The sequence below is a fragment of the Labrus bergylta genome, chromosome 7 (genome assembly GCF_963930695.1).
Source record: "Labrus bergylta chromosome 7, fLabBer1.1, whole genome shotgun sequence".
Classification (NCBI taxonomy): domain Eukaryota; kingdom Metazoa; phylum Chordata; class Actinopteri; order Labriformes; family Labridae; genus Labrus; species Labrus bergylta.
The window spans coordinates 7872121-7930507 of NC_089201.1; the positions used below are offsets into that span (position 1 = coordinate 7872121).

Consider the following 58387-nt stretch of genomic DNA (forward strand, 5'->3'; position numbering starts at 1 on the left):
AGATATGCACAAAGAAAGGTATGGTAGACTTGTAAACTTACAGAAGCTGACAGTAGGACACACTTTGAGGCCCTGAGAGCCATACCTTGTGCCTGTCAGAATCAGACACTTGGACAGAACCTGGGGTACAGAGCTGAACTTTGACTTTACAGAGCATATGCAACAGACTGAATTCTCCCCTTAACTTCATGCGCAGAAAGCCAAATCCACCATTGCTCCAGGCTACTTTCATTCTCTGCTGTGCGCTCAGACGTGCGCAAACCTGCCTCTCTTATCCCAAAGCAAATTACAAAAAGAGTTCCCCTTAACCGCCAACTGACTCCTAAGGTGTGTTTGTGTGTATGTGAACGAAAAATACACGATAAAGTGAAGGCAAATACTGTGACATTAATTCAAGTAATTTGCTTTTTGTCTCAATAAATTCCAACATTTTACTGCTTTTACGCCTGTCTTTGTAATACATTATATAACATGAAGTGAACCTTTTGCTGAGGCTCAAGTTCATAAATCATGCCTCACTACTATCATAATACATTCCTTTAGGTTCAATCATTTACCATCACTGACATATAAAACTCATAACTCATACAGATGACTGTGAATACATTTTATTAAATGCCAACTTAGAGTTTTGAGCTGTACTGATCCTTGATAAGGGATCATTGGTTAAATATGAGAGTCTCTTGTTCTCCAGGGTGAGGTTGTTATGGACAAATTAAACTTGAAATGGAAAGACGTTGCTAAAATCTTGTTGAGTCACCCGGCTGGAATCATCATCTTTTGGCGTATCACAACACCACCACACAACAGTACCTGACTTCATGCTTGATGTCACTATAAACACTGGCAGGAGCTGTAATTGCAAGTCCAGTGTTGTGTGTGTGTGTGTGTGTTTGGAAGATTCACACATGCTGGGATGGAGCCGTTGGCCTACACTTTGATACTCTGCTGCCAACGACTTGTCTATTTGTTTACTGTACAATGAGATAAGAAAAACCCCAAACAAAGTAAATGCTCAGCAAGTTCCAACGCTCATCCTTATTCCCTGGAATGCCATCTCAGTTTCTCTGAAGTTAATCAATAGGAGAGTCGTTCATTTTAACATCTATCAATAGTGATTCATCACTGTTAAGTTGTTTGGCAGATATTTTATTATCCCACATTGCTGCCTCTAGGGTATTTTGACTTGATGGATATAATTTGGAAAAACCTACTGAATAATCTGCATTACTTTATACATACATATACTTATCTGACATTTGATTTGAACTGTAACATTGCTATGACCCCGTATAGAATATTTTCTAAAAGTTTGAACAATACGCATAGCCTAAAATACATCCAAGAGTATGTGTTGGGGTTAACAAGCTAACAGCTGTCATAAAATGTCTGAGCAAAATAAGTTTATTACAATTATGTACAATACAGTTCATTTGAAGTTTGGGCGAAGTAAAATCAGTGAGAATAAAGCGCTGAGTTTGATAAAGTTGTGAATTTGCAATGTTAGCCAGTTGTCACACCATATTGACTGACCTAGCCAAGGTCTGAGGGAAGCTAAAGAGGCCATAATGAGACATATTCTGATCTTAAAATGTACTGTAGGAGGATTTTTTGATAGTCTATATTAGAGCCAGAATATGTTTACTCCACTTCACAGTCTTGTGTTGCAGTTATCCCATTACACCCAGTTTGTGGAAATTGGCTGTAGCCAGGTAAGCCACATAATAACAACAACTCATTAAATTCAGTCCTAGCTCAAGTTCAAGTCAGGAATACTTTGAATTCACATTCTTTCTTTATGTCATTCATCCCTCTTGCATGCTCACTCGCATTTGCGCTGTCTTTGTCTGGGGCTGTCATTGGGTAAACTGCTGTCTCCACAGCTGGCCTTATCCAACCAATAGCATGGCATCTCTCCCTCATTGTTGGCCTATCATCGTTCTGCTCCCTTTCCAATAAGATTCTTTCTCTGCCTTTAGTTCCTTCATGTTGACGTTTCGTGTGACCCTCCACCTCCACACCGCCCATCTTAGTAGAATCATCAGCCAATCACTTCTTCACTCATCCAGTTTCAGCAAGTCATCAGCTTCTCCACTACCACCACCAGAACTCGATTGGGGGATTTATTATGTTGCCACTCAGAACTGACATTTCCCGATCACAAAAATCACCTCATAAATACCAAGCAATAAAGACCTTCTGTCCAGCCATATTTCCATGATATCTATTGTGAGAAATCATGTTTTCTTTGTTGACTTGATCTCCTGATTGAAGTATTATTATGCGCCTATACAAATGCCTCATAGTTCTAGATAGATTTGACATGACTGTCTGGAGAACTGATTTAATTTGAAACACAAATAAACAGTATATACAGTTTTCATCACTGGTATGTGCTGTGTCGATATTTTGAATTTAAAGTTAAGGGTGGAGAAGATTCCTCTTCTTAGACATTTTACTTTGTTAGGCATTCTAGTAGACATTGTGACTGGACTCCCTTGTGAAAGTGAAAGTGAAATTAAGCATTTGTGTTCAGCTAAGCTATCAACCCCACTGAAGGCTTCTGTATTTTTTTCACTACTGGTGAAATATCTGTAGCTATACCAACCCACTTATTTAGTTATGGGTTATGGGACTAGTGTCAATAGGTAATCTTGGAGTTAATTTAAGGCTAGCTAGCTGGACACTAACAACATGGTTCAACACTCTTTTTTTATGCCATTCAACTGCTCCAAAGGCGTTACATTTTCAAGCAAGAGGGAAAGGATGAGAGTGATTCATTTCAACATTTATTGTTAGCCATTTATCAATGAAAAGTCATTTGATATATTTTTGTCAAGGCAGTGTTATTGCAGCCCCTTGGGTTTTTTGACTGGATGAGTGATAGACATAATTTGTAAAAATCTACTGCAGGATCTGTGTTACTTTTTACATACATACTTATCGGACATTTGATATTATTTGAAAATCTATAGTTGCTGTGTTACCTTGGTAAAAAAAGAATTAAGAAGAAATAAATGGAAACTAGCTGTGTATAGTTGATGGCAGGCAGGAGTTGCAAGATCTGAAACAACAGGAGAGTTAATGTAATGGCATGAACACAAAACCAGATGAAAACTAAAACAAACAGTAAATTTCTTCAGCTTTCAATACTGTTGATGCATTGTCATGATTCCCAACTTCGAAGCTAAAACATTCACAGTTTTAGTGAGTTCAATATCTGCATAGATTTAGATGTATAGATGCTGAAACCAGGCCTATTTCAATGTAAACACAGCCTTGTACCCACATTCAGTACATTAACATGATGTTAAAAAGGGCATTTATTGTTAGTGCAATTCAAATTGGACTTTTAAAATGCAGAACATGTTAGTCAGACTGAAATCAGGGGTCCGTTTACTCTTGCGCTTACCCCTCAATCTGACCCAAACTGGCCAAGCCATTCTTCTTTTTTTTTTTTAAGATTTATTTTTGGACATTTTGTGCTTTAATTGAAGATAGGACAGTGGATAGAGTCAGAAATTGGGTAGAGAGATAGTGGGGAATGACATGCGAGAAAGAAGCCACAGGTTGGATTCGATCCTGGGCTGTCCACTTGGAGGACAACAGCCTCCATACATACTAACCACTGGCATTCTGCACATGCTCTACAGATCATTCGACTCGCTTTGACCCGGGAGTTGAACAGCAAAGATGCACAGAAAAACGGGGAAAAAACGAGACAAACTTATCAACATGGCAAGAGTGAGAACCAAAAAATTTTGGAAGGACAAGGAGACACAATTTATGTGTCAGCTGAAGAAGTTAAACATATTGAAGTACATGGACGGAGGGAAAACATGTAAGTCATAGCATTTAGTTGCAGCCATGTACATACAGGTGAGTGCTTAAGCAGGAAGGTGAACTTCACACAGCTGAGACTGCACTGAACTGACTCTGTCTGTATATACTGTGGACCAATCACAATCAGTCTTACTCAGCACCCAACTTGCCAACGGCTTGCTAACTTTTTTTGTTGATTGTTTGGTATGTTATGTAAAAGGGCAATTGGAAAAAAAAGAAAGTCTAATAGTAAGTAGCTCAAGGGGGGCATGTCGCCACCTACCATAGCGGAGTCGGACACATACTGGGATTCTCCCCTGATGCTTGTACACAGGGTTGAGGATAATTGTTCAGTTAAATGGACTATCTGATCGCTCGACCAATCTGTGCATGTAAAGGTACTGACTGATCCACACCAATACTAACGCTCACATACACACACGCACGCACCCACACACAGACATGCACGGACACATACTCCCACATAAATGCACAGCATAATCCTCTATCTTTTCTTTCTTTTTTTTGATCGGCCTCTTTAATTGTGCGCTTCTGCATGGTGTATTTACAGAAAGCGTAACAAGGCCATTGGAGCCAATTATACAAAGAGCGGCCTCCAAACCCATCGTCCGGGCGGAGGAATCACAGAAATATTTATCCTGTTTAAAAGTTTAGGAAGGAGAGAAAGGGCCTTGGCACTAAACCCTTTAGTGAGGCAAGGGGAATGAAAACCTCTAGTGTAAAAGGACCTATTAGTCTCAGGACATGGGCATTAGCATGATAGTAGACTTATCCTCGGGGCTGAAGGAGAGGGACGCTGTCTCTACGCTTTCAGCTAGCGGGACAAGGGGGGGTCCTATACATACACACGCTCTCACACACACACACACACACACACACACACACACACACACACACACACACACACACACACACACAAGCTCTCTGATAGGTAGGGAAATGCAAAGTGGGGCCCTATACAGAGAATGAGGCACACCAGACCCAGTAAATAAGGAGGAGGAGGAGGCGAGGAGGAGAGAGGGCGGGTCGGGGAGTGAAGGAGGGCGATGAAGAGAGAGGAGAATTAAACCAGCTCACAACAGACCAAGAAGAGGAGAACCATTAAAAGATGTGAGGAGCAATTTGTAATACTACAAGTGACTACAATGGTTTTCAAGCATGAAAAAGGAGTTTATCTTTATGTATGAAACTCTGTTAAAGCTGCAAATGTTCAACTCTGCTTTGCTCCAGTCTGCATTGATGGGTGCAGGGGTATTGTATTCCAGTACAGAAACTAGTGTTATGCATTATTAGAAAAAGTCCATTATTTTGTACATGGTAGAAGAAAGGACTGGAAATACAGAAATATGGATTGATGTTTGAGCGCGGGTCTCCCACAGGAGTTTCAAAAGGGCAGGAGGAGTTAACCTGTGCACAACAAGTTGACCAACAAGTTGACCAACACTTCACGCCATGTTTCGAGAGAAAAACTGCACACAGGGAACAACACAACTCTAAACGCACTTGCAAACAAACACCCAGTGTATCTACAAGCACAAACACAAGGGAATCAAGTGTGGTGTGTGTGTGTTGCGTGGGTGTGTGCGTGGGTTGCAGATGAAGGGAGCAGCCTCAGTCTGGGGTCAGAGGGGGCAGTAATGTACAAAGCGTGTGTTGATATAGTGTAAAGATGGAGGACACACAAGCAACCCATGCAGGGAGAGGGCAACAAGTGGAGAGAATGAAGCTCATTGTATGTCCGTTAAAGGGATGGCGAGCATTGAAGGGTGGTGTTGGTGGTGGTTTTGGTGTGTGTGTTGGGGGGGGGGGGGGGGGTGGGGTGGGTAGTAGGGAGTCTTAAACCAAACAACGAAACTGAAAGTGCGTTCTGGCATTGAACTGTGCTCTTACAAAAGAAGAAAGGGCAGGTTACACAGAGGAGACACCTCCAGTGAGTCCCCAAAAATATGATAAATGGGCTGTTTAATGTTGGCATTCATCGTTTTGAGACGACGCAAGACATTGAGGGATTAGGCGGAAAAAGTCAATATTAGTGTTGGTAGCATTAGGAAAGCCCTGTCTGGTTAAACAGAGCAGAGAATAAAGCGTTTCCAGCTGATGTCAATGTTTGAACAATGATTCTAATCATTTGCACAGAGATGAGGTCGGCTTTGGTTTATCAAATAGACCAGGAGCTGGTGTTGGGTTGATAGGGGGACCTGCATAGAAAGAGGAGGAAGAAGTGTTTTCTAAATGGATTGGTTTGGGGTAGTTGCTATACCATATGCTAAAGTTGTCATATTTATCAGCTGTGCTTGTATCAAGAAACAAACACAATAACAAAAATGGCTTCTTAAATGTACTGATCTTTAAAGAGGCAGGGTTAGCCCCACTTTGTGAATTAAAGCTCCAAACTCCCAACAGTCTTTGACCTATCCTCAGTGCATTGCACTTCAGGTACAAGTAATTCTCAAAACCTGGTTAAACATAAGTCTGGACTTACTGCACAGTGTATTGAACACAGGTTTCTCTGTAGATGCAGCCTTTCCTAGAGTTCTGTGTCTCTCAGTGTCTTTGTATGTATGTGTTCTAAGTGAATCCTCAAATGGAGATAATGGTGCACATGTTTAGTCGGTCTCTCCTTGAAAGCATTCATGATTATCACGGTTGAGTTTTTACAGAAATCTCAAACTGCTGTCACCCAAAAGGACAACAGTTCTATAAGGTAAGACAAGCAACCAAATCAATCTAGGGAGACCTGTTCACAAGTCTAAAAGGATATCAATTTAAAAATGGGGTAAAAGAAACATCGAATGAGATTACAGTGAATTATTTCGTGAATCAGTTCGAGAATCAGTATATTAATGTTTTTGTACACCAATGATCCAGTCTGAAAATGCAAGGCTTATCTGTTTGAATCCTGAACTTGAATGCAGAGCTTAATCCCAGATCAGATATATAAGGGCCTTGACTAGTTTTTTCTGTGACTGTGATGGTTTGACAAATGAATGTACATGTTGTTGTAAATGAAGCTGCTGTATTTGTGAACAGGCTCAATTTCAGCTTTCTCAGAAAATGTAAACATACACTCATTTAACTAAATGCATGACATAATAAAAATACATTCAGTAAAAATAATTTGTTTAATAGACAACAATTAAAAACATGAATTTACTAATGCATTGAGAAAATGTATGAAATAACCATGAAATGTATGCCTTTTCATCCATATCATACTACTTTAACGATACAATATGTCGATTTTGCCGTCGGGGGGCTCTTAATCAATACTACAATAATAAAAGATAATGTCCAGGCTAGCGGGAAATCATTGGAGTTCTCTCTGCTGCAGCCGGTCCCTTCAGAAGAGAGCGTATCAGACCTTCAAAAGATTTTTGAAGGGTGTGACTAGTGGCTTATCAGCTGATTGCAACTGCCAAGGCAAGTACAGAACTGCTGCAACTATGTTATTCTATGGAACGACATCTAAGCCCCCAGACACACTGCTCTTTTTTTGCAAATTTAGAATGATTGCATTGAATGCAGGTCAATTTAGAATAATGCGGGTTCACTAACATGTTTATTAAACAACAAGGTGGTGAGAACAAACGCACGTTTCAAGAATCTTATGGTGGTTTTGGGTGTGCACTAATTTTGTGCGCTGAGTAAGAACATTTCTACGCATATATTAGTGAATGAGGCCCATTGTGAGGTGTGATCTAGACAGGAGTCCCTCATGCCATCTCCAAATGTGATCAGTATCATTTTATTTGGATAAAGTACAACAACTCACGAAGCTTCACCTTTATTCAATGTATGCTAACATTTGAGCTTTTTTTCTACCATGACATTTCAACAAGTATGGGAATAGGTCCATCATTCATTTTGTTGACTTTTAACCAAATTATGGATCCATGCATGCTTTTTAAAAATAATTTCTACTAAATACATATTCAGATCATCGTGGAATTACAGGTTAAATCACAATTGATAACATTTTATTTGTGAGACCCTTAGGCTCTCTAATCTTATTATTCCTATCACCTTGCAGAGGAGATTGTGGCCTGCAACTTTTAGCTTGTAATGTTCATGCCATTGAAGGTCCATGTATCTCAAATATACAAGATTAAATTATCAATTGCTCTATATATTGTCTTTTACAGTATATGACTATCAGCTGTGACATGAAGAGTTATTACAAGCCTCTGGTATAAGTGAATTCAAACAAACTAAAGATAACTTGAACCCTCCCTTTTGAAAAAAAAAAAAAAAAGGATAAAACGGGCCGCCTTGTTTTCAGAGGGGATTTTACATCTCATGTTTCAACAGTTTGTTTTGATCCAGTTGATTTACGTGTCTCTCAAGGAGTGGAGCCCAAGGTTGTAACTGCAGATTTGACATGATTGCACACTAACAGGCAGCATAGTTGCTGTTACAGTCAGTTAAATAAATATATTATACAGATAAGAAAAAGAACATGCAAATGAATGGTGAAGATTTTACTGTTAAGTCATTAGAATTTGAGTTTACATAAATGCCACATAAAATAACTGCTCTACAAGTGTTTACACTCATCATAAGGGCAAACTAGCACCATTCGGTTAGGTGTGGGGTTGCAGTTTGTGTGTGTGTGTGTGTGTGTGTGTGTGTAGAGGTATCCCTATAAGACAGGGGGAATATGCTTGGCCCGCCTACAGCTGTGATGAATGGGTCTGAGGCTTTGTTCCACAATGCCCCTCACTTCATTACTGTCACATGGAACAGATGGTGCCTTTCACCGTAGCATCACATGTACACACACATACACACACTCTCACTTTCCGGGGATGCCGTCGTTCTGTGATGTGTGCTCTCACACACACACACACACATGCGCAGGGGAAAAGGAGGCTTAATGAATTCTACACCACATGTGGCTTCAGCGCTCAGCTGAGGCGTTAATTTACAGATCTGAAGAGCAACCAAACAAAAAATTAGATCATGAGTACGAAATGTTAAACAAACCAAAGAGGGGGTAATTGAATGAAGCAGGGAATAAACAAAGACTTGTGTGCTGTCTTCCAAATGCAAAATTGTTTTGGTACTTGGGAATGCTGATTTGCCAGCGCAGCAGCACAAAATCCCAAGATGTTTGATGAAAAACAATAGTGTTTGTGCATGTGTGCCACTGTGTGTGTGTGTACTGATGCCTTGGGGGCAGCAGGCTCTCTTCTTGTCTATGACAAATACATACACAACGTGCAAAGATTGTGCAAGCACTTTTCTTTGTTATGCATGCACACAAGTGTACCAAATCAAACATAAGACATGTCAACAGTCACATTAAATACTGCATGTTTTCGGATGCACAAAGATCAACTAAGAAGCAAAGTCTCATCAACCTCCAACTCACTCGTCCCTCTCTCTTCTTTCCCTTGGTTCAGGCCCCAAAGTCATCAGTCTGTGGGTGTGTGTCACATTTGTGAGGGCCAACTGCTTCAGCAACTTCCGATCCTCAAACTAAACTAAAATCTGGCCATTATCCCAATTCTCTTTCGCAAGGGTCACAAATGAACAAGTCCAAGCTCGCTCAGCCACACAGGATCATCCTGGGAGTGCACAAATGTGTGGGGCTAAATGAAGCAAGAGGAAAGTGGGCGGAGATGAGGAGATGTGGAAGGACAGTAGGTTGTGCATACATATGGACAACACATCTTCACCTCTTCCTGTACAAAAAAGCAGCCAAGATACCTCCTGCAATAGGCTCAGATGTATGCCGTTGATGACATCATTTGAAACCAGCGAGATGAGAGCTGACTGGTGGAGCTGCCATATTGACGTCCCGTCCCCATTTTAAGCACATCACGTCGGTGCAGGTAAATTGAAAACCAGCAACAAGAAAAAGAAGATACTTACTTGAAACTATATCTTATCAAATCACAACAATTTGGCCAGAGGTCTTCATCAGGTGGTAGTGTTTTTAGGGGCCACAGAGGTAGGTATGGACAAAAAGTGAAGTCTAAGATGGAACACATCTAGAAAAATTATCAATCAAATCAACCCCAGAAAATGTGCATTCCACAAACCAAAGGACGTATTTAACTTGTAGCAAAAAACTGAGATCCCTCAGTTTGGTACACTCAACATGAGAAGACATGCTTGTGTCGGACTGAAGCAAACACTCATGGTTATGTAGAGTCTAATGACTCTATTGTTTGTCCTTGTTACGTCTCCTCATGTTCAGAGGAGCTGCTTGACAACAGGCAAGTTAGGCAACTACTTGGGAGCAGGAGGGGTCCCTTGAGGGGTGACAAACTTTAAACCACAGCAGTGGCCCTAAATGTGTAAATTTTTGCAATGACATTTTCCCCATTTGACAGCCCTCACTGTTAATGTTTAATGTTCATTAATGTTGTAAAAACCAAAGTTTGTAAATGAAAGTCAACAGAGGTCAATGAAGAGGAATTATCCATCTACAGGAGAGAAAAAGAGGAGTATGCATCTGGCTACTGGAGCAGACGTGCTGGTTTGAGGGCCCTTCAATTGGTTTTTGCCCGGGGCCCCAACAGACTCTAGAATCACCACTGCTCATGCCATTCCTCCCATACTCTGCTTATGGGATGTACATACTGTATATATATATAGCCCTGCAGGGGCCGCATTTGTTGACAAAGTCATCAATCTTGGCGTTATAATAATTTTTTAGAAACACATAAAAAAGTAGTAGTAGTAAAAGTAATTCTCTCAGGAAAATAAACCTTTTGACATGAATCAACATCATAATAACCAATTATAATGCCAGAAATTCTGAACAAGAAAAATGTATTTGATGTGTATTTTCGTTTACTAGTTTGACCCAAGACCCTTCTGCTATTATGGAGAGAAGGTATAGCTCACGAGCTTACTGCAGCCAGTCACCACTCTTTCCGGAGCCGTCATGTCATCCATCTTTTTTATAAAGTATGTGAGACTCGAGAGGGATCTCTTGAACTGGTTTCTCCGCTTTCTCTTTTTGTCTTCCCCGACTTTGCAAATCACCGGAACGTCTTCATTATTTTTTTTTCCTTACAAGATGTTATCAAACTCAGGATCTCATTCATTATTATAGTCGCATCATCTTCCACCTGTGCAACTCCAAATCCACCTTATCCCTTTTCTCTTACTATTTTCTTCAAAGAGAAACAAGCACACAGAGAGTTTGAGAGCAAAGAAGTTCAACCTCTCCTTTTTAGTTTCACCTGCCGATAACCTGGAGCTGTAAACTTTATCTTTAACATGCGTTTGAGCCCTACTATCTAACTGAAAATCAGAACTGCTGATACAGGGACTGAGGCCATAGGCCACACAGTGCCTAGTTCAGGCTCGATCTCTGTGTGGAGCGAGTCCAGACTGCATGCTCCATGTTTTATCTTATTGGTTTAACATTAAGCAAACTGTGGCAGCACACCGGACCAGCAGCTATTGGTTCCTCTTTTCTTTATCATGTTTTATTTACCCTGCCTTCCTTCTGCTATCTTGAAGGGAGGAATTAAAGATGCATCTTTCTTGTTTACGACCAAGCCAAGATAGAGGGATTGTGTGTGTTTGTGTGTTGAGGTACTTTTACTTAGATAAGGTCACAAGTTATAAAGGACAGATAATAGTTATACAACGATGTTTTTACTTATTTTGTTGTGCCCATAGACATAGAGTCAATGCTCCTTTGAAAAGTTTTTTTTTTTTTACTAATTATATAATTATAATAAGAAGACTGATTATTTCTAAGCAGTTATTTTACATGGATCTCATCCCTGCCACGGAAAAATTCTAAGATGAAGCGGTTTACATTTTTGTTTATGCCAGAAATTCATTTTCAATTGCAGGTAAGACATTCAAAACAAAACAAAGAAACAATGAAAGAAGGACTAATTATTTAGATAAATAAATCTTCCCACTTTGTACAGGGGGCCCCAAATCTGCACGACCTAAAAATGTCTTTCAGGAGCTTTAAATAAAGATGGTCTTACAAACTAGAAGATTATAAATATACTTGCATAAAATAAGACTTATGCTTCAAATTTCTGGATTAAGAGGAATAAAACAGCTCTGTTTATTCATAACAACAATGTTTTTATATGTTCATGTATCAGACTACTAAAAGGACTAACTGGTCCCAGTGGGCAGCAGATGCAGGACAACCTCCCCACCAAGTAACAATAGCTCCCAGTGCATGCTGTCCATCCATCTGTATTTGTCCAATACAGTAAAGGATCCCTGCAGGAAAACCAACTGGCATTCTTCTGCTGTCTATTGTGATGAAACTATAACAGGAATGGATCACTCAGAAGACAATCCACCCTAATTCACTGTTCCCAAACCAAAAAGAAAGCCAGGAATGGATTTTGATTGATCAGGCAACAAATGGAGCAGCTTCTCCCTGCCTGCCTTTCTCAGCACGGACTAGCACGTGAATGGATAACTTAGTTAATTTCCTCGGCCTGTGGCTTCATCCCTGTCAAAGTCTGATGGAGTGGCTGGTTCCAGTAGGTGGCTCTGGGGGTTCACTAACACTACTGTTGCAGGCATGTGCTGTTGTCTCTGAGGTGAGTGAATGTGGACCTCCCAGTAGAAGTGAAAGCACACCATGAATTCCTACGTTTACAAGGAGATTACTTATCACTGCAGCGACACTGTAAACACATGTTTGCATCGATCCCTGGGGTGGCACACCTCTCCATTTGAGCCGATGCACTGATTTCCATGCGTTGGTCCAACAATTAGAAAAGGGCAATGCATAATTTAAAGGTTTGTAGTTAAAATAATTGTATGTGCCATGTGATCATACTTGGGGGAATCTATATTTTCTATGTCTGAACCTGTCAAAGCATGAGAAACAGTCTATATGCTTCTGGGCAACTCAAACGCTTCAAACTCTCTCAACACTCAATGCCTTTACAGGTTTTATGAGCTAACCAGCCCTTTGACTCAAATATTTAAACTAAATGGTTCTATAATATTTTATAGGCAAAGAGATTTAGTAGTTTTCAGGACGAACTGGTGTTTCTGAGGGGTGTAGAAATAAAGAACTGAAGGTGTTCTTGTATTTCCCCCAAATAATTATAGAGGAGAGATGAATGAAGTCTTCACAATATGTCATGAAAGATGTATGAAGTACTTGTGGCACTTACACTTACTTTTAAAAAGACATGGAATTTTTAATATACGTTATTGTGCCCTACGATATACTGAGTTTCAGTTTTAGAGATCTTCTCTGTTCTTAATAATTTCAGTGCATCCTAAAATACTGTAAAATGAGAAAAGTGTGTTACTGTAAGTGATTTCTGGTGGGTTCATGGTACTCACTAATACTCACTATAGTGTGAGCCAATACTGAATGGGAAGTGCATCTCTGCCGTTCAGGGCAATTTGGAGAGAGCACATCTACAATCCTCAGGTCAATGGGTTTCTCAAATTTCTCTTCTCAGCATCCTTTTTAATATGACACATTTAGGGAACCTTAATAAAATACTTTTTTCATATGTCAAAGGTTCAATTCATGTTTTCCCGGCTTAATATGATGCATCACACACTAAAGCTCCTTGGTGTGATACACAGACCTTAACCCATTTCTTACTGTAAACTGTTGGTTAACATAGATACCCGGGAACATGGGGATGTACTACAAGTTTAGTCCTTATGCGTTGCGTTGCGTTGCGTTGCGTTGCGTTGCGTTGCGTTGCGTTGCGTTGCGTTGCGTGTGTGTGTGTGTGTGTGTGTGTGTGTGTGTGTGTGTGTGTGTGTAGGTTTTACTCAAATAAAAGCCAAGATTGGACTACCCATTAAAATCTGATTCTGTAATCCTGTATTTCTTTGCAACAACCCATTTTCAAGGATTGACCCATGTATATAGTTTAAATCATATCCCATTTCTATTTATTAACTGGGTCCCAGAAGCTTTCAACTTTGGTTTTGGGGCAGATAGTTTTAAACAAAAAATACATTTACATTTACAACATAGTATCCCTAGCATTGATAGGCTAAGACACGCTTACCACACTGTAGAAAGTAGGTATTTTGGCATGCATACTCAAAATATAAAAGGGGGTTTAATGGGTAAAATCACTCTGCTTATATATATTTAAGTAGCCAAATAGGTTGTCCTGCAAAAACAGGCAAATTGTAATTTTGTTTTGGTGGCAGATTTGAATGCCCTCTACCTGTCTGCAGGTTGCTAAAGTCTCAGCCTGGAAGCTGTTCAGACATAAAGGAAAAGGGGTTTGATGGAGGGAAGAAGAGTTTCATCCTTTATTGCCCATAAAGACCCAGGAGTGGAGTCACCGGTGTGCAGTAAAAAAGTGCTCGACACCTGCCTGGGATGTTGACTCAAAATCTTTATCACCAATATCTAATCCCTGGCCGTCTCCCCATGATAAATGGGCTCATGTCGGAATTTTCCCCCCTCTAACTGAAGACCTGTTGAACACAGGTGTGGGTGTGTGTGGTGGTGTGTGTGTATGTGTGTGTTTGACAGAATATTTGAAGACCTGTGCGTTTACTCACATATGGCTGACATGGTTAATACTTAAGCAGGTGTAGGTGTGTGTACTGATGCCTGTGTGTTTACCTGTGGATCGTCTATATCTGAGGAGGCCGTGAACCTGGACGGGACATAAAGAGAGAATGGGCTTGTTATCTAACAAACTGTGATTAATGGGAAACAGACCAGACCTGCTGCCACACGCCATCGAAATTTACTGAAAAACCTGACACACATACACAGAAATTCAAAGACATGCAAGCCGTTTGTGCTTATTATGAAGGGGATAATTATACTGAATCAATGTGGTGAGTCATTGCTTATTTCTTTGTAACTGTCCAAGAAATGTCTTGACGTTCTTCTGAATGACTAAAAAGCAGAACAGAAGATCATATGATGTTCAAAGCAAAAAGCAGACCGGCGGTTTCTTCAGATCAATAACAATGAAAGGTCTTTTCTTGTGCTCTGTGTGAAGTAAGATACTAAGATCTTACGCACTTCAAAGTGTTAGGATTGTATTCTTTGCTTCTGTTAATCCTAGGAGTCAAATGACAAGAGCTGCCTGTCTTGTTTGTATCGGGCGGCAGGAGCAGAAAACTGTAACCGCCGGCAACTAAAAATCACCAGAGGGAGGGGGAAGCCGAGCACTCTACCTGAGTCTAAATATTGACTCAGAGGTCTGTCACTGCGTCCAGTTCTTCTTGACTATTGACACAAGAACATCATGATTCAACATGAAAGCACTGGACTTCAGGGGGACCCATACAAAAGCACAAAATAGAAACTTTTTACAGCATACCCTCACCTCTCGGAATACACAAGAACAAACATCAAGCAGAAAGTCTTCATAGATGTACCTCTTGTGCAGGTAAAGACAAAGCATTGTTCAGGTTTGAGGAGTGACAGTGGTGGTGATGTGTTGTGTCGGTACCACAGAGGCCTGGCAGCACAACGTGGTTCAAGGACTGCAGAATAACCTGGAGGTTTACTCTGTCACTGCACTGTCAGTAGAGTTAAAGTCTTACCACACCCAGAGGTTCATGTTATAACAGCTCAGACACAATGTGAACAGACCAACACACACACACACACACACACACACACACACACACACACACACACACACACACACACAGTTATCGAGAGATGCATACACATAGAGTTTATAGTGAGACCATTCTTATTCTACACGGTCACATTTGTAGGTCAATACTGTACTAATTCATTTACTACGTTTATATGAGAGCTAAACCTAGTAGCACTGTGAATAAAGACTGAACATGCAAGCATGTTATTGTAGATTACAGTAAAATGTTCAACAGTAGTAAGTTCCTACAGAAGTAATCTGATTAGGCCACAGACATTCAATGAGTGCTGAACGATATAGAGTACAGCAGCACATGGACTTCACTTCACAAGATGTTTGTTTGTTTTTAGATTTATTTTTGGACGTTTTTCCTTATTGATTGGACAGTGAATAGAGTAGGAAACCAGGGACAGATGCTACAGATAGAGTAGTGACATGCGGGAAAGGAGCCACAGGTTGAATTTGAGCGCAGGCTGCTCACTTGGAGGACTAATGGGACGCCACCTAACAGCTAGGCCATCTGCACCCCTACTTCAGGTGTTTTACATGTTGTGTGGTCAAGATCAGGTCAGTGGTGAACATCTTAGTTTAACATACAGTTACTGTAACAGGAGCACATCTTTAACATACACATAGGAACAACACTAGCCAGAGGTCTAAAACTGCAACAGCTCTCACACTCATGGTGTAACAAACATTAACATTTTGGGTTGCTACAATAGTTTATTAACATTACAGCAGGTGATGTTTGGTCTGATTGATCAAGCTTGCATCTCTAAATTACACAGACCACATAAGTAAATGACAACTCTCTTAAATGTACATTGTACAAAGTAGCTGGTCCATGGTGAATTACATAACTTAGAAAGAGTGTAGTAAAGCTCACTCGAGGTGTGGGACCTGTTTTACTGGTGATTAAAAAGAAATGGTTAAAAAAACAAAAACATTCATCTGTTAAGTCAAAGGTGCTCGTAAAATTGTTGCACAAAAGCAAAATCACAATGAGCTGAATATAAGGACAGCTGTGATTATCGATGGCAATGGCCTCTGGTCTATGAACCTAGGACTGAATCACAGCACTGCTGATATTAAGTACAACAGCAATCTCTCTGGTGTGATATGTTGCTTTAATATGAAATGTAATCAATTAGCTACATCTACGACCACATCAGTAAAACATTCTGATACTAAATCCTTCAAAAATAATGATCAGATCATACTTTGTACTTTTCCAACAGCACTTTTACGAAGTTAAAGTCGTTCTACATGTTGGATTTTTGCTATTTCTCTTTTAGTGAAGAATCTGATGAGTGTCTCACTGCCCTTTTCAATCGTACATGAATATACAGTATGTGCCGTATCTTTGTATTCCAATTATGACCATAAACCCATTAATACCTTATTTTTACAACAGGTGTTCCTTAAACAAATAACTCTTCCTTGTAGTCTGCCACAAATAACAGCTTTACAATGTTTGAAATTTAAATTGGATCTCCCTTTGTTTGCTTAATTTGACTTTTAACTATAGCATTTTGTGTTTGCTTTATTTTCTTTAAGAAATGCTGATGGGAGTGAAATGTATGAGTTATGATGCAGCTCTCTTGTAGTGCAGGTGAGCACACACAGATACACAGGCATACACACACACACACATTAAAGTGGTGAGCAGCAGATAGGGGCTGTTGCTGAACAATAGGAGCTGAGCGGAGGACCGGCCAGCACTGCGATTCTAGGGAGACACACACTGATAGTGGATGACCTGATAATAAGAGAGAGAGGAGGAAGACCTCCTACCAACAAGCCCACACAAGCTCTCCACATTTTCCTAATTTATCTGACCCCCAGTCAGCTTCTGTTTGTGTTTATTTGTTTGTTTGTTTGTTGGATGGGGGAGAGTAAAGCATCTAAATGCCAGTCATAGAAGCAAACTGGCTCACAACTTTGTCTGGTTTCATTGATTTGACACACTAGATAAAGTCAAAATGGGATTACACTGTGATTTGTCTCCATCCCAGTCTTCCACCTTTTTTTTATGTCTGTTTTGAGTCCTCCTCTGGCTGGACACGGCCCTTCTCTCAGGTCTATAGAGCCCCACTGATGAGCCTGGCTAGCCCTGAGCTCTCAGGGGCCAGTAATAATCTCTCTTTAGGAGGCTGAGAGGGTGAAGTGAGCCGTAAGAACCCTCTCTGTCAGCTTTAACCGGCCAGCAGAAAGAAAGAGTCATAATTATAGTGCTCTCTCTGGCTGGATTTAAATAACGCTTCCTGGCTGGGCCCCTATAGACACAAACTCTCCTGCTCCCTCACACACACACACACACACTCACACACGCACTTCAATAAAGAGGCACTAATCAATCAGGGGTTCCCCTGCCACGGCTTTATTGGAGCCCCTGTTTGAAAGAAGGACTGACAGCCCTCAACCTCCCCGTATTGTCAGACGAGACTGATTAGGCTTCTGACCAGCTACCTCAGCCACCAGCTAGAAAAGCACAGAGGTTAAAGGGTCTCCATTTGAAATCAACCAGTGCTGAAAAGTTCTGGACACCTGCTTTTTTAAAGTGATGCTTGTCTCTGGATCTCCATCCTCCTTTTTTTTGTTATGTGCAATTTGAGGGCATTGCAGGGGGAGAGGGAGAGAGTTGGAAAAAAGGGGTGAGTGGGGTACTCTGCGGGTACAAGTGTGTGTGTGTGTGTGTGTGTGTGTGTGTGTGTGTGTGTGTGTGTGTGTGTGTGTGTGTGTGTGTGTGTGTGTGTGCGTGTGCGTGTGCGTGTGCGTGTGTGCGTGCGTGTGTGCGTGTGTGTGTGTGGCTTAAGTTTTGATGGGGGAGCTTGGCTGTGGGCCCAAGGCTGGAACAAAGAGGGGACACTCTTTACATGCATAGCCAGACAGAGTAAACTGGCCAGCAGTGCTGCCAGCAAATACAAGGCACAAAAACAGACTTAGAGGGAAGGAAAGAAGAGGGGAAAAAAACAAGAATATCACACTAACTTGCCCATCAGCTCCCTCCGCCCCTAAAACTTCATCCTTCACATTTAGTCAAAATAAGAAATATTTTAGGTGGAATGGTTATGATGCGTTAAGTCGCACAAGCTGCTTTGAATTTGTCATGTTTGCATTCAATATGGAGCTGTGTTGTGGTGGGTAAATGAAAACTATCCCTTTCCAAACACCCACAGGATGAACAAATACAGGTAATTAGTGCAGATCAGCTACAGAGAGACGGGTGGAGAAGAGAAGCGAAGAGAAGAGAGACATGACCATGTTATGAGATGTAAACATCCAAAAGTAGATTTAATTGGAAGTCTACATTGAGTTGAAGCATTTTGCATTCTCAACAGGTCTTCTTCCATATTCGCTGGCCAACAAGGGGAAATGTACTGCAACAACCTGAAAGATTTCCATTAGCAAAAATTAGATACTAATTTAGAAAACATTGAATAAAAAACGGTAACACTTTACAATAAGGGTAGATGCATGTCTTGAGGTTCAGAGCCAAGTCATGTCATTAAGACAAAAGTGTTTGTTTCATTTTGTCTGGAGCCATTACAAGTGAGAGTCGCTTCAACAGAAGTTCAAAGTTCACTCATCTTATGCCATTTACATCCAAGACTCACCATCCTCAGTGACAGTGGCACTGTCACAAAAGGATGTTGAACATGAAGTAAAAAGTCGCTATCTTTTTAAAATTTTGAATAAGTGTGGAAAAGAGATGGTTGTCATGATGATTGTATTCAATTTGTTAATTTTTCCCTGTTTAATAGCTCTGTGATTGATTTAAATTTACAAGGGTCACAAATGCATTAAAAAATACAATTAAGTAATGCTTATTCAGAGCATTAATAAATGGTTAATTATGGTTAAGTAATGCTTATTTAGATCATTAATAAATGGTTAATTATGGTTAAGTAATGCTTATTCAGAGCATTAATAAATGGTTAATTATGGTTAAGTAATGCTTATTCAGAGCATTAATAAATGGTTAATTATGGTTAAGTAATGCTTATTCAGAGCATCAACAAATGGTTAATCATGGTTTAATAATGCTTATATAACATCAACAATAATGATAGGTTAGGCTGTAAGTTAAGAACGTCTACATGAATATAAAGAAATAATCTAAAGTCTACATGAAGACCATGGTGTGGTCCACTGATCTCAACCTTTACCAAAAATAAGTCACCAGTTGGAGGATGGACAAGTAAGTGAACAGTCATTAACTTTAAATAAACATGAATAAAAACAAACACTTTTGTCTTAATGACATGATTTAGCTGTGAACCTCAAGACATGCATCTAAATGAACATCTTTATCAACCATTTAGTAATATTAGTTATTAGGCTTAATTAACATGTGAACCCTTAATTAATGTTAACAAGAGATATCTGTTAAGGTTTCTTAATGTTCATTATTGTATAAATTTACTGTTAGTTAAGGCTTATTACTGCATTCAATAATGTTAATAGCATCCTTAATAAGGATTAAATAATGCATTATTAACACCGTAGTTAACATGAACACCCTTAATAAATGATTACTAGACACATTAGTTAACTGTTAGTAACCATTAGTTAAGGCTTAATAATGCCTTAACTAATGTTAATTAATGTACCCTCATTGTAAAGTGTTACCTAAAAAACTAATACAACAAGCAGAAAATACGTTTTGGTAGTAGAAGTGCTCGAGCCTTTTTAAATTTGCCTTTTTTTGTTTGTTTTTCAGTTTCATCTTTTGCATCCTTGTTGGCCACTGTATTATCAGTCTCTCCTGATGGCCCCTATAGTAACTCTCAACATTTCCACAGTAGTTAACCATGACACTTCAATTGAATGATTTCCAAAAGCCAGCCTTTTTGCTTCACTGTTATTTAAAATAAAAAGGAGGTGCATTGGATTCCCTTTCTTTTATTCTCTCCTTTTTTTCCACTGAAATCAGCTTAAAGCCCTGCAATGATTTTGCCCTTTAAAAAGGAGAGCCTCTCCATCAATAAGGGACAATAGTATATTCTGACAAAAAGTCTCAGGGCGTTACGCCACCCTGCCGTCACCAGGTTCCCCTTCCATACAGCCGCTGCTGGTGACTGGTAAATGCCACTTTCAATCTTTCTCCTTTCTCTCCTCCTTCCTTTTCACTCCTCTTATTCCTCGCCCCTCAATGGGTGTGTTAAGTATTGTGCGTTCTGGGGGCGGTGAGTCAGTCAGGATCATTAAAAGCAGGCCAAGCCTTTGGCCAGATCAAAATAATTAACTGGAGAGGTCACAAGCTAATGAAATGAAATAGTGGGCTGAAAAGAACCCCTAAATGGTGCTCACTAATCCTCCCTTTACCTTGTTTTAGGGAGGGGGCAGGCCTTTATAAGCCAGGGCACCTCCACTGATAATAGGTTGTGGGGTGCAGGGGAACCTGGGACTATGGATTTGGGTGTGTATGTAAATGTGTGTCCATGTGGGTGTGCTTGTTTGCAAGAGACATGTGGAGGAAAGTGAAAGGAGGAATATCATCATTTGCAATCACTCATTTGATCGTGTTACTGCTGCCAGGAAGGTGTGATCCTTTCCGTTGCTCTGATGCAAATCAGCTTCATGTAAACATGCTCCATTGAGGAAAAGAGTTCCGTTGAAAATTCCCCTGCCTCTGGATATTTCTTTAAGTTCCCTAAAAGATCACAACTTCAAAGAAAAGAGAAAAAGATAAAAGGTAGCAATGAAAAATAAACTTGCCATGCCAATATCGCATTGTGTAATTATTCTATTAAAAGTTAACGTTGTGATTTTAAAGTGTGCATAAGGAAATCATATGGTGAGCAATTATTTGTACTAACACACTTAAAAACTCGTCATGCAGACAGAAAGGATAAGTTATTATCATAACACAGCATCTTACAGTGTTATAGTATTACATTTTTATTACTGGTGTGTTAAGAACAAGTGTACCATGATTTAAAGTGATTTTAATATAAAGCAGTTGAATTATCATCACTCTCGCTCTTTAACAGTGAGATCTGCAGGTGTATTTATGACTGTTATAAGTTACAGTACAGTATAAAAAATCTAATGCCTCAATCCTCAAGTGGGTGTATCTAAGTTTATAAATACAAACAATTTCCAGATAAATCACACTTAAACTATGTTTTTGACTTGACTGATCCATCTTTACTCAATTCCCTTTTTCATCCGATCGCTGCATGTGCTGTCATGATTCCATTCAGTGTCCTAACACACAAACCTTTCATTATCAAAAGCAAGTGTACACTAAGCTTTGATACCATGAAGAAAGCTCTTTTATTGTGACGTGCAGAGATATTCACAAGAAGTATAAAAGAAACTATCCAAGTGTCCCACTGTCTGTCTGCATTAAACAATAGAAGAATAAAGCATGAGATCTGAAGCTGAGGGCGATGCGTGTCAGAGGCTGGTGAGGCCGTGGTGTGTCACTGTTGAACAGGTTCTTCAGGGGCAGGCTTCAACCTGCTGAGGACCCTGGGACATGACTCTGTGCGTGTGTGTGTGTGTGTGTGCGTGTGTGTGTGTGTGTGTGTGTGTGTGTGTGTGTGTGTGTGTGTGTGTGTGTGTGTGTGTGTGTGTGTGTGTGTGTTTGTGTGTATAGGGAGGGACAGAACTTGTTTGAGTTAAAAAGAAAGAAATAGTAGAAAAGTGGTTTTCAAAACTAGAGGTGTGACCTTTAACATGCAAACAATCAGAAAATTTGTACACTCACCCACGCATACACAATCTTTTGAGATCCTACAACGTATTGTTGAGTGAAGGAATGCACCTGAACTGAACTGAAGTATGGATGAAAGCCATGTAAACACAAAGACAAAAACACAAACACACACATACACAGCAAGCCCACACATAACATGTTTTTAGAGAGACAGTTAAAGAAGGTAACCGTTTTTTGTTTTTTGTCTTTTGTCTTTGATGGCTTCACATATTATGTCATCACACACTTACCCACAAGGTGGGGCAGTCCAGGACAGCATGGGGGAGGTTTAAATGAAGTGACCTGGATAATGATAATAACCCTGAAAGTAAGAAATGGCAGGCGTCTTCTACAACAGAATTATGAGACAGTATAGAAGCAAACATTGAAGCAATAAGTTCATAAAGGTTCATATATGGTATATTAAGGGGGCACTTATGGATTATTTCAGCACTCTCATTATTTAGATATGACAGTGGATGGGAAATATGGAGAGAGTGGGGAATGACATGCAGGAAAGGTGACACAGGTCGGACTTGTCCTGAGTCACCCGCTTGGAGGACTGTAGCCTCCTTACATGGGGCGTGACGTTATGCCATAAGAGTTGAGGCAAACGTGTGTTAGAAGATGAATTTCCAGCAGTGTCCACTAGATGGTGTCTCCATAGAACTCTATAGATCATTTCAAGTAAAGAAAATCTCCCAACTTCTTCTCTAACATTTTGTTCAGATCAACTATAGGTTTATAAAAAGACTACTCTTCTGTGTCTGCAACTATAAAAGCTTTTTGATTATGTATCATGACATTTAGATTAGGCTTTGGGCATTAAAGAAATGTCCCCCTTAACCCCATAGATGAAATCACACAGGCTAATCTTCTGTTTGTCTTGTATTTTAGTAAAAGGATCTCTAATTCTTCTCACTATTCTTTAAAAAAAATAATTAAATAAATAGTCTAAATAATGGAGGTTTTTAGAGAAATATTCTCAATGCACTCACTCTGATGTTTCTACTGTAAACGTTTTGCTCATTTGCACACAAACATTTGTAATCTTTCAGTTAGGAACAGTTAGGAAATATCACATCAGAGGGAGCTGTACTCAATATCAGCACGGCTGAGGTTCAGTTATAGCCACAGGCCTGCTGAAGACAATCACAGCCATGCTGGCAACCACTACGACAACACTTCATCTCATACAGTTTTCTTTTCAATACAACAGTTCTACAAGCGGCATTCAGCTGTAAAAAGTTATCAAGCAACAACAAGTACATTTTTTGTTCGTCTAATCAATAAATTGGCACCTGCAATACATGTAGTTTCACAACCTCACTGGAAATGGACTAATGCCACGCAACCAAAACATCTGAGAGTCTGGTCATTTCTACAGGTTACTGCAGACCAATCACTGTTTTTTAAGCACGCCAATGTGTGTGTCCCTTTTTGTTTTGAACCAGTCGACCTGGTGAGCATTTAACTGCACTTTTTGTGGGAAAGCTGACTGGGGCAAGGAAACGTTAGGAGGAGAGAGGGAGGAACGACATACAGGGCCAAGGTCAAACTCGAACCCATGGCCACTGCGATGAGGACCACGGCCTCTGTTCATGGGGTGCACGACACAACAGCCAGGCTATACGGCGCCCCTTTTAACTGCACTTTTACACAAACAAATGTCTGGACATAAATTAAAGCTAAAGTGAAGATGACGGACGATGGGTTGCAGGATTGCACTAAGTCTGATTGCATAGAGCCCTTTTTGCTCTTCACAAAGAGTTTTGTTTTCTGTCTACCATCATTTCCTGCTGAAATGCAAGTGGTAATCATACTAGGAACGTTATCCAGAACATCTCTGATATCAAAATCCAGTCCACCATCTAGACATTGCTGTAAAAACACTGTTTGCTTCATGACTGTCGTGGATTCATGACTTAAAAAAAGGTTTTCTTCAGCCTCCTGTACTAACAGTCAGGGGAAAAAAAGAAAGAAACATGTGTATCCTGCACTTTAAGGCATCATTCTGTGCCAGTCTTTCAGCAGCAGATCCATAATGGTCCCATCACTGTGTCCATCATCCTTTTCCCTACACCTAACCTTAGACATCAGCTCCAGCTCAGCCCACAAAAGCAAAAAAAACCTCTACCTATCAAGCTGTGGACACACTGCCCACTCCAGACTGCAGTCCCTCTGAGCCATCATTACAGTCATTAGGCAAGAATAAGCCTCTGTATCACAGGAGTCCACCAACATCCAGTTTAACCTGGCAAAATTAGCACATCCGTTGGAGTAGAATTACCCTGTAAAATGAGAATGCTCTGCACAAAAGAGGCAGGAGAGTTGAAGTTGAAAAAAGAGGCTAAGTGTGAGGGAGAGGGGGAGAGAGGAGGAGAGGAGGACTAAGGGAGGACAGGGAGAGATTAAAATTGTTTGAATTGAGTCCACGCTCGCCCCATTCATTTGGTATTCTGCTCAAATCAGGCCTTTTGTTCAGCCTGGCGTAAAGTAGTGTCAATCATCTCGACCCGGTTTTGTAGAATGGGGAAATTTATTATGAATTTGCTCCTGCAAATAATGAGGACTACCCCCTGCCTGCTCTCCCCTCTGCCACCTCCTCCTCCACTCCTCTCTCCCCTTTGCCTCCAACCCCCGTATCAATGCTGCAGAATAGGCAATAGAGAGTGAAGTTAGCAATCTCAGGGCCACTCGCACTCTGGACCCACATCAAAGTGACAGAGACGTCCAATCAGATTTGTCTTACAGGCATTACATGATGAATATGGTGCGGCCGCAGCACAAAAGCGCCTTTGTGTCTCCTTGGAGCAGAGACTATTCACAGCCCGCCACAGCCAGCCAGAGTGGAAGTAAATGGCCAAAAGGGCCTAGGCCAAAAAAAAGCACCCAAACTTGTGCAGCACAATGGGCCATGCAAATCACAGCCCCCGCCACCTCCTCCCTACCACACATCCACAACTCCTCCATCTCTCCACCCTTCAGGCCTGAGCTGGATTCCTCTTCTGCTGGGTCGTCTGAAGTTTAGGACCTATTCACTCACATACAGAGGTGTCGGTTGAAAGTGCTGAGCTGCATGCATTCAAATGTTCATCTGAAAAGAGAGAGATTTTTTTTTTTTTTTAGAAATAGAAGAAAAAACAAAAGCCCGATGACTGACTTTTTGTCACAGAGTAATAGTAACATTGCAGCTGTGAGTTAAACTCCTATTTAGTAAGAACTGGTGCAGGGTAGAGGATTTCCAACAGACTGCTGCTTACAATATTTATTTGTATTGAGAGACGTTGGGGAAAAAAAGGAAAAAGGGGCATGTTGGCAAAGAAAAACTACTTTTTATTGTCATCTGTTCTTTCAATCAAGTGTGAAATAATGTGACTCAGTTCTTGAATGTGATAATAACTTTAGAACTTCTCCAGCAGATATTCCAGTGCAATGGATAATTCAGTTATCTACTAAACATGGAAACAGTGTGACCAGCAGGGACTCACAAAACTTACTATAAGGTGAAAAAGGAGTAGCAGCATCAATTGGTGCAAAAACACTAGTGCATCCTTCTACTACATGGGACCTTTCTCAATCAACAGCCAAGAGGTCAACAGATTTGTCTCTGAACCAGCTGCATAGACAAGTGTGTGCTTGTGCTTGTGTGTGTGTGTGTGTGTAAATGAGTCTACTCCAAATCAGTTCAGCATGTTTTTTCTGTCTTTGTTAAATACAAATGTGTCTGTGCCTCTGTTTAATTATTAACACCTCAAGGCTGCACACCACCGCTCTGAATTCACCTACTCGGCCTCTGCTCATCCCTCCTCTGTCTGTACAGTTGTTATTCTGATTTCACAGAGCAACTGTTGTTTTTCTGTATTACTTGTATGACTTTGGAATCTTCCAGCAGAAAATATGTGTGGTTTCATAGAACATTGCATGAAAGGTTTCCTGTAAACTGAGATAAATCCAGATTTGTTTTCCACCGCCAGAAGCCATTTGTGTAAGAGGGTCTCATTTACAGTTGGATTGACTCTGACAAGCAGAGAATAAAGATATAAAGTATTAGTTTGATTAATAAAGAATCTGAGACATAGAGCGTTTTGATTGTGGGCGGAAGTACACGAACAGATTTTTTTTTCCTTGCCTGCATTTTCTGATGCACTTGCTCCACCTTGCTCTGAAGGTGTCTGAGCTGTGATTAGGTTATCAATGCCACCACTGAGTCAGTATCATCAGGGTACTGACTCTTGGTGGGCTAATGCTTCAGCACAGTAACTGCAGCTGTTATGAGTTAACATGTTCACTCAGCTTAAATGTGTTGCTTTAATAATCCGGATCACTGCAGAATTTACTGTCAGAACAAGATTTCAGGTCTCAAGACGTGAGATGAGCAAAATAATTTCACAATGTCTCACTGAAATCATGTAAACTTATCAGAGTTTTGTAAAGAGTAGCCCAATAGTAGAGGTTTATGATGAGGATAGCTGCTGTGTTTTTCTTGTCAATGTATGTCACATATGATCTGATGGGTCAGATCAAAAACATTTTCTAATTCTAATTTCTATATGTATCACACTAGGTTGCACATTCTTTAATAAAGTGTAAGGGTGAAAATGAAAGTGGTTGTGCTAGTGGCAGCTAGACTGTTGTGATGTAAATATTGTCTGTCTATAAAATAATGTTTTGGGGCCATGAACTGTAAAACGTTTCTTGCCTAAGGGGTAAAAACACACAGGTTATGAAAAGATAATTTTTTTTCAGCAATGACATTTACAAACACTGGATGAATATAAGGCCGCCAGTTAATGAAATGTGAGCACTCTGTTGCATTTAAAGCAACAGATGACCCATCTGCACCCCGTTTCTCCAATTATTCCCGGTATAAGAGCCTAGGTATAGGCATTTGGCGTTTCCATGGTTTACGCATACATCATGGCTCTGCACACAAAACGCACGCATAAATGGGCTGCATGTGATTGATTATTCAGCACGGGATTAACCAAAATTAACATGGCCCTCATGTATTGTAAAAGTGAAAATGACCCATAGACAAGATGACATGAATAAATCTATGAGCGCCCCTGCTCCTCCATGTTTAGCTGAGGAGAAAATTGCAAATCAATCTTAGAGGACAAGAGGCAAGCGCTTATTTTTACTCTGTGGCCTGGCCTCTGTCTGACACTGAAGGACATCACAAATACCATTTCAACCTTATGATAATGGAGCAGCGGGGTGTTCTGCGCCTAACATTGATTTGTCTTTTTGGCGCTTCGGTGACGTAGGAGGTTATAAAGCACAGCGTAATTAATGTCGTTTATCACTTGTTTGATTTTTGTCACTGCCTTCACAGACGGACCTCACATACGCGAGCCTTTGACCAATGGGAGGGCTAGAGCCTTTGTCACCGAGTACAGGCACGTGGCTTACACCTGCCGGCTGCACTGTGCGTGTGTGTGTGTGTGTGTGTGTGTGTGTGTGTGTGTACGTGTGTGTGTGTGTGTGTGTGTGTGTGTACGTGTGTGTACGTGTGTGTGTGTGTGTGTGTGTGTGTGTGTGTGTGAGTGTGGATAGAGAGAGAGAGAGAGAGAGAAATAGAAAGCTTGCATAAAGTGAAACACACTTACTGGTGCAAGTAACACAAGTACAAAATAACCTTCAAATAAACATTATGTAAGCTCTTTGTTATCAAAAGTGTAAGTAGTGCAGTTTAGCCACTGCATATTCTTCTTATTTGTATGCATGTTGGCTGATGTTCTTTTTGAATTATTAAAAAAGCTCTAATCAGACTCTCTTGTTTGCAATTTTCCACTCCCACAGTGAGCACCAGGTGAAATTAAACTCGTTATTTCTCGTTCTGCCTCGCTGAATTTGGCATCAGTGTTCAATTACAATAGAAGATCCTCCATAATTGGCATAATGAGGCGCAAAGGCGCGCACAATGGCGCGCACAATGTGGTGTTGTGCTCCCCATTTCGCAGGAGATGGGCTTCTTGATTGGGCTGTGTGCGCCATGAAAGTCACAGTCGGGGATACAACTAGTCTACAACCCCCGGTTTTATTTAGATTGATCTCAATCGGGCAATAAGAATTTTGACCCGTCTCATTGTGTTGCTGACTTTCCCCGGGCCGTATTTCAAAGTGTCTATACCCTTTGAGAGGAGTGAATTGCACCCCTCCTGCCCCCTCCCTCTCTCTCCCCCTGGGCTATTGGGTAAAGGCAGTATGCAAAAGAAACAATGCAATGCATGAAACGTAATATTAATCTCCCCGTCCTGAATTCAGACAAAGCGCTGTGGAAGGTGCACGTCTACAATGGTTATTGAGTGCTCACCCAGCTGCGCAATTTTCCCCCGTGTGCCCAACCAAGTCGGGAAAAGGTCATGCAGGGCTTTGAATAGTTTGCTCAATTACCGCCGACACTACAGACACACACCCCTCACACCCCTGAGCAGACATGTGTGCAATACCAGTTCAAGAACCAGACCAGTGCAAAAGATTATAATATAAATAGATTCATATTTATTTATAAAAGTTGTTTTACACAAAATATATCTGTTAAATTGAATATTTACATTTTAGGCTATACAGGAAACGGAGAACAAGTGCATACATTAATTAAGGTCTCCTCACCACCTAATTAAAAATAACAACAATTATATCCTGTCACAGGTAGAAGCCTTGATATTGCTGCCCAGTCACACAACTCATACATGCAGACTCACTGCCTCTCTGACAGCTGGTTGTAAAAAAAAACACTGTTAGGAAAAGTGGCAGTGACATTGTTTGTTTGACTCAGTGTACAAAAATACGTCTTCATGATAAACAGGTCATTGTACGTTACAATTTTTGATAAAAGGGGAAACTTGTACAACAAAATAGTCTGTTGACGCATCATATTTGTTGTGTCTTCCAGCAGACGTGGCAGCTGAGGTGGGCAGTCCTGCTCTGATGAAACTCTCATCATTCAAGTCCTCTGCAGAGTCTGCTGCTGTGTCACGTATTAATTGCACTTATTCAACCAAAACATCACCAGCCCTTTATGTCCACGCCTCATCGTGACCCTGTTCCATGCAACATGAGGCTACCGCTCTCTAGTACACACACTCTCTCTCTTTCTCACTATTGCTTTGCTTCTGCAGAAGCAGCCCGGGTGAGGGAGGGAGGCAACAGATCACTTCCAAGCACGGAGGGCAACACTGACGCCTTCAGCAAGTCTTTGTCAGCATTTTTTAGAGATGCTTTTACGCACAGCAGATTCTGTGTGGTTTGGATGTTGTCCGCCTCAGTACCTGTCGAACCAGGTTGTAAAGTCCAACAGCTCTTGCTCCTCAGAGCTTAGAGGTTCGTAACTACCTTCGTCTGATGAGTAAGTGGAGTGAGGCGACTCAGGGTCAGCGGAGTAGCTATTGGAAAGTGTCGGGGAAGGCAACCCGCACTGGAAAGCAGCCGACACGGCGTCGTGCTCGTCTAAAAGTTGCTGTAAAGCCCTGATGTACTCCACCGCAGACCTCAGGGTCTCCACCTTGCTCATCTTCTTGTTGGCGGCGCCGTTTGGCACATGCTGACGCAGCGTTTGGAAACCCATGTTGACTTGCTTGACACGGTTCCGCTCTCTTTCGTTCCGCCGCGCCACAGCCACGGGCTGCTGCTGGGGGATGGAGTAGCCGAGTCCGTTGAAGCTCAGTCTCCGCTTGCAGCGCAGGAGTTCTGGTGAGCTGGAGCGCTGTCTCTTCAGCACCTTGGTTTTGCTTTGGAAGTCGGCTTCAGTGGTGGTGTTTGAGTGCACAACGGGGACGCCGCAGTCCTCAGCTGGCGCGTGCAGGCTGATGGTGGCGCGTCTTTCAGTAAGTCCAAAGGTGAATGCCGTCTGTGTGGTGGTGATGGTTGTAGTTTCCATCTTGTTGACAGTTGTTTAGGAGGGATGGATGCAGAGGATTGTTGCAGCCTCTATCAGTGGGACAGGAAGAAAAGTAGGAAGCGTTGGCAGTGTACAGCTCTCGTGTCCTTCGCGTGGGGACCGTGTGGCTAACTCTAGTCCAAGTCTCTCTCTTGACTGCTTACTCCACGAGCCGATCTGACCCAAACTTTGGCAGCACTCCTCTTTTTCAACACGCGCCCCCAACACACACCCCACCCATCCCTTTTTTTTTTGGGGGGGGGGGGGGGGGAGACGCACGCTTCGTCGCGAGGCCCCGCCCCCGCTGTGTGATTCTTCTGCACGCCGACTCCCCCGGGCCAGGCGCGTGGCTCCGGGAGCTCAATAAACAATCCCGAGCTTTCACTGCGCCGGGAGCACGCGCTGGGCTCATTTACATTCCAATGTCTCTAAACTTGAAGGCCCATTGGTCGATTCAAACGGCCTGCAACCGTGCGCAAAGAAAGGAAGGAGAAAAAAAAAGACAGCGAAAGAAGAAGGAAAAAAAAGAGGAGAGAATAAAAAAAAAAAAGTGAATGGTTTGCTTCTTTGAAATGCCTTTTGAATTTGACAATGTACCCCTGGCAAGTCTTCAAATTATCAGTCTTCCCCCCTCGGCCATCTTTCTCCTCCAGCTCTTTACAATCACAAATACCAAGGACGCTCTCTGCTGTATCCAGGCTACAGCTTTACAGAGCCAAATAAACCGCAAGCGTGTCTCTAAGCACAATAATTGGCATTTATAAAGCTCGTGCAGGGACGCGATTTATTCAAAAGTAAACATCATGTTTTATGACGTGTAGACGTAAAGTGGACTTTATAGTCACTTCTCTAACAAGTGTTCCGCAGGTCCAGTTTAATGGCACTTGTTAAACAAGATTTTACAATAATTGTTAATTTCAGTGCACGTCTGTAACTCTTATGTGACTGCCAAGGCTTATCTAGATTTTGCATTTTTACGTACCACGTAACCTGGTAACAGTCTGAGCGGACTGAACGTGGACGGCTGCAGCGTTTCAGCACCACGTCCGACTGGACAGTTAAACACAACAGCATCACCAGCCTTTTTTTTTATAGGCTACCGTTTTCCCCAACACAAGTCCATTCGTTTGTGGTTAAATTTACTTAAAGTTGTGTTCAGTATCGTTAAAGTACCTTCGACGAAGATTTTGTGGTTTTGGAAAAGTCCCTCACCAGAAACTTGCTGGTGAAATCTCCTCAGCGGAGGGGTAGACAAGGCTTTGAGGACACGACCGTGCCTCAGTTAAAATGTGACACTTGTGGCCTCTGGTGGCTAAAAATTGCAACTACCTCATATAACTCCACATATTCTATAAATGTATAGCCCATTGTTCAGAGAGAGGGGGGATTCCCTGACAGCTACAGGTTGGACGTCTTCTGGACAGAGATTGCTCTGAACTCTATCCAGCCCACATGAGCAAAACAAAAGAGCTGCTTTTACACCTTTCATTTCCACAACTACATTCTACCACTAGAAAAAAAAAACATGTAGCCTATATAAAACACAGGAGCAATGAGAGTTTGATTTCCTTTTCATGCGATAAGAGGAAAAGTTTTAAAAAGAGAAGTGAACTAGTTAATATAAAACACACATTATGATTTTGATCACTTGAGTATTTCAGGCTTTGGTCAAAAGATTTAATGTTACTGTTAAATCCTGACTGTGTAATACAAAAGGTGATCCCCATTGCACCTGTGCCAAACTCACAGCACACATAACTTGCCCTTCTTCTTTTTTTTAAGTGCAGAGGCACTGCTTGTCAACAGGCAAGGCAACTGCTTGGGGGCCCAAACCATTAGGGGGCCCCAAATCAGCCAAAAATGTACACCTTTGCAATGACAATAGGAAACTTCCCTAAGGGGGCCCTGTTTGACTGAAATCACTCTTGATGCCGGTTGAACGCTGGATGGAGGGACCCCCAAATGATTTTTGCCCAGGGCTTTGACACTGTCCAGAATCACCACTGATTAAGTGTTTGTGTTATACTTATGTACTTTAAATTAAGATGTCCATGTATAATCAACTTTTTGTCTTTGTTTGTTTTTGTTTATCCCGATATGATTTATGAAGATTTCACTCCACAGTGCTGTAATGAAGAACTGCACTGGCTGGTGTGTCTTTTGTTGTGCTTATCTTAAGTGTTTCTTGGTAATCCCCACTTTCAATTTGTTAGAGATTTCCCCTTTCTCTCTCACTCACATCTGCCTGATATCCCACTTATGAACAGCAGGGGGCGGCGAGAGACTATGGTAGTAAATGGAACCTCAGTAAACCCTTTCAGCCAATTATAATCTGAACTAATACATACAATAAATTTCAGTTTTTGGCTCAACTTTGGAAATCATATTGTTGAAAGCTGAAGCTCATGACTCCTGGATTTCTAAACAGTATGAAGGATTATGCTGCGATTTTCAGTTGTTGGAGCCTGCAGTACAGTTGGGTTCACATGTAAGATACTGTTCAGTGCAGTCAAAGCATTTTGGAGGAAAAAGTCCAGAACAGGACAAATGGGTTTTAGTAAAAGGTTATGGGGACTTAAGCAGGACAACAATGCCTTCCCCAATCCAAAAGATCTCAATGAAGTGTTTTCAATAAATAATGGACACTGGACAGTCTTTGAAACCCATGGAGAGATGTCAAGTAATAAGATGGTAAAATAAATCTGAAATAGATTTAGCAGAGTGTACCATGTAGTGTTGTTAAATCAAATAGCAGCCACTCTATACAGTGAATATAATGTAGCTACATAATACAATAACATATCCTAGGCTATCCGATCAAACCGTCATGACAAAACATCTTAATATAGATTAGTTACGCATCCACATAGAAAACAAACACTCACAAGTAAAAAGAAAATACACACACACACACACATACAAAGTAACAGAAGTTGCTGCCTGCCAAAGTTTAATTCAAAGGTAGGGGTGTGGCTGTTTATGAGAGCAGGTGGCAGGCTTACTCACTGAAACTCAACACGCCCGATTTTATGAGTTGTTTTTTTTTCTAATCAAAGGCTTAAGTCAACAAAACATGTGTATTGTTCTGCAAATGAACAGAGAATCACAGAGAAAGAATCACAGAGAAATCACAGAGAAAGAAAGACAGAGAGAATAGGAAGATTTTAAAAGAAAGAAAGAAAAAGAATGGGGAATCCAGAAACTTTCAAGATTCCCCGGTACAATCCCCCTTTTAAAACCTTGAGTTGAACCTTAGAACTTTGCAGGCAAGCTGATGGGACTTTTCCCTCACTTTAATATCTTATGCAGGCCACTTCAGGATCGCACTATTCCAAACAGCCTTTTGGTTTTACAGACAAACTGGCACTTACGATATTGCCTTGAATATATTTGGGAAACAGGATATGGACCTCCAGTGTGGTTCTCCAATCACCACACTACATCTTTCCTCAGTGATGAGCCCATGTTGTATGCAGGGCAACGTTCACGAGGACAGAGTACTTCCAATGAGCAGGAAAAGGGAAGTGATCCAATAGAGCATGTATCGTTTCCCCTTTCCTCAGACATGTAAACTGGGTTGAGATATTTGCTTAAAATTGTGGCAGGCTATTGCATTGGTGTTATGATTCTCAGTTCTTCATTAACGCATGTCTGTGGTGGAAAAAGACAGAAATGCTCCCCCTTGACGCCAGTTAAGAGAAGCATTATTAGTGAAGACACACAGACGCTGCACATTGTGCCTGATCTTTTGTACAGTCATAGTGGATAACAGGTTGGATAAGAGTGGGGAAGGGGAGAAAAACAAAAATCATATTTCACAGTTGTGTTATCCTTTGCAGAGCAGTTAGAATGCATTGATGGCTAAAATAAAATGTGAATCCCCACACTACACTTTCACTCACTGATTATAAAAAGCCTGTCTCATTCAGACACATAACAATACCAGACACCTGGATCCTAACTCTGAAAGTCCCCTGGATACACTGCACAATTGTTGCAATCTAAAGTACCACTTACGGTGTGTGTTAATGTGGCTGAATTCACAGGAACCGGGTGCTTTCATGGGACACTATTTTAGTGAGCAATACCTTTGTAAAAACACATACAGAACAGGTGGAGCTCCTTTTGTATCAGCTAAATGCCCCAAAGCTAACCCACTAGTATCATCTGTATAGAAAAAACAACAACTTACATGTTGATTTTAAAATGTCTTGTATTATAATAAAAATATCTGTGATGTGCTATAATAAAGTTTGTTAAAATGGACTGCACTTCCAACCACTCAAGACGCTTTACACAGCGCGTCAGGATCTATCTTTTCACACACTCATTCACACACTATGTGCCATTCAAGGCAGCTAAGCCTTGTAACAGTCTAATACAGTGTAGGCGATGTCGTTGGGGGCAATGTGGGACTGAGCGTCTTTTGTGGGGATACTTGGACATGTAGACAGTCGGATGGGGTTCAAAATAGAGGACGACCCGCTCTACCTGTGAGCCACAGCTGCCCCCAAATATAGTTTCAGGTTTATGATCACAAAGGGACACTGAGTATGCTTTGTACCACTTGCTGACTTGGCATACAAAGGAGTTTAATGGGCACTGGAGTATAAATCTTAGTCTGTAAGTATTTGGTACCTGTTGTTTGTGAAGAAAAAAAAAAGGCAGGCCCCGCAATGTTTTTGTATGCACCAGTGTTTCAAAGTCTGATGCATTGTTTTGTAGGCTACTGCATGCAAAGACATGTCACTTGATCCTTCTCATGATAAACATAGAATCATTAAATATGTGGCATCAATAATAGCCAGGATTACGTAGCTCTATGTAGAGGTTAAACTTGTTGATAAAAATACAAACATACAGCCTACACTAGGCTTTACATTACTCTAGAACAGAACACAATACAGAGGCCTAGTTTAGTCAGGTCCTATGAAGTGTACTGGAAACGTAACATTATCGGCACAATGTCTCCAAATCCCAGTAAACACACCATCAATGACGTGGCTCATTAAGTGGATGATGAAACGCAGATGACGCAACCAAAAAAAAAAGGTGCAACAGTATCGCTAGGCCTTCTTTCACTTTCTCCAGTTTATCAGCTAATTGAAAAATTCCACTTTCCCTGACAAAGCCTCCCCTTGCTTCCGGTCTGCAGAGGGTGTCTTCGATGTCTTTACCGTGAACGGACCCGTCTTGTATTTCATGCTCTGTGTGAGGCGGTAACGTTTTGATCGTTCACGAATCAAGCCCCCCTCCTCCTCCTCGTACGTCGGAAATGCCACAAGGAGCTGCACCCTCCCACCGCGGGGGAGGAGGAGGGGGGAGGAGACTATGACCTCACATGATGTCACGGCTGTTTGGGAGGTAAAATTGCAGCCGTACAGCTGAGCATTCAGATCAACAGCTCAATAGAGAGCCACACTTCTGCTGAGACATGCAAAGGTAAGGAAGTACACATCCTCATCTTATTCTCGTCCTTCGTCATTTAGCACAACATGATGAGTATTTGTTTTGTCGTGAGTGGAGTAGTCAAAGTGTGAACGATTTAGTTCCTTGTGAAACTTTGTTTATATATGTAGTCAAATGATTTCATATGAAGTTCTGAATTTGTCTTGTAAAGTGTGCATGTTGCTGCAAACTATTCTGCCAGACTGTGTTGAGGATTGCATTGATTAAAATGCTGCTTGGAGACCAGCTTTTTTCCTTTTTTTATTGTCAGTGTACAGTAATAAAAGGAGAAAGAAAACACTTGGCTGCGTCTGTGTTTGTGCGGTTTAAGTGCTTGTCTCTACTTCCTCTCTCCTATTATGAGATGTTTCATGAAAGAACAACACTGTCATGTCTCCTCTCAGCCCTCCCAAGCCTCAGTTCGCCAGCTGGCTCATCCAGCAGGTGGGGACAGACCAGTATGCAGGCCTGCGCTATGTGGGTGAGAACAAGTTCAGAGTCCCCTGGAAGCACAACTCTAGGAAGGACTGCAACGATGAGGACAGTAAAATATTCCGGGTAGGTACAACATCCTTTATCAAACTTCTTTACTCTGATACTGTGAGATTAGACAAAGTGTTGGCATGTTCCTGACACAGTAGTAATAACTTTTTGCAAAGAATTAAGATATAATACTAATCCTCAAACACTCATAGGCCGCCTGTGTAATTGATAACATCAGTTTATTAGGAGCTCCTCCCTTTAATTACTGCCGGAGTGGTGTTGTGCTGCCAGTGGGTATTACAGCATACCAACATCAGTGGTGGCACTTCCACTTTGATCCAGTCAAAGTAGAGGCAAAGTAGCAATACCACAGGGTACCGCAGATTTGTAGTCTGCCTTTTGTTTGCATGTTGATTACAGTGTTTCCTTTTAAATGGTGGATGCAGTAAGTGTTAGGTTGTTGTTGAAAAAGAATGTGGAGCCTGTCATGACATTTCATTAAGTACCCCCCCCCCATCGTAACTTCTGCTGCTAGATAAATGCTGTGAAGTTAGATGTGCAATATTTCCATCTAAAACGAAGAGAAGTTTAACTCTGAGAGTCTCTCATGAATGGAAAGATCCCATTTGAATCCGTCTCTGTGTTCTTTGGCAGGCTTGGGCAGTCGCCAGTGGGAAAATCAACGAGTTCCCCAACGACAAGGCCAGGTGGAAAACCAACTTCCGGTGTGCTCTGAACAACCTCTCTGTGCGCTTCAAGATGGTCAAAGATAACTCCAAGAATTCTGACGACCCTCATAAAATCTACGAGATTATCAACACTGAGTGTAAGACAGTGGTTATCTTATCCGAGCTTTTGACTTTGGAACAATTTTACGTTTGAAAGTAATTTAATGTGGGTCTGTTTTGTTTTTGGCAGACAACTATGCAAGCTTGCTGGCACAAGACTCCCAGGAGGATTTGGACATGTCTGTGGATATCCAAAGCTCTCCCATACAGTGCTTTCCATCAGGAAACGAGGTGCCCAATTGCAGATCACAGAAGGTTTTCTCTGTAATGTTTTCTCTTCTTCAATACTTATTAAATCCCTAACTTCTATTTCTGTGTTCTTGCCTAATCAGCTTAATCTACTGAACAGTTTGGTGGCCTTGGATCTTGGGAACCATCCGCCAGGTACAGAGTCTCCTGTGAAAATGAAATTCTGCAATACTTATTATGTCCTCTCCACCTGTTTGTGATTTTACATGGGTAATAATTAATAACTAATAGAGGTTAGGTGTTGTTTAATCTCTTTTTTTTATTGTCTTTAACAGAGGAGCAACCCTGGGCAGAGAACTATGGCCAGCCGAATCTACCTGTGGTTGAAAGCTATCCTGTAGTGGCTGAGAACGTCCAACAGCATATACCAGATCAGCCATCTTACTACGAGGGTACGTTCAGCCACATGAGATTAAACTTATTTTTAATGAGATGTAATGCTGCTCTGGATAAGGAAAACATGTGCACTGATTTTCTATAAAGAAACCTTTTTTTTCCTTACAGTAAACATTCCATCGGCTCTCAGTCCTCCTGTTCAGCCGACTATTTACGACCTTGAGATCTCCATCCACTACAGGAAGAAAGAGATGCTGAAGGTTACATTGAACACTGCTCGTCTCCAGCTCCACTACCATCATGAAGCCCCTGAGTTCAACGCCTATCATCTCTGCTTTCCCTCCACCGAGGGTCTGCTGGACCAAAAGCAGGTGAATAAGAACATCAGTGATAAAATGTGAAACTGACTTCATGAAAAAAAAACTACCTAGAGCTATCCTCCAGGTAGTTCCCTGAGAACCACACGCCATGGGGACTTTTTTTGTTGGCAGAGAACCTACTCTGAAGCAGGAACTTAAAAGGTTACTTTAAACGGGGTTCTAGGAACTTAGTTCCTGCTATGCAGAATCAATAAAAGGGGGAGGGTTTCAACAGTTCGTAGAACTTTGAAAAAGTTCCTGGGGTCAGAAAACACCTTTTTTTTACTTTTTATTTTTTGGCTATTTGTGGATAGAGTCTGATATCAGGGAGAGAGAGAGTGGGGAATGATGTGCGGGAAAGGAGTCACGGGTCGATTCAAACCAGGGCACCCTCGAAAGCGCCTTTCGATATAATCAAACAATTAAATGTCATTTATTTTAAAGTACATTAACGGCCTTTCTTTTAATGTAATTTAAATCGACATTTTCTAGCAGTCTGTCTCTCCCCGGCCTTTGTCAGCACATTATCGCTTTTCTCGCCGTATTTTGTGGATCAGTGTAATAATGTAAAACCATTGGCATGAAACTGCTTTACAACACTCACATGCTAAGAACAATCACGTTACAGATATGCACATGATATTTAAACACATCACACTCTTCGGCTTTAAAGGAGAGCTGAAAGAAATTTGGGATTTTCTCTTCCACAAAGAGCTTTGATCAGCTCGGATACAGAGAACGGAATTTATGTTTCTGCAAGTGCTGCTGAGACTCAACAATATGAACCGGTTTTCAATAAGAAATCCATCACAGGAAGTCTACACGGTACCTTAACACTTCAGGGCTTTCTGTGGCTCCTTCCATCTCTGCCTGTGATCCCTCTGGGGGTTGTAATAAGTCTATCAGAAGAAGGTCTCCGACTGAAGTAGAGAGGAAATAAAAAGTGGTTGCACCAAAAAACAATTGATTACAACAAAATGCTGAGAATCAGAATCAGTGGGTAAAGCCTCCTTATGTGTATATAAAACTCAACATGCTAAAATGACAAAGCTTTTCTTTCTTTTTACATGAACATTTTGTTAAAGACTTTTCTTTTTACACTAGATTGAATACACCAACCGCATCCTGAACAACATCCAGAAAGGTCTCCTCCTGGAGGTGCAGGACACTGGTATCTATGCCTACAGACAGGATAGGTGTCATGTGTTTGCCAGCACCAGTGACCCCAGTGTGGCTCACCCAGACCCCAGGAAGATCACCCAGAACACCATGGTGGAGCTCCTCAGCTTTCAGAAATATGTGAATGGTATGAACAGCAATAGAAAATACATCTTGTATTACTACTGTTGCATTTGACTTAAAGCTAGCATGAAGTCGGCAATGTGAAATAAGTGAGCCTACCTTGATCTGTTTCAGAATTGAAGCAGTTTAAAGAGAACAACGGCAGCTCTCCTGAATACACCATCAACATGTGCTTTGGAGAGAAGTTCCCGGATGGAAAAGCTCTAGAGAAGAAACTCATCGTAGTGAAGGTTACACTCCTTTCTGCTTCGTTTTTCTTTTCTTTCTGAGCTTCCTTTTGAAGATGCATGCAGTATTCATTTTAACTTCCTTAAGTATTGAGGTTGTAAGTGTTGTGAAATGTCTCTATGTGCTCCTATAGGTGGTCCCTCTGATATGTCGATACTTTCACGAGATGGCCCAGATGGAGGGCGCTTCATCTCTCCACAGCGCCAACGTTAGCCTCCAGATCTCGCACAACAGCCTCTTGGATCTCATTCACACCGTCTTCGGTGTACCAACAGCTGAAGAGCCAGCACAGGCAGTCACTCCTTTTCTTCCTACGATCTGAAGGTTTCTCTCTCATCCACCTCCAACAGGGTCTAATTCTACTACATACAGGACCACACCATGCTACAGCTTACTTTTCATTTGATTGAATACAAATGAACGAAACTGCTAGCTTGTTTAATGTGTCATAGTCTTAACATTGAATTGGGCATTTAATCATAAGCCAGTATTTATCATCTGTCACCTCATCTTGCTGCTTTGCATTCCAGCCTCTTGACTTCATGTTGTCATTATCATATCCGCACAAAACTGACCATTTTATCACTACATCAGCAGATATGAACTCCTTAGCTATATTACTGTTACATGACTTAAAATGAATCCCTAAATGACTACTGTAAATGTCAAATCAGCTCTGAATTTTAAGTGTTGTTTTAGACATCTGATTAGATATTTATAAGCTTGTAAAATGAAGAGAAAGAATGAAATGATGTGTTTTCTATGTGTCATAACACCCAGTGTCTCTGGTGAACTGTGTTGCACTTCCCTACTTGTTTGAAACAAGTTTGCACTTCTTTTTTTGATGCTGAAGATCTAGCTGTTAAGATGTTACATGCATTGTTTATTGTTGAATCAAGTCTCAGTTCTTTCACATCTGTGATGAAATGTATGACTTGTAAATGCTGAGAGATCTTTTAATAAATCCTTTTACAAAAGCTTGAGGGTGTAGTTGACCGCATTCTTACGGCCAGTTCAAGTAAAATCATTTCACTTTCAAAAGGGAACTTCTTTTGACATCTCCAGAAGCTGAGGTTGAGCCATGAAAAACTCTAGAGAAATGAAGACAAGCATGTTTTTTTTTTTTTTTTATTAAAATAAAATCCCTGAAAATCAAACACAATAACTAAGAAAAGTGTCTTTACAGTTTTTAAGTGATCAGTCTGAAAATGAAGACGTATGCAGTGAATGAGCTTTAAACCCTTTAAAGTGGTTTTCATGAACATTACTGGGGAAGAAAGTAATCCAAAATAGTAATGGATATCACCGAGAGTAAGTGTCAGGCTAAACATGCAACATATTCATGAATAGATTCTACAGAAACCTCCGGGTTCATGAAATGATTCCCATCTTTAGGCATGTGTTTACTATCAAACCTGCATTAGAAAATGCAGCAGACGACAAGAGGTTTTATTTTGTTTTTCTATACATGTTCTTTGAATTAATCCTTAAAAAATATGAAATTCTGTAGATTAAATTAGCTGAATACTTATCAAACATTGAGTAAGAAAATCAGAAAACTGCTTTATTTAAAATGGTTTTGAACGTGAGAGCACCAGGTTTGAAAGTGGCTAAATCTAGACATGAACAGTTTTTCAAAATAAGAGGTTGTGCAACTAAACCATTAAGACATAAAGTCTGCAGTACACTAAAATCTAAATACTCCATCATGGCATGGTGGTCTTGATTGTTTGAAAACAGAATGCCCTTAAATAAAAATGACATCTCACTTCCTCAGAGAAATGATGCCTCTTTTTATTCATATTATTTTGATGCGTTTGGCACAAAAACAAAATATTTCCTTGTTCTTTAAAACTTGTTTCATACACTTCAGTCATGGGTCAAAAAAAAAGCTTCACTAATGAGAACTTAAGAATACGTTTTTTTGAACAGAAGAGGCTGTTTTTTTAAGAAAAAGTGATTGGACTACGTTTGGCTCATTAGACATGGAGATTAGAAATGTAGGAGACAGATCACAGAGGCTTTCATTTATATAACATACATCTATTCTACTGGAGTTTCCATTTATATAACCAGCTAATCGCAACAGGCAGCACAAGAGAGGAACATAAGAGAGGATATCAAATCTAGTATTTACAACCAACTCTAAAATTGTTTCTGTATTACTCGGATTTTCTACAAAATTGCATAACTGTGTCTTTTGCCTCAAATATGCATACTCTGCATACTTACACCACTTCTCAACCATGACACTGATAAATACCCCCTCCCCCCTCCCTCCCTCCCACAAAACAAAGACAGTCATAGAAAAACAAATGTGGAGAAAGCTACCTGATTTCCAGCTCCATGGAAGAGTCTCAGAGTTGCCTCTTTTAGGCAAAACCTCAAAGTCTCCTACTGGTTTGTATGAGCTGCACTACACAAAAATCTCGAGACGAATGTCTCGAGACATTGCTGTTCAGTGATTCAGCATAAAGAACTTGTTCTCAAGATTTAGCCGAGATGAAAATATTAACATTCAGAAAGTATTCCATCTTGAAGCGGTGAGCAAATCTTAGTTATTTCAGTTGGAAAACATACCTAAATATATGAATGAGTGTTGTTCATGTGTGGCTGTCCTGCTTGTAGTTCAAACCTCTCTCTTTCAGGGGCTGTCAGAGGTTTTCATGCCCTCAGTCTGAGCCTCCTGTTCCCTCCCTGTGTCCTCTCCTCTCTTGTGTTTTCTGGCATGCTTGTATTTGTCCACATATGCCTTGACTAGATTTCCCACCTTGACTGGGTTGATCTCTCCGCTCTTGCTGTGGCACACCTGATGACCAGGAACACAAAATGATCACAAATCATTTCTCAAAAAAACTAATGGAAGAGATGATCTGAAAGTATCTCTCAAAAAAATAAACAATTTTAGAAAGTTGTTGGTTGACATATCTTTTTAGTATGATAACAAAATCTATAGCCCACCTTCTGGACGGCTTTGCGCAGAATCTCTTTGTATTCCTCCTTGTTGATGTCTCTCCTCTGGTAGAAAGGTTTAATGGCTAGCTTCACCTCCTCTATAGCTCTCTCCTGCATGTGAAGCTTCTTCAGGTAGTACTGCTGGTAGATTAGAATTAAATGTCAAAAGTACTCTTGAAGAAGATGGAGCAGTACAAAATGTTTTCATAACCAATGATAAATCAATCAGTCTTTTGTATAGCGCCAATTCATAACAAATTTTACCTTGAGACACTTCACCAAAAGCAGGTATATGCTATATTACAAAGACCCAACCTTTAATCCATCAGCACAGCACAAAGCAACATTTAACGAAGTTACAGTGGTAAGAAAGAACGTCCTTTATGACATAATACTTATTGATTCCAAACATCCAAAAGTGATATTTACCTTGTCTTTGTTCAACGTATCCCCTTCCTCTGACTCTAGTTGTCCAGTGGTTGGTAACCCCTCTGGTTTTGCAGCATCAGATCTAGAGGAGCGAGAACCCTTTCTGGAGGCGTCACTCGCAGTTCCAGTGATATCCTTAGAAAGTCAAAGGAGCGTATAAATGGATGACATCATGACAACTCTAAAAGAATCCTCTAGAAATAAAATATACATTTTTGTATATAATTGTATTTTGTTATAATTCTTGTAACTTTAAATTAGTTTTGTAACCTATGGAGACTTGCATATTTTATAACCTTCAGCAATAAGATAAGGAATCATCTATGAAAATATTTTGACATTAAATGTGGAGTCAACAACTTTTATTTCCCCAGAATGGCTTTTAGTTTCGATTCACCTGAAAATGCTCCAGTATCAGTTTTCGTTTTAACCATGTGATTCTACTGAGTCAAACACGTGTGCTTCTTTTAGATAAACACTGCCACCCTCTGGCCTTTTTGTCACATGACATTTTAGACACATTTCTAAAAGTAACAAAGGTTAAATCTCAAGTGACAAGGAACGCTCTCCTACCTGACTGGTTGATTGGGACGTCGAGGAAGGTCTGCGAAGTCCTTCCTGCTTCAGCCTCAGTTTATAAAGAGCCAGTTCTGTGAGAAAAGAAAAATGAACTTTTTTAATTTTGAGACAGATACAAAACACACTGGGTAATGGTCCCTTTCTATATAAAAATTATTTACATCACTTTTAAGGTTAGCCGGATCAGTTAGCAGGAAGTTATCAAGTTATCTGAGCCGCAAAGTGAAACCTATGAGGTAAAAAAAAGTAGTAGCAACACTTACTGCTTGACGATTTCTCTGGCTGCGGCCCCTCAGGCTCCTGTATATTCCACGTAACCCTCTTCACATGAGTCTTTGATTTAGCTCCTAGTAAAGACGACACCTGCTCTCCTTCATTCTTTCCCCCCTCTGTGTCCTTCTCCTGTTTGATGGTTGCACCGCTTCCCCCGGTGGGCTCTGACTTTACATAGTCCAGGTTGTCGAGCATCACATCCACATTAAAATCATCATCTGAGTCGGAGGGTTGCAGGACTTGCTGCTTCACGGAGAGCGTCGACTCGACAGTGTTTGGTTGATCAGCAGAAGCCTTGTGGTGAGACTGAGGGACTGAATCCTGAAGGCTGTCAGATTTCACAGGTGCTGTGAGTGAAGACAACGAGGTGACAGAGGGTAAGGCGCATAATTCTGGGGAGCTTGGCTCAGATTTAATTATTAGCATTTCACATCTCTCAGTCTTAACTGGTTCTTCTTTGTTCCCTTCCTCATGTGTTCCTTCCCAAACAAGGGTGTCAGTTACTTCTTCTTTAATTGGTTTAATAATAGGAGTATCTTCAAACATATCCAGACATGGTTGTTTTTCTTTCTTAATTTCTTTTCCAACTTTAAACTCCTTAAACGTTTCTGCTGTTGTAGCCTGGCTCTCTGTTTTGAGGTCTTTGCCTTGCTTTGTCACTTCAGAGACAGCAGTGCAGATAGGAGTGTCCTCTTTTTTCACAGAAGTAGCTTTCTCCACCTTGAGGGAGTTTCCAGAGATATCCTTCTCCTTTTTCTTTAATGGTTTTGTGTCTTTAGAGGATGAAGCACTCGACCCAGACGTTGTCTGTGAACTCTTGGATGATGAGCCTTTGTCTTGTCTTCTCTCTCTGGAGCTGGACCTAGACATTCGTCTCCTCTTGTCTTTGGACCTCGACTCTTGCTTGTCTTTAGAGGGGAGCGACGACTGTTGAGGTCGAGTGTGGTCTTTTCTCCTTTCCTTGGATCTGGATCTCGACCGTGACTTGGACCGTGATTTTGAGCGAGAACGACCACGTTTACGGTCCTTTGATCTCGATCTGGAACGTGATCTAGAGAGAGATTTCGAGCGAGATCGAGCATGTCTCTTGTCTTTAGGCGGTCTTCTTTTCTCAGGTTCTCTCTCTCTGCCATCAGTTCTCTCGTTGCTTCTTTGTTTATGTTTTTTTCTCCTTGAATGCTCTCTGCTGCTAGAGCTGGAGCCGGACCTGAAATCAGAGATGATAGAAAAAAAGCCTCAATTAAAGAAACATTTTTAGGAATCAAAGTGTCAATGAAGATGGTTATGTATGACACCAGGAAATTGGAACCGAGAATCGCATATTTACCTGGATCGCCTCCTGTCTTTTGATCGTGACCGAGACCGTTGTCTCTTTATGCGGTTCCTGTCAGGGGAGTTGGACTGAGAGCTTTCTGAGGTTGAGCATGCCTTCCTCCTCTCTCTGGACCTGGATCGCCTGGAACTTCTGTCCTTGTTCTTCTCTTTTTCCTTATGCTGGCCTCCTGTGCTCGACGTGTGATGGTCTCCTCTCCTGCCTCTCTCTGTGTCTGAACTGCTAGAGCGCCTCTCCTTTGATGCATGAGAGGTTTTCTTCTTATGGTCCAAATCTCTTGATGGGGACTCTGACTCTGTTTTGACTTCTGCCTTTAGTTTCTTCTTGATGGGAGCAGAGCTGGATGCGGGGGCATTGTTCTCAGAGTTGGGGGCTGCATTGTGTGACCTTTCAACTCTCACCTCGTTCACTTCTGCAGTCACTCTCTCGGTCTTTATATGAACAACGCTGTGATGAACAGGTGGAGGGTTGCCTGCTATCGCTGAACATGTACTGTTTACTCTATGTCCGGTCATTTCTTCCCCATCTAACCCTGGCTCTTTCTTAAAATTAGTGTCAGGAAATGTTAGTGTTTCAGGCTCAGGGTCTAATAATCCTGATTCTTTTTCAGTCTTTACAAATACCTCTGAGCATCTGACCTCCTGTGATGTGTTTTCCTGAGCTCTGGATCCCCTTGGTTCTTCTGGAGAGACCTCAATCTCCTGTGTTTCAGTTTTCACATGAACTAGGTCCTGCTTGTTTTGCACTAAATTCTTCCTGTTTCCTAAACGAGGAGCTTTCACCTCACGTGAGGTGCTTTGGGAGCGCTCAGCTTCATCGTCTGAGCTGCTCGAGTCTGACAACGTGGGATCAAACGGATCATAGATAGTATCGCTGTCTTGTTCCTTTTTAACCTGTGTCCGCGTTGCCAGGAGCATCTCTTTATCCCTGTGCAGCTGTTTCTTCCTCACGTCATCTTCCTTTTTGCTCCTATGTTCCTGCGTGCCACCTCCAGCAGAAGAAGAGGATGACGGCACGCTGAGCCGCCTTGACTGCCAGGAGTTCCCGCTGGAGTTAATGCGGAAACTCACGGATGACGAAGCTGCTGAAGAGGATGAATAATGTGACTGGCTGGAAGGAAACCCAGTGGAGGAGGAGGAGGAAGAGGAGAATGAGTTTGAGAAGGCAGATGATGAGGATGCTCCGTCAGGTCTCTGTCGACCTTCAGCTCTGCCCTTTTGCTGGTCTACACTTTGCTGCCTTCCCTTGTCCCCAGCCAGGCTGTTTATGGCCGTATCTGGCATGCCATAAACATTACGGCTGGGAGTAGAGTTACTAATACTTTCCCTACTACTACTACTTTTATCACTGCCACTGCCAGCATCTGGACTAGTTCCGCAATATATGGCATCACTGCTCTCCTTTTTTATTTTTGGTATCCTAGGAAGAACTGAGACATCTACCCACATAGGCTTTATAGGTGTTTTTTTAGGCTGGTTGTTCTTGGAGCTGGAGTCTAAGGTGGGGTGGGTGGAGTCTATTACTCTATTTGTTCCTCGATGATCAGTAGAATGGGTTGGTTTGATTGGTCGAGGTGGCTGCAAACTGGGATGACCTCGGGGTGGTAAATCAGAATGGGGAGAGGGCTGGATGCGGCTAGCTGAGGGGGGCATGTTGTGGGGTAAGCGAGAGGAGCTCTGGGAGAAAGGTCTGCTTGTGGGGTTATGTGAAGATCCTGGTAGGTCTCCGTTGTTGTGGAGCAGCGGACATGCATCTCCTTGGTTGGGTGACATCACTGGATTGATGTGGGGGCTGGCGTCACCTGAGCTGCAACCTGGCTTTGATGCAGAGGGTATCACTGTAACACACACAAAAAAGTTATTAAAACGGTGGGATAAAAAAGTTATTCTTCAAAGTTGATCTTCATACTACAAGTGTTGCTGGAGCTTTTTGACCTCTTCAGGCTTTTTACTCTCCATGCTCCTTGGTAGTTGCTGAAGTTGTGTCAGAAAGCAGTTGTACTCTGCTTTAACAAAACATGTCATCAAATCTAATTGATGAAACACACAACACACACTTACTTGGCTTTGCAGATTTAAGGGAACCATCTCGGTTAATAACAACATCAGAGCTGTCCATCAGGAGCATGCTCTGTCCTGTGAGAATGCTGCCCAGCAGGTCAGGCACGGGAGCCGCCTCCACAACACCTCCTGATTGGGGGACTTCTATAGCCCTCCTCGGATAGCAAAGCAAACGTTTCATTAGATAAACAATATTTCTTGAGTAATCATCTACCTGGTTTTCATCTCTATGAAAAAAGAGACAACTAAGAAGCCTCACTATAATAAGATGTGACAAATAAAACTTAGATATGATGTGTGACATGGTGCACATGTGCAGTGTTTTTAGGTGATTTTAAATTAATAGTAGATTTTTAATTAGCTCTTCCACTGTAGTTATTAGCTCAAGTGTTTGCAGACGTCTGGATTTCAGGTGTAATAGCAACATTTTATATTTACATTCATGCAAATTAAGCTTTTAAATGTATTTTTACTGAAATGAAAATAAATCCCTAATATGTAGAAACCTAAATACAACTATATTTCCAGCCCATTTATGTTATTATAAACAGAAGTGACAACATTGTTCATGCCATTCTCAGGCATGCCGCAGTAAATGCTTGGTCCCTTTAGGATTGTTAAACAGAATCAAAAGGCGTATGGTAGGTTTAACATGGAAAAGAAATAATCCTGCATGAAAAAATGTTGATGCTTACCGAGAAAGGCTTCCAGTGACTGGACGAGCTACAGGCTGGTGGGATCGAAGAGCAGAGCGAGAGATCCCTCGTCTTTTGGCCTCTAACAGTGATGTCACATGGCCGTGCTGCTGCTCTTCCTCCTCACTGGGTCAAAGCAATACCATAAATCCAATTTAGTTAATAATTAACACTGTCAATGCAAAGATCCATGCAAAAATAAACATTATCCACACATGTACTATACACTTATGAGTATATAGATTGATATAAACAGGAAAATAAACATGAACTATATAAAATATTCAAACGTTTAAATTGGTAGTGATTGTTTGACCACCAAAAACTAAACCTCCATGTGTGGTGCATACTGGATCAAGGAGTCAGCACCCCTGGACCATGACATGGGTGGCCCATAGTATCTACCTCTATTCATATTAACCGTTAAAAATATCAGAAACTTCAATGAATATTCATAGTTTGTGAAATGGTCTTCTCACCGATCCGTAAATGGATCCAGGTCAAATGGATCTCCGTAGATAGAGAGGGATGCAGCACCTATGTCAGCACGCATGTTGCTGAGCGTGTGCTCTGATGGACGGTACACTGTAGGCAGCGAAGAGCTTTTCTTGTCCTTTACAATTCCCAGATTATTAGCAATACGACTTCGAGCATTGGCTGACTTTTTCAACGCCTAGCACGAGAAAAAATATCGTATGATTCATTTGTTAACATTTAGTGTTAGACACGTTCAGTGTGCAGTTTAAAACCAAATCACGTAAATTGTAAGTTTGATGTTAAACATGAACTCACCAGCTTTCTTCTGGATTTAGTCCTTCTCACTCTTCGTCTCCTCCTCTTGACTCCTGTACTTCCTGCTTTTCCTGTTCTACCCTTAGCGGAAGATGTCTTCTTGGTCCTTCTGCGCCTAACTGTTCAATTGACCATAAATTATCACATTAACTAATTTGACTTCAAGGCTCTGTTTTTTTTTCTTCTTCTACTAAACATGTTTATGTTTGTTCTGTGATTACACTAACCCATGCTACAAACAATACTTGTTCATGTATTTGTGTGAGTGTGCTCACCAGTCTTGCGCCGGCGGCTGGATGGGATGCGAGGTGCGAAGTTCCTTATATAAACAGCTGTATTGAGCCCGGCCACCACAGCATTAATAGTATCATCAAGCCAAGTGGACTGCATCATATATGTGGGAGCCAGCTAATAAGAGAAAATCATTACTCCAATGGCTGCTTTAAAAACATTATTTGTCTCAAGTCCAAACAGTACTCTCAACCACATGCATTGCTCCAAAACACAAACATCTCAATCAAGAATCAGATAAAAGAACAATGATAAACACATGCGGTAGTCTGTGCAGTCAGTCACACGGAGGTGTTTTAACCCATTACACAACTCAATATCACAAATGTGACAGTGTTAATTATTAGTTCATTAAAACAATTGCAAATTATGGAGAACAATAACACTTTTCTACAAATTTGAGCCTGGCACATATGTTGTTAAAGTGAGTTTGATAATAAGCCAAGACTGAAGCATCACGCCTCATGCCAAACCTGCGATGTGCGTGCCTGTGTGATGCGATGTCGGTTGACATTAGCTCGGACTCTCTCACTCTGCTGTGTCCGTGCGATAGCTCTGGTTGGACCCGGAGCGCGGGACTGGGAGCGACTAGTGGTAGGAACGGCGGAAGATGGAAGGCTCTCTGTTTCACTGAGTTCTTCAGCTGTGCCCCCTGAGTCAGGAAGATTAAAACATACGGCTTTAGCCTAAACAATTCTTTAATAACTAGAGGAAGGGGTGGCGTGTTTCCAGAAGCTCCTCCATGCCAAGTTGTAAAATCTATATTTGTCTATTTAACTTTTAAAAGCCTCAGGAACTTCCCTGATACATTGAGGTTCAACTTGTATACTTTTTTTCTTGCGTCGATATGCCTAAGAAGCCGGAAAACGTCGATTCACGCCGACCTGCTACAGCTAAAGCTAGCGGTGTCTCCAGCGAGGACCGCGATGATTTGCCGCTGATATGGGAGAAAGTCTCGGATAAGATCCTGAAACATATTAACGACAGGTTAGATAAGCTGGAACAGACTCTTCAGGCGGTACAAAGCTGCCAAGCCGAAATGCTAGAGAAGGTGGAATCTATTGAGGAGCAGATGTCCGAGCAGGATAGCCTCATAAGCAGTTTAGAAAAGGCATTTTCCAGCCTCAAGGATGAAAACAACGCACTCAAGCTCAAGGTGGATGACCTCGAGGGCAGGTCGCTTCGCAACAACATTAAGATAATCGGCATACCTGAACAAGAAGACGGAGGTAAACCAACTGAGTTCGTCGAGGCCCTTATCCTGAAACTTCTCGGAGAAGACAACTTCCAATCATCGGTGATAATTGACGGGGCGCACCGGACCCTGCAACCGCGACCCCTGACGGGAGCCAAGCCCCACACCATCATAGGATACACAAGCTGCTATCATATCCCTTGACGCCCAAAAGGCATTTGATCAGATTGAATGGCCTTATATGATTGAGACATTAAAACGATTCGGGTTCGGAGGGAACTTTATAGAGTGGGTAAAAATAGTTTATTCTTCTCTGTATTGTAAAAAACAGCTATAAATAAAGTTTTTTTTTTTTTTTTTTTTAAAAGAAAGGGTGGCTTTTAATAGATGTTTTATATGAAGGCAAATAACTTTAAGGACTTACTTGAGTTGCGGTTGTTGGCTACACACTCAGGACAGAACCATTCCTCTACAGGAACGGAGTCAAGAGGTGGCGTGAGACACTCCATGTGATACCTATGAAACAAACAGACTTCATAAATCTCTTGATCTGTTGATAAGAGATATCACAGCTTTTCAGACTGACTTTAACACTAATAAATGGGCTATCTAGTTGAGTGATATATGAATTAATCTCACCCAGCATCGCAGCCGTCACAAAGCAAGAGGCGGTCTTCTCTGTCGCTGCTCCCACACACCTCACAGTTGGTCTGCTCCAGGTCCACATCTATGATTTCCTCCTGACCTTCCTTCACAGGCTTTTGTACGGTGATCTTGTTGTAGCCATCAACACAAAAACGACATCAGACATAGGTCATAAACATCACTTGTGCATATCAAGTAAACTGAGCTAATAAGTGTACCAGAAGTTGTGCTAACAAAGAGTGAAAACCCCTACCACTTTCTTCACTTTGCCTCCAAAACATTTTCTTAGGTAGATGCTGTTGAAGGCAATACGGTCTACAGGACAAGAGTTTGCATTCTGAAAGGTGAAAAAAAAAAAAAACAGTGGAAATTAGCTACTCAAGTTCCAAAACACCAGATGCATTTTCTAGATTTTATTTTGGGCTTTTCGTGCCTTTAATGCAGAGAGAGGACAGTGGATAGAGTCGGAAAGCAGGGAGAGAGAGCGAGGAATGACATGCGGAAAGGGGCCACGGGTGGAAGCGAACCCGGGCCTGCCGCTCGAGACGAGAGTCTCAACACATGGGACGCGCGCTCTAACCATTGCGCCACCAGCGCGCCCCCAGATGCATTTTCAAGGCACAGACTTATACTGATAATAATTTTAAAAAGAAAACAGCTGATGAAGTGTTTTCTGTGATGAAGTCAGACCCACCTTGGCCCACTCAAGGATGCAGTCGAGGCAGAAGTAATGCTCACAGTCCTCTGGTGTGGCAACAGGCTGGCTGCTGAAGGAGTTAAGGCAGATGGGACACTTATCTGCGTCCTCATCGGAGCTCATCTCTGCAAGGTCTGCAGAGGTTCCCCCGAAAGCTCCACCCTCAGCCTTAGCATTTTCCTCCTCTTCATCATCTGATAAAAGTAGGTAAAAATGTATTGTTTATGTTCTACATATACTACAATAATAGAACATGTTAAAGTAATACAAAGTCAAGCATTTTAAAATCTTGTCACACCATAGTTGAGTGCAATGGTAGCTTATTTTTCCTGTCTCAACTCTACAGGAAAACCAAGTTTGGTTAAGGTGTAAAAACTCTAAAATTATGTGGCTTAAATAAAAACAGAATAAAATTTGGAAATACATGAACCTTTATCAGAAAAAAAGGAAAAATCTGGCCAAAACAAAAGGCATGCGCCCACTACCATCTTTGACAAAAAAATATGTTGCACATTAAGTCACTCTTACCCTCTTCCTCTTCGTCCTCCTCCTCTTCTTCATCGTCCTCTCCATCTAGATTATCCTCCTCTTCTTCTTCCTCTCCACTGTCAGATTCTCCCTCATCAGACTCCGCTTCATTGTCCTCTGAGTCATCTGGGAGGCAAAACAATGTCAAAATACACACAATGCATGACGTTTTAATGCTTTCAAGACCAATTCCAGGTTAACTTCTTAAGAAAACATGTTACGGTTTTGAAAAAGTGCTTGTTCGTTGATCTGCTTACAATATACAACAATTTAATCCCTCTACCTGAGATGGCCCACAAAGCAGCCCTTTTTCCTTTGTTGTGGGATGTACTTCGGTTGATCAGCTCATCTTGGCTGTCATCTTCATCCATGGCTGACCATCAGAGCGACTGCTGAATTGTTTTCCTGACAGCTCTTCTATCAAGTAAACCTAAGGAGATAGACTACAATGGCAGATAGCAATGAAATAACACATGATCTGAATTAAACAGGCTTGAGTTGATAAAAGTCAAATTACAAAAAAACAAGGTGTGTTAATATCTTGTTAAAAATGTGGTGTATTTACAATATCAAAGTCAGCCAATGCACTCATGTTTATAAGGAAAACTATTTTCAACTAACTTTAAGGACCTGCAAGTCTTTGAGCAGAAAGCATGGGCTCCTGGTCTATTGGATGTAGCAACAGTGAAACGTCAAATTAAGAAAAGCGAGGTCTTTCTGCTACCCACGAATGGCAATGTAACAGGAAATAACTAAATAATACGACTTTCTAGTATTCTCATTCACTGACAGGCACGAAGGGGTAACCTAGCCAGTCAGCAGCAGCCTGCAGACGATGCTAATGCTACATTTGTAAACAAAGAAACAAAGTCGAGAGCATAATGTTCCCACCATGCTTTGTAAACAAAATACATGTTGCATTCATGGAGAAGAGAAAACATGGATAAATATGCACTGACAAGTACCCAGGACAAGCATGTCACGCTGTTCTTACTGAACAAATGGCGCTAGCTAGTAGAGCGTGTTAGCTAACCCCAGAATAGCAACATTTAGCGAACGTCCGCTACAAGCTCCTCCGTAGTGTCCTACAAACACTCAGTGTGTGGGGCTTACAATACTACCATTTAGCCCCCTTAACTAAAATATCCTATTTCAGATTGAGTGGCAAAATCAACTAATTAGACATACCCTATTAAGTAATACGAGGTATTGGTAAGTAAGAGTAATATGAAGTCTCCACAGTTGTTGAGTGACACCACCGGCTGCTATCGACGGAAATGGCCGAGTGTGCTCAAACGATCGTGACTTTTAAAGAGACAGTACCCTTTTTAGTCTACGAACTACAATACATAGTTCAGTAAGTGCAACACACACACACACACACACACACACACACACACACACACACACACACACACACACACACACACACACACACACACACAGGGTTTTATAAATTACATCTTGATCGCCCTTGTTCCCAGATCTAGCTAGAAATCGAATTAGACAAGTTCAGTTCATCTGAAAATCACAAATACATTAACTACAATTAATATGGGCAAGTAGCCTATTAAGTGGTTAAGTATAGGTTCATTTACTGCCTGTAACAAAAATATTAAGGTGAGGTGTTTTGCCTGTGGTTGATTATTTTTATAAATGATAGGGAGTTCCAGCTTTTCATTTTCCTTATAATTGAAATCTTTGTCAAGGAAACAAAACATAGAAGGCAAATAAATAAATAGGCTAAATATCATCCAAAAATGGCAACAATTAGGAAATCAAGCTCATAATAATATAATGATAATAACTTTATTTATAGGCTTTAGCACCTTTAAACCAAAGGTTTACAAAGTGTTTTTTTTATTTAAGCAGAAGAAAAAAATAGAAAAAAATATATAGCCTAGGCCTATGTGTAGGCTGTATTATTGTGTTTTATAAGGCTAATATGTATGTAAAATACTCCCCATTAAGCCTGTTATGAGCTACACTGTAGTTCTGACTAAAAATGAGGATCAATTTCTCAACTTGTTCTCATCCAAATCTTACAATGAATGTCCCAACTTCCACGAGAAAAGGGCAAACTTATTGTTTTCTATTGATCTTCATCTATTAGTTTACAGACATTTCAGAATTGAGAGAAGCAATATACAATGGCTCATTGAGGCTAAAACTGTACTCACTAGGTTTCTAAAGAGGTCATTATGCTACACATTTCCACTTCCAGACTCTACCCCACAACAACACAAACTAAAGAGGTGAGCCGACTAGCCAACGATGTTTTCTTTTTCTACACTAAACTTCTCAAACTTTGGCCCTGCTTTCTCTAAAGTCTGTTTTTCTTCCTCTGTAGGTAGGCTATATTAAACTAGTAACTTACATATGACTAACATCATTCTGCTTTATTTGCAGCATGCTGTAGATAAAGTGTTAACTTAATTGCATTTTGGATTAACAGGTATTTACTAACAACTGATTCGTAGCTCCACATGTTTAGCTAAAGGTCTATAGTAAAGGAACTTATACCACTGTATAGGAGTGCAGGTATTTCCTGAGCGGCCAGGACATACCAAGCCTGGAGCAGTGAGGTTACAGCAGTCTAGACTGACTGTCGCCCCCATGTGGTAGCTTTCATTTGATAAAATCAGTTGTTACATAATACATTGTAATCCAGATTTGCTACTTTTATGTCATGGGGTTATGTGTATCCTGGCTGTGAGTGAGCCAGACAGGGCTTTGGCTGTCAAAAAATGGTTAGAGGGAAATACAAATTACTGACCCACCTACACTAAAAAAGGGTTTGTTAAAATCACAGAGAAAAGAGAGAGAACATCATGTTCCAAAATGAAGAGAGAGTGGGGGGGGGGGGGGGGGGGGGGGGTGTTGTGATTTTCATGTCTCTAAAAAAAAAAGATTGGTTTGTCACAGAATAACTTCACTATTTTGTTAATAACATTGTCACAACTATATTGTCATTTTGTTTTATTTTTAATAAGTTGTTTATTTGTAGGCCACAATTAATGCTCTGTATTGAACTTTGAGCTTTGTCCATGTGATGTTGATATTTAAATATTGCTGTAATTTAAATTTAAATTGTACCTTAAAATTGCTATGATGTAAGGTTGTTACAAACTCTCATTCCTTAAATAATTGAGTGATCATCACCCTCCTCTTCCTCCTCCTCCTCCTCCTCGTCATCATCAGATCAGACTGTCATGCTGCATCCTTAGTACGTGCACAGCCACACTCTGCTCATGGCAACACTGTACACAAGTAAGCCGAGTTCAACCACTTTACACTGTAGGGGTAGGGGCGTCCTTTGTCAAACCTCATTTCCCCTCTCCATCACGCCTCCTATAGCAGCTGTCGCATCACATTGCGTCTATTTATGGGTAAAGAAACCTGCGCCGCACTCGTGTTTGCATAAATAATCTTCCAGGACAGGAAACTGTTAACACGATAATGGTTCATTCCTAATGTACGACGTGCAAAACTGAACGCGCCGCACCCCAACTACAACTCTTCAAGTCAGCTGAACCTGCTGCCCTCGTTAAACCAGCCTCTCGGAGATCTGTATTTGTCTGTGTTCTTTTATGGGCAGGTCTTTCAACTCCGCCACGGCTTCCCATTGGCTGTTTGTGATGCCACTTTCTTTCCGATTTGCATAACCAGGTCGGGTTGCAGATGCAGGGGAGTGGGCAGGGTAGGGGTAGTGCAAGTGAACTGAACTTGTGCGTCGGTGTTGGCTACACTACGTTCTTAAAATACACCTAACTTTAATCATGCACTGTGATTTCTTTTAAAGAAAAAACAATGTGGATGTTTATTTAGTCCGTATGCAGGATCCTATCGGCGAGAATGAAATATTATTTCTTCAAAAATTAGTCCAAAAGAAAACTTGTGACTGGTAAGTATAGCTCCCTTTATCTACCACTATTCTTCATTCCGTCTATATGTTGTGGATGAATAGGCCACATCCGTTTATTCTATACATTTATGAGCAGTTTTGAGGAGTAATAATTCATTATTTAAAAACTTTTAAAACCTTTTGAAACATGAAGCATGTCAATATATTTCGCTTGTAAAATGCATACATCGTGCACTGGAAACCAGCTGGAATTTATAAATCTATAGGAGGCCTGCAGTTTGAAACAGTGTTAGAACAATAGAGGCTTTTAGATATGTGTTGATTTACTCGATTTGTTACATAATTTCATTTGTGTAGATTCATTTGAAAACGATATTTTCGCACAATAGCTGTAGTGAAATATGAATAGAGGTGGAGCATGTAATCGCTGCTCTTGATGTTGACTTTGTCTGATTTATATCTGTTTCAGAGCCTCTGTCTGTGTCATCCCACAGATTGCTCATGTTTGTCAGTCTGAGCTCTAAAAGCAGGTAAGCCACTGACTAACGCACATTGTGCCACTTATCGTTTCCACTGTGCGTGTGACAGCGGCTAACCTGGTTTTGGGAAAACCTCTCATCTTATATTTTTGGCTCGTGAAAGACCAGCCACAGCCGGATCGGACAGACACCTATACCTCCAAGCTTTCCATGAACATGTCTCATGCACATTTCTGGGACAGGCCCGCTCCACATGACTGCTCAGCCAGTGGGTCTCCATGTGTAGGCTACTTCCCATATGTTCACATACTGTCCTCTTACTTAGGGAAAGTAGCTATTTGCATTGCCCCCTATAGAGGCGACCTCTCTAATGCTGTCTACTGTCAAGACTATTGGTGAGTGTTGTATTTCTGTTTCATCTGACATGATAATCATCATCATACTATAGCTGGTTCCAAAATTTGAGATGACAAACCCTCCAGGGGCTCCAGTTCCCATGGCCCCTCCAGCTAAAAAAAAAAAAACAAGAGTGTTACAAAAAGACACTTTAAGGTTTTTAAAAAAAACCAAAAAAACAAATCTGATAATAAAATAAAAATTTAGCAGTTTCAAGAAGAAGAACTGTATCCATAACAGTATGTATCGTCTTTGTATAAAAGTATATCTATAGTATAAAGTTTCTACAAAAAAAAATTGTGGCATCATGTATTTTGCTTTCTGTTTCACTGTGCGATACATTTCTTAGTGAGTGAGGATGTTTCCCATCGGTGCATAATGACTCATTGTGGCACAGAGAAATAGATAAGTGCAGTATGTCAGACTCATTAACTTGTGGCCCCATTCATCATCATAATGTGGACGTGCAGATGCTCACTCTCGCCCAGCACATGAAGGAGGCCACCCTCATGCTCTCTGCTGTACGCACTGATCGCTATTCATCAGCAAGTTGTCAAAGTTACAGCTTTTTTATTGATCTGACACCTTCCAAAAGCAGATTTGGATGGGCTTCATGTGTAGTGCCATATATGAGTGAAAATTATTCCCTCGGGGGGTCCTGAAACATCCCTGTTAATATCTGTTTATGAGACTGCATTCATTTTAATAAAGATATGACGTTGTTCACTTTGCATGTAGGAAGGGAAAATAGCAGACATGAACAACACTGACCTGGGGTCATCTAAAAATAAAACATTACATCAGAAAGTCTCACAAGTAATGTAATAAACACACAAGATAATCGATCACAAGACCTTCAGTTGAACATATCATTATGGTTCAATCCTTTTTCAATGTGGAAGTAGTAGATGGGAAATTCCAAAAGAAACACTTTCTATTTTCACTTTAGGTGTTTGTGCAGTATCCTCCACCACCACATGTTGGCGCCAGCGCTCCTCAATGCAGCGGCTTGTCCAGACAGTGGGAACTAAACAAGGATTTGGAGCTTATCTAACTCCAGCCAAGCCAGACAGCTCTAAACCTTCTCAGTAAAATCCAATTTTGCATAATTAATCGCAATATCTGAATTGACATTCTAGCCTTTTTTTCTTTTCATAATTCTAACCTAGGGGTCAAAAGTTCACAGCATTGGCAAAAAGTAGAAATGCTTGAATTTTTTTGTGTGCATATTTTTGATGCTCTGAGAAAGTTATTGATATTAATCCATTTATACATGGAATGAAAAATAAGTTGTTTTTGTTTTTATCCATAAAATGTTTGCAGATCAACATTTTTTTATAGATATCCACAGCATTTCAATCAGGGGTTAGCCAGAGAACAAGGAAAGATCAAGTCGCCCAGTGGGAGACAGCCAGCGTATTTACTCTCCAGGGTAAACAAACAGGAAAGGCGTGGGTGGCAAAGTGTTGTGCGGGAGCCCATAGTTGTGCAACAGTTTTTTTCTCCCCTCACGCTAGGGTGATTTTATCATACATGATAAGATATCACAAAACATGTCTGTGTTTCGGACATGGATTGAAAGACCTAAGGCTACAATGTTGTTGTTGTTTTTGTTTTGTTTTTTACAATCAGACATTCTCTTCTGGTAAGAGAAAGAAATTAATTATGGCACAAACACAAAAGAAACCTAAAAAGCTACCAACAAGTTACATTAACGCCAAAGTAGATCTCCAGTCATGCTTCTGAAATGTTCACACATCCAGCGCCCTTGTGACTGTATGGTCACATGTATTGTAGAACTACTGCGTTACATCATCCATAACAGCAGCAGCTGTGATGCCAGGATGTCTGCCATATTTCCCTCCGCTCCCAAGGATGTGAACTCAGTGAACTTTAAAATCAGCCACCTGTGAATACCAGCATCAAAATGCAGAGGAATGATGGAGGAGCATGGCAGGACCCATTGTAGCATGAGGAGAGCATGCAT

The 58387-nt window shown here is 41.1% G+C and overlaps 3 protein-coding genes and 1 long non-coding RNA gene across 8 annotated transcripts; 2 read left to right on the top strand and 2 right to left on the bottom strand.

Moving 5' to 3' along the window:
* Positions 1 to 28976: 28976 nt before the first annotated feature.
* Positions 28977 to 30193, bottom strand: ascl1b (achaete-scute family bHLH transcription factor 1b). The gene has a single exon (XM_020642779.3). The coding sequence runs from the start codon at positions 29993 to 29995 to the stop codon at positions 29381 to 29383; it is 615 nt and encodes a 204-aa protein (XP_020498435.1). The 5' UTR covers positions 29996 to 30193; the 3' UTR covers positions 28977 to 29380.
* A 4935-nt stretch (positions 30194 to 35128) lies between these two features.
* Positions 35129 to 40171, top strand: irf7 (interferon regulatory factor 7). Of its 2 annotated transcripts, XM_020641310.3 has the most exons (10): positions 35129 to 35437; positions 35848 to 36001; positions 36581 to 36752; positions 36845 to 36945; positions 37047 to 37098; positions 37239 to 37355; positions 37468 to 37670; positions 38763 to 38964; positions 39075 to 39190; positions 39322 to 40171. In XM_020641310.3, the coding sequence occupies exons 1-10, from the start codon at positions 35430 to 35432 to the stop codon at positions 39508 to 39510; spliced, it is 1314 nt and encodes a 437-aa protein (XP_020496966.1). In that variant the 5' UTR covers positions 35129 to 35429; the 3' UTR covers positions 39511 to 40171. The 2 variants fall into 2 exon arrangements, with proteins under 2 accessions (XP_020496966.1, XP_065812726.1); XM_065956654.1 differs by lacking the exon at positions 35129 to 35437 and having other exon boundaries at positions 35819 to 36001.
* Positions 40172 to 40961: 790 nt separating this feature from the next.
* phrf1 (PHD and ring finger domains 1) lies at positions 40962 to 52952 on the bottom strand. 4 transcript variants are annotated; one of them, XM_065956653.1, is made up of 19 exons: positions 52849 to 52952; positions 51944 to 52103; positions 51661 to 51786; positions 51130 to 51326; positions 50689 to 50772; positions 50430 to 50563; positions 50215 to 50306; positions 49084 to 49247; positions 48580 to 48712; positions 48305 to 48423; positions 47992 to 48185; positions 47513 to 47638; positions 46818 to 46972; positions 44752 to 46594; positions 43415 to 44631; positions 43146 to 43222; positions 42573 to 42707; positions 42150 to 42284; positions 40962 to 41997 (listed from the first exon to the last, which is right to left on the bottom strand). In XM_065956653.1, the coding sequence occupies exons 2-19, from the start codon at positions 52029 to 52031 to the stop codon at positions 41833 to 41835; spliced, it is 5184 nt and encodes a 1727-aa protein (XP_065812725.1). In that variant the 5' UTR covers positions 52032 to 52103; positions 52849 to 52952; the 3' UTR covers positions 40962 to 41832. The 4 variants fall into 4 exon arrangements, with proteins under 4 accessions (XP_065812725.1, XP_065812724.1, XP_065812723.1 ...); XM_065956652.1 differs by having other exon boundaries at positions 42150 to 42281; positions 49069 to 49247; XM_065956651.1 differs by having other exon boundaries at positions 49069 to 49247.
* Positions 52953 to 54727: 1775 nt separating this feature from the next.
* Positions 54728 to 56583, top strand: LOC136179676 (uncharacterized). The gene is made up of 2 exons (XR_010666635.1): positions 54728 to 55564; positions 55995 to 56583. It is a non-coding gene; the product is annotated as an uncharacterized lncRNA (long non-coding RNA).
* Positions 56584 to 58387: the final 1804 nt, after the last annotated feature.

Excerpts from the sequence above, each read along its gene's own strand:
- ascl1b (XM_020642779.3), bottom strand. The coding sequence starts at position 29,995 with ATGGAAACTACAACCATCACCACCACACAGACGGCATTCACCTTTGGA.
- irf7 (XM_065956654.1), top strand. The coding sequence starts at position 35,834 with ATGTCTCCTCTCAGCCCTCCCAAGCCTCAGTTCGCCAGCTGGCTCATC. Across the intron at positions 36,753-36,844 it reads CGAGATTATCAACACTGAGT|ACAACTATGCAAGCTTGCTG; the intron begins GTAAGACAGTGG and ends TGTTTTTGGCAG. Across the intron at positions 39,191-39,321 it reads AGAAACTCATCGTAGTGAAG|GTGGTCCCTCTGATATGTCG; the intron begins GTTACACTCCTT and ends GTGCTCCTATAG.
- phrf1 (XM_065956651.1), bottom strand. The coding sequence starts at position 52,031 with ATGGATGAAGATGACAGCCAAGATGAGCTGATCAACCGAAGTACATCC. Across the intron at positions 51,327-51,660 it reads GGAGGACGAAGAGGAAGAGG|ATGATGAAGAGGAGGAAAAT; the intron begins GTAAGAGTGACT and ends TACTTTTATCAG. Across the intron at positions 42,285-42,572 it reads ATACGTTGAACAAAGACAAG|CAGTACTACCTGAAGAAGCT; the intron begins GTAAATATCACT and ends CTAATCTACCAG.